This window comes from Triticum urartu, chromosome 3A (genome assembly GCF_056163025.1).
Source record: "Triticum urartu cultivar PI428250 chromosome 3A, HENAU_Tu73, whole genome shotgun sequence".
NCBI classification, from domain to species: Eukaryota; Viridiplantae; Streptophyta; class Magnoliopsida; order Poales; family Poaceae; genus Triticum; species Triticum urartu.
The window spans coordinates 451955952-452028040 of record NC_141875.1 but is presented as its reverse complement, the minus strand read 5'-3'; the positions used below and the strand labels follow the sequence as shown (position 1 = coordinate 452028040).

Below are 72089 nucleotides of genomic sequence, written 5' to 3'. Positions count from 1 at the left end.
CAATATGACAATGATGATGTGTGTCATAATAAATGGAACGGTGGAAAGTTGCATGGCAATATATCTCAGAATGGCTATGGGAATGCCATAATAGGTAGGTATGGTGGCTGTTTTGAGGAAGATATATGGATGCTTATGTGTGATAGAGCGTATCATATCACGGGGTTTGGATGCACCGGCGAAGTTTGCACCAACTCTCAAGGTGAGAAAGGGCAATGCACAGTACCGAAGAGGCTAGCAATGTTGGAAGGGTGAGAGTGCGTATAATCCATGGACTCAACATGTAACACCCACGATGCGGCTATATCTCCCACGTGTCAGAGCACGACTTAAGAGGCATAACCGCATAGTAGGCATGTCGCAAGAGGGGTAATCTTTACACATCCCATGTACTGAATGAGGAAGGGATAAAGAGTTGTGTCGGTGTCAAAACCAGCGGATCTCGGGTAGGGGGTCTCGAACTGTGCGTTTAGGCGGATGGTAACAGGAGGCAGGGGACACGATGTTTACCCAGGTTCGGGCCCTCTTGATGGAGGTAAAACCCTACGTCCTGCTTGATTGTTCTTGATGATATGAGTAGCACAAGAGTTGATATACTACGAGATCAGAGAGGCTAAACCCTAGAAGCTAGCCTATGGTATGATTGTATGTTGTCCTACAGACTAAAACCCTCCAGTTTATATAGACACGGAGGGGGCTAGGTTTACACAGAGTCAGTTACAAGGAAGGAAATCTACATACCCGTACTGCCAAACGTGCCTTCCACGCCAAGGAGAGTCCCATCCGAACACGGGACGAAGTCTTCAATCTTGTATCTTCATAGTCCAACAGTCCGGCCAAAGGATATAGTCCGGCTGTCCGGATACCCCCTAATCCAGGACTCCCTCAGTAGCCCCGGAACCAGGCTTCAATGACGATGAGACCGGCGTGCAGATTGTCTTCGGCATTGCAAGGCGGGTTCCTCCTCCGAATACTTCATAGAAGATTTTGAACACGAGGATCGTATCCGGCTCTGCAAAACAAGTTCCACATACCACCGTAGAGAGAATAATATTTCCACAAATCTAATCTGCTGACATACCCCATAACGTGACATCACACCACAGCTAGGTCTTTATTCGAATTGTTTTTCATAACCTATCTCAACGTGTTTCGCGAGACGGTTTCCTTGGCACGTCTTGTCGAAGCAGAGATCGTGTCCCCTTATTACGGGATTCCCATCAATACAGACATGGGTAACCCAATCGCGCCATCAATTACGGCGCTTGGGGGATAAGCGAGTTTTACCAGGCTAGTGGGGGCGCATAGTTTAGTCCACCCTTATAAAGGGATAAGAGTTCACCTTTTTCTACCCACGCCTTCTTCCTCTTTGCTCATCCATTCTCGCGCACTCGAGCTCCAGCGCCCAAGTCCACATCCTTCTCCTCAACTCTCTCCAAACATGTCTGGAGCGGGAGGCAAGTGGATGGTCTCCTCCGTCACGGAGGGACACATCAAAAAACTACATGGGGCCGGATACTTAGCCGCGGATATCGTGCACCGGCTGCCAGCCGCGGGGCAGATCGTCCCTACCCCGGAACCTTACGAAAGGGTGGTTTTCCTCCCCCACTTCGTCCGCGGACTGGGGTTTCCCCTCCATCCATTCGTCCGCGGCCTTATGTTCTATTATGGGCTGGACTTCCATGATCTGGACCCGAATTTCATCCTCAACATCTCGGCGTTCATCATCGTGTGCGAGGCTTTCCTCCGCATCCGGCCCCACTTCGGCCTGTGGCTGAAGACCTTCAATGTCAAGCCGAAGGTAGTAGGCGGCCAACAAGCGGAATGCGGCGGAGCCATGGTGGGCAAAATGCCCAACGTTACATGGCTCGAGGGCTCCTTCGTGGAGACAATAAAGGGGTGGCAATCGGGGTGGTTCTACATCACCGAGCCGCGCGACACCAACTGGGTGGCGGCCCCCGAGTTTCGATCCGGAATCCCCATTCGGCTTACTCCCTGGAAGGAGAAGGGCCTGTCCTGGGGCTCATCGGTGGAGCTGGACGGACTCCAGAAGTGTATCCGGAACATGATAAGCAAGAAACTCAAGCTTGTCAACATAGTCCAGGTCATGCTCTTCCGCCGGATCCTCCCATGTCAACAACGGTCTTTCAACTTATGGGAGTTCGACCCGGCCCAGTACCAGACTCTATGCGAGCTCTTCGACACGATGCATCAGGACGTCTGGAAGGTGCTGTTCAAGGGCGCTGAGGTCCCCCCACCCTAACCGAGGACCGTGGGCTAAGCGCGAAGTGCCCTGTGAATCCGGCAAGTTCTGTACATCTGGTAGGGTATTTATTTCCCATAGCTTAACAATGTGCGGGGTCTGAGCCCCCATGCCTTTGATAGGACTGGGTGGAGACATCGGAGCAGATTAACTATCCGGCCCCTCTGCCCGAAGACCCTGCAGACGCTCTCCTGGCGGAGATGCGGGCTCCGGCTCCTTATGGGGTGCCGGAGAAGACCAAGAAGAAGGCCACGGGAACCCGAAAGAGTTCCCGGCGCCAGGTGGTATCGGACACATCGTCTGATAACTCCGAGACGCACTCCTACCGTGAAAACGAGGAGGAGGAAGATGAAGATTCTCCCCCTCCAGCCGGGGGAGACAAGAAAAGGAAGGCCGCCCCAACCGGGGAGGCCGAAGGTCCAAGAAGGGAAGGACTCTCCTCCCGGACTGTTCCACCACCTCCGCCGACGGCGAAGACGAGTGGCTACTCAGGGCCAAGCCCCTGGCGAAGTCGTAAGTATTCGGATGCCAGAGTAACTCATAGCATACTTTTGTTGCACTTCTTCTCCTAACATCGAATATGATTATGCAGTCCGCCCCTAGCCCGTATCGACGTATCCTCGTCGGACGGTTCCTTGGACTCGTCGGATATGAATAGTGATACAATTCCAACAGCCTCCTCTCCTTGCCCTACGGACAATGTCGAGGTATTGTCTCAAGGGGCACCGAGCCGGGGGGGAGATAGTCCTAGAGGCGCCTCAAGGCGACCTTCCGGACTCCAGGAGCTAAGGGAGCAAGACTCCCAAGGGCTCCAAGTTCGGCCCTCAGCCGAACACCGCGCCAGAACCTCCAGTGGTTCCGGACTCCGGCAGGCGGCCCCCTTCCAAGAGGGGCAAGCCGCCCGTGCCGGTGACCTCTGTCCATTCAGAGGCACCGGACAACCTGCTGGGAGCGCTTCGCGGCGCTTCCATCGACGAAGAGCACCGCACTATTATGAGTGCGGTGATCAAGAAGGTTCAGTCCGCCAAGAGCGGACTGACTGAAGCCTGTGCCAGCCTTCTAACAGGCTTTGAGGTAAGTGTTTAAAATATAGGAAAATATTACCGCATAGACAGTAGCCCCAGATGCTCTGTTTAGTGTTCACAAAGAAAAGCCGAATAGAGGATCAAATAATATCTGCAGGAGTCTAATATAAGTATGTCTGTATGCGTATGCAGGCTTCGCTGTTGACCTCTGCCGCACTGACTGCGGAGGTCGTCGTACTGAAGAAGAACCTCAAGCGGTCCGAGAAAGAGCTCGGCCTTGCCAAGAGGCAGCTCGAGGAGAACAAAGGTAAGTAATACCTTGTCTATATATAAAAAAAGATGCGGTTGCAAAATGATAGGATCATCATGGATGTGCCAGGGGCCACGACCGAAGTGGCGAACCTGAAGCGAGCGCTGTCCGAGGCCAAAAACAAAGCGGCTGAGGAGAGCACCGAGCGGGAGAAACAAGAGGCACGGGTGGGCGAGGTGCAGTAAGAGCTCCAAGCTCTCGTGAAGAAGCACGAGACTTTGGAGCTTGACTCGAAGACGCGAGAGTCTGAGCTTGCCGCGACCCTCGAGAGCACAAAGCATGCCAAGGCTGAAGCCCAAAAGGCCCTCCAGGAAATTGAGGCGATGAGGAAGATAGCAGCGGGTAAGGCATTCAATATGCAAAGCAAGCATGTGAAAGTAAATTACTTGTTACTTACCCGAGTCCGGAGCTCTCCAGGAGCATTCGCAGATTTTCCCCGCAGCGTGTCGGATGTCACGAAGTATTACCAGGTGAGGAGGGAAGCTCGACGGAGAAGTTGTTCTAGTCTCAGTATACTGGGACTGAACACCCGATGCCTGTGAGCGACCAGCTGAACCAACTGGTCGAGCTGCACAAGGCGGCCGAACAGGCCATGAGGGGCCTTATAGTCCGGATGTGGCCTGGCGACTCCCTTCCCAATAGCTACTTCGTCCTGGTGAGGCGGCTTGTGGATGCCTGCCCATGGCTGGAAGTCATAAAGCGGTCCATCTGCATCGAAGGTGCACGCCGGGCTTTTGCTCGTGCGAAGGTGCACTGGGCCAAGATGGATGCCGAGAAGCTGGTGAAGGAGGGGCCGCCGCGGGGCAAGGAGCATCGCCACCCCGAAATGTATTATGAGGGTGTCCTGAAGGGTGCCCGTCTTGTGGCGGACGAGTGTGCGAAGGATGTAATTTTTGAATGAACTTTCTCGTGTGATCCTGTATTATGAAAACTTGTTCATATGCACTATGCAATGCTTGTTTGAATTTAAAATATTACCTTCTCTGCGGCTGTTTATTAAATCTGAGAGATGGCCAGTCGTCGGCTTCTGCCCCCATGCCACGAGTGCTGGGGTGTTTGGGACAAATCTGAGCACTCTTTTTCCCATTGTTGGGTCCGTCGAGGGAGGTGCTCAGCACAACGAACAAGGCAATCGGACTATAATGCTTTATCACTCTCACTTAGCCATAGAAGTCTACGATTTTAAATTTTGGCGAAGCCCCTAGTATTCGTAAGGCCGAATTCGGGGCGCTATACACGCCTTAAGCCGGAAAAAGCCGACTCCTTGCTCTAAGCGACATAAGTATTTAGGGACTCGAGACCTATCGAACAGCGACCAGCTCTCGCTTTATCATGACAGTCAGTTTTAGCTTTCTCTACTGAGGTGCTTGCCCAGATGAACCGGGGCACAATTGCAGTAGTTCTCCCAGTGCTACCTTAGCCGATATAGCGGAACGTAAGGTACCAAAACATGGGAGTCGGGCAAACCCAACTGTTGACACAAGACATGATTCGGAGCTGATGCATATAATGCTATAAGTTCAGGGTGCCGCACTATCGAAAGTGTTCGGACTTCTCATGCCGTATTATGGGGTACGCTTAAGCCCCTGGCGTATTGGCCGTACCAGAGTGTACGGGTGCTGAATGCCATGAATGAACATATATATAAAAAAGAATAGAGAATGCGGTAATAGTCTAGTGCTATGCATTGTTTATTCAAAAAGGTGCGTCGAAGCAGAATGATACAAGTAGTGCGATAAGCAAAAAGTAGGACTATTTGACATGTCCCCTCCAAGGGCAAGCTGAGGAATGGTATTTAAAGCAGGTATTTTACTCGTTATCAGAGACCACCTGGGAGTTCCATGGTGCGACGAGCTTTCTGCCTCCTTGGTTGTTGCATCATGTGTCCAGCAATCGTATTGCCGGACGGGGTTTCTAGAGAATAAAGTCCTGAAAGAGAGAAAAATAACAAAGCGGGAAGCCCCTAGTGCGGTTGAGCCGCGTCTTGGGGCGTGCCGTAGTCGTGCCCCCCTCCCCACCTATGCCCATGGTATTTTCAATGTGTAATTATGTACGCGTGGCACGGATTTCGCCGTTTGGCTGGGACTGGGGTGGGGCCGCATTGCTATGCGAGCTCAGAACATGCCAGGCGGTCTTGTTGCCGATTACTCCGGGCGCGCTTGAAGGTGTCTGGGTGTTTAATCGCCGAACTGGTGGATTGCCTTAAGAGGCTGCTTTGTGCTTCTGCTGCGAGGGCCGCAGTGTGCTCCTCCGTGCGGAGAGAGCGCTCTGTGTTTCCATTGACTGTGATGACCCCCCTAGGTCCTGGCATCTTGAGCTTGAGGTATGCATAATGCGGTACCGCATTGAATCTCGCAAATGCGGTTCGCCCGAGCAGTGCATGATAGCCACTGTGGAACGGGACTATATCAAAGATTAACTCCTCGCTTCGGAAGTTATCCGGGGATCCGAAGACCACTTCCACTGTGACTGAGCATGTGCAATGGGCCTCTACACCTGGCATGACGCCTTTGAAGGTCGTTTTGTGGGTTTGATCCTTGAGGGGTCTATACCCATTTTGCGCATTGTGTCCTGATAAAGCATGTTCAGGCTGCTGCCGCCGTCCATCAGGACTCGAGTGAGGTGAAATCCCTCGATGATTGGGTCTAGGACCAGTGCGGCGAATCTGCCATGAAGGATAGTAGTGGGGTGGTCCGTGCGATCGAAGGTGATCAGACAGGAGGACCATGGGTTGAACTTTGGGGCGACTGGCTCCAACGCATATACGTCCCTTAGCACACGCTTCTGCTCCCTCTTCGGGATGTGGGTTGCGTATATCATGTTCACCATCGCACTTGTGGGGGGGACCTCTTCTGTCCTCCGGTGTTCGGCGGCTGGGGCTCCTCCTCGTCATCGCTATGTAACCCCTTATCTTTGTTTTCAGCATTTAACTTGCCGGCCTGCTTGAACACCCAACATTCCCTGTTGGTGTGGTTGGCTGGCTTGTCGGGGGTGTCGTGTATTTGGCACGAGCGATCGAGTATACGGTCCAAACTGGACGGGCCCGGAGTGCTTATTTTGAATGGCTTTTTCTGCTGACCGAGTTTAGAGCCTCTGAATCCAGCATTGACTGTCGTATCCTCGGTATTGTCGTTGTTGATGCGGCGCTTGTGTTTGTTGCGACGTGACCTGCCATTGCTATCCTTGGTATCCGAAGTACCATGGTTCTTTGATATGTTATTGCTTCGAGCCAGCCAGCTGTCCTCTCCCGCGCAAAAGCGGGTCATGAGTGTCGTGAGGGCTGCCATAGATTTCGGCTTTTCCTGTCCAAGGTGCCAGGCGAGCCACTCGTCACGGATGTTGTGCTTAAAAGCTGCTAGGGCCTCTGCATCCGGACAGTCGACGATTTGATTTTTCTTTGTTAGGAACCGTGTCCAGAATTGCCTGGCTGATTCCTCTGGCTGCTGAATTATGTGGCTCAAGTCATCGGCATCTGGTGGTCGCACATAAGTGCCCTGAAAGTTGTCAAGGAATGCGGCTTCCGGATCTTCCCAACAGCCAATGGATTCTGCTGGCAGGCTGTTGAGCCAATGCCGAGTTGGTCCTTTGAGTTTGAGTGGGAGGTATTTGATGGCATGTAGATCGTCACCGCGGGCCATGTGGATGTGCACAAGGAAGTCCTCGGTCCATACCACGGGATCTGTTGTGCCGTCGTATGATTCGATATTTACGAGTTTGAAACCCTCTGGGATTTGGTGATCCATTACTTCGTCTGTGAAGCATAGGGGGTGTGTGTCGCCTCTGTACTGGGCTATATCATGACGCAGCTCAAATGAGTCTTGTCCGCTGTGTTCGGCCCGGCCGGATTTACTTTTACTGTATCCGGCGTGACGGTTATCGTCTCATGTAGTGGTGCGCCCTCGTGATCCGTAGATCGATCTTGCATGTTTTTCTTTGTCCTCCAATACGTCTCGCAGGTCTAGCGTGTTTCCCCATGCCTTGACATTTTTATTTGAGTGGCATCGGGGTGCGGGCTGAGCTTTTGGCTGGGATGCCTCTTTGTCGTGGCCACGACGTGGCCGATCGGCCGCATCATACGCTGGAGATGTAGGTTTTAATGCTTCCTCCTCCAGTCGGGGTAGCAACCTGCGCTTTGGGTAACTCCTGGAGGGGCGTTCGAGTTCATATTCCTCGGCCGCAAGGACTTCAGTCCATCTGTCAGCTAGCAAATCTTGATTAGCTTGAAGCTGTTGTTGCTTTTTCTTAAGGCTATTTGCCGTGGCTATAAGCCGGCACTTGAAGCGCTCTTGCTCGACGGGATCCTCAGGCACGACAAATTCGTCATCGTCGAGGCTTGTCTCGTCTTCGAAGGGAGGCATGCAATTATCATCCTCCGCCTCTCCATTTGCCGCTCTCTCGGGAGGGCTGGCTTCTCTGTCCTCCTGCTCTAAATCTTGCTGGAGGGGATTGTCGTTATCTTCGGCACTGTCCGGAGTGCTATTATCTCCTGTGCCGGTATCACCGCTTTTGCTTTGGCGAGACTTAGATTGGCGCCGCTGACGTCGGCGCTTGGGTTGCTTCTTGGAGGGGTCATCCTCCGCTGTCCTGTCGCCATTGCCTTCTTTGGGTGTGTCCACCATATATATATATCATATGATGAGGTGGCTCTCCAGTGCCCTGTGGGCAGTGGTTCTTGTTCGTCTCCTGCATCGTCGTCCATGACGTTGATGTCTTCGGGGTTGAAGTCGAGCATGTCAGTCAAATTGTCGACAGTGGCTACTAAGTGGGTGGTGGGTGGGCGGCGAATTTCTTCGTCATCCGCATCCCAATCCTGCCGGACATAGTTCGGCCAGGACTCTCCTGACAAGGAGAGAGACCTTAATGAGTTCAGTATGTCGCCAAAGGGAGAGTGCTGAAAGATATCCGCGGAGGTGAACTCCATGATCGCGCCCAGTCGGATTCGATAGGCACGGGCGTAGGCGGTTCGGAGTCCGTGGCCGGGGAAGAATCTGGCGGTTCGGCGTCACGGCTCCCATGAAGGGTAAGGTTGATACTCGGCTCGATCGCCGCTGAGGATGCGGCCTTTGTGGCGGGGTCTATCCACCCATCCATGGATGGCGCAATTGTCTCCGAATTGAGGGTCGGAGTGGGTGCCGGTGCGATCTCCTGAACACTGTCTGACGGTAGAGCTAAATCATGCTCATCGTGACCGTGTGGCGCACTCGGCAAGGGCTCGAATCCGTCGAAGATCAAGTCTCCGCGGACATCGGCCGTGTAGTTTAAGCTTCCAAACCTGACCTGGTGGCCAGGGGCGTAACTCTCGATCTGCTACAGATGGCCAAGCGAGTTGGCCCGCAGTGTGAAGCCGCTGAATACAAAGATCTGTCCAGGGAGAAAAGTCTCACTCTGGACTGCATCGCTATCGATGATTGAAGGAGCCATCAAGCCTAATGATGACGACACAGAGGAACTCTCAATGAAAGCACCAATGTCAGTGTCAAAACCGGCGGATCTCGGGTAGGGGGTCCCGAACTGTGCGTCTAGGCAGATGGTAACACGAGGTAGGGGACACGATGTTTACCCAGGTTCGGGCCCTCTCGATGGAGGTAAAACCCTATGTCCTGCTTGATTGTTCTCGATGATATGAGTAGTACAAGAGTTGATCTACCATGAGATCAGAGAGGCTAAACCCTAGAAGCTAGCCTATGGTATGATTGTATGTTGTCCTACGGACTAAAACCCTCCGGTTTATATAGACACCGGAGGGGGCTAGGGTTACACAGAGTCGGTTACAAGGAAGAAAATCTACATATTCGTACTGCCAAACGTGCCTTCCACGCCAAGGAGAGTCCCATCCAGACACGGGACGAAGTCTTCAATCTTGTATCTTCATAGTCCAACAGTCCGGCCAAAGGATATAGTCCGGCTGTCCAGATACCCCCTAATCCAGGACTCCCTCAAGTTGGCTTAGAATCGCCACTTCACACAATACAAGTTAAATATACATCATCCAGAATACAATCAAGGCCCGACTATGGAACCAAAATAAAAGAAGAAAACCCCAAATGCTAGATCCCCGATCGCCCCAACTGGGTTCCACTACTGATCAACAGGAAACAAAACAAAACAACAATCAAGATCTTCATCGAGCTCCCACTTGAGCTGGGTTGCGTCACCTGCATTGGTATCATCGGCACATGCAACTGTTTGGAAGTATCTGTGAGGCACGAGGACTCAGCAATCTCACACCCGCGAGATCATGACTATTTAAGCTTATGGGTAGGAAAAGGGAGTGAGGTGGAGCTGCAGCACTAAGCATATATGGTGGCTAACATACGCAAATAAGAGCGAGAAGAGAAGCAACACAACGGTCGTGAACTAGAAGTGATCAAGAAGTGATCCTGAGACTACTTACGTTCAACCATAACACAAGAACCGTGTTCACTTCCCGGACTCCGCCGGAAAGAGACCATCACGGCTACACACGCGGTTGATGTATTTTAATTAAGTTAAGTGTCAAGTTTTCTACAACCGGATATTAACAAATTTCCATCTGCCCATAACCGTGGGCACGGCTTTCGAAAGTTCAAAACCCTGCAGGGGTGTCCCAACTTAGCCCATCACAAGCTCTCACGGTCAATGAAGGATATTCCTTCTCCCAGGAAGACCCGATCAGACTCGGAATCTCGGTTACATGACAATTCGACAATGGTAAAACAAGACCAGCAAAGCCGCCCGAATGTGCCGACAAATCCCGATAGGAGCTGCACATATCTCATTCTCAGGGCACACCGGATTGTCCAAGATTCCGGTAGGCCAACCCAGAGTTGCCCCTGGTGGCCACCGGCTGCTGACAGGTTGGACCAACACTCAGAGGAGCATTAGCCCGGGGGTTTAAAATAAAGATGACCCTCGGGCTCCGGAAACCTGTGGGAAAAGGCTTAGGTGGCAAATGGTAAAACCAAGGTTGGGCCTTGCTGGAGGAGTTTTATTCAAAGCGAACTGTCAAGGGGGTCCCACTCCCCCAACCGCGTAAGGAACGCAAAATCAAGGAACATAACACTGGTATGACGGAAACTAGGGCGGCAAGAGTGGAACAAAACACCAGGCATAAGGTCGAGCCTTCCACCCTTTACCAAGTATATAGATACATTAATTAAATAAGAGCTATTGTGATATCCCAACATATCCATGTTCCAACATGGAACAAACTTCATCTTCACCTGCAACTAGCAACGCTATAAGAGGGGCTGAGCAAAAGCGGTAACATAGCCAAACAACGGTTTGCTAGGAAAGGTGGGTTGGAGGCTTGACATGGCAATATGGGAGGCATGATATAGCAAGTGGTAGGTAGTGCGACATAGCAATAGAGCGAACAACTAGCAAGCAAAGATAGAAGTGATTTTGAGGGTATGGTCATCTTGCCTGAGATCTCGCAAGGAAGAAGAACGAGTCCATGAAGAAGACAAACGGACATAGTTGAACGAATCCTCACAACTCCGAAACAACACCGAAGCTAACGAGAGAAGCAAGCAACATAGTAAACAACCATCACATAAACATAGCATGATGCATGTCCGGTTTAATGAGGTATGGCATGGCAAAGAGCACGAACAATACTACAAATTAAGTGGAGCTCAATATGCAACGAGTTGCATATTGATGAAACGCCACGTGACTTATTTAGTTCTCTCCCGTTTAAGTACTCAACAATATTAAATATTGGTTAGCATGGCAAGAGGTGAAGCATAATAAAATTATACTATCTAAGCAATTTAAATGAGGCCGGAACAAAAAAACAACAATTTCGATAAATCCCCATATGCATTTAGCAATTTAAAGCAACAACAATTTTAAAGATTTTAAATGTTATTATCATGATGCGAATGACATGTTCAAGTTTATGAAATTTTATGAAAATGTTGACATGAGCAGGTTAAGAGGCATTTGTCATCGTGGCAGAATCGAAAGGGGTGCCACGACAACAAATCCGAAAATGATGTCACGGCAACATATCGGTTCCGATAGCTCATGGAGATACCGGTGCAAAAGGAAAAATGACGGGAGCGTGTTGAGCAAGATGGTGGGGTGCTCCTGACTGCCGGGTGTCCCACATGACGGTGGCAAGGAAACGAGGAACATGCAAGGATCAAATCGGGCATGGTGCAAACACGGGGTTCATCTCATACATCACACAACATACGTTCACGGGCGTCGTCTCGGGTTATACTTTCAAAGCGTGCAAACGGGACAGTTCGAGTTCGTCGAGGGAAGTAGAGGAAGTAGTCATTCCGCGATGGTAGTAGAAGTAGTGGTACTATTGGTCCTCGCCGGTAGTGGTACACGTTCGTTTTAAAGAGGTGCTTGACGCATCTGAGGTTTTCGAATGCGACGGTAGTGGAACTTGCTGAATCCGAGTTCTTCGAAGGTCGTCATCGAACTTGGTCAAAAAAACACGGCATGGGTAGACGTTCACTCGACAGTCTTTGGCAACGGTCATCGTACACGGTTCGTAGACGTTCGGGTCTTCCGTAAAGGTACTCAACACACTCCGGATGTGTAGTCGTACACGTACGTAGATGAACTTGGCGGGTCCTCAACGTCCTGGTACTTGGCGTTCGGTGCGGTACTTGTCGAGCAAGAGGCAAAGTCATTGTACTTGGCACATCCAAAGGGTACTTGGTCTTCGGTCATAGGTACTTAAAGGTCATCAATATTGCATGTGTGTACATTGGAGCGGGGACTTGGTGAAAAACCCCGAAGGCGCTGCTGGAGATGGTGGCGGAGCGCCCTACTCGTCCTTCAGGTCACCGGTGGCGGGTCCTGCTTGCCGAGTCGTACACGTACGTACATGAACTTGGCGGGTCCTCAACGTCCTGGTACTTGGCGTTCGGTGCGGTACTTGTCGAGCAAGAGGCGAAGTCATTGTACTTGGCACATCCAAAGGGTACTTGGTCTTCGGTCATAGGTACTTAAAGGTCATCAATATTGCATGTGTGTACATTGGAGCGGGGACTTGGTGAAAAACCCCGAAGGCGCTGCTGGAGATGGTGGCGGAGCGCCCTACTCGTCCTTCAGGTCACCGGTGGCGGGTCCTGCTTGCCGAGGTCCGTCAACCGACGCGCGGGCGCATGGCGTGCTGCTGGTGATGCTTGTTGCACGCACACGCGAGGAGGAAGGAGAGGAGACCGGTTCAGTAGTGAGGAGGATGGAGGGGAGGCCCGGGCAGCGCATGGGGCTACTGTTGCTGCTCCGGCACGCAGGCAGCGGGTTGAGGCGCTCGGGATCCAGCGTCCAGATCGAGCGGGGCGAGGGAGCTGCGGCCGGGAGGCTCGGGCGATGGGCAGAGAGGCGTGACGAGGCGGAGCAAGGGCCGGCGACGAGGCAAGGCGACGAAGGGAGCCTGCGAGGGAGGAGAGGGAGACAAGCGCAGGGAGATGGGCGGCTCTGGCCGGTCGTCCGGGTCGCGGAGGACGGTGGGGAGGCATCGTAGGCGTGCTGGTCGGGAGCTCGAGGTGACCGGGTTGGAGAAGGAGGGCAAGGTAGGAAGGACGAGGGGGAGAGGGAAAGAGGTGGCGGTGCTATGGACCAGGGAGGACGACGGCTGCGGGCGCGGGGCCTCGCTTCTCCCCCAGGCGATGCAAGGAAGAAGGAGGGGATCGAGGGAGCTGCGAGCGAGAGAGGTGGGGATCGAGCGTGGTGGCGGCGCTGGGACTGGGAGAAAGAGGCTGCGAGGGAGAGATGAGTGATCGGGCTAGGGTTAAGGTTAGGTGGGCCTGGTGCGGGAGGTTGGGTGGCCCAGGTGCAGATGGCCTAGGGATTAGGCAGGGGCACAGCTGGGCCTAGGGATGGGCCTTAGAGGCCGGCCTGCTGGGCTCTCTCCTCTCTCTCTCATTTACTTACTAAGCAGAAAGGAATTAGAGAGAAGAAGAAAAAACAGAGGATTACTTAAAGAATTTGGACATGCGGGTAATTTTCCTGGACTCACAAAAATGAGCTTGATCCCGGAAAAATAGAAGTGGGCACACGTGAGAAGTTGAATTCACACTCATTTGAATTTAATTCAAATGGTTTGAACTAGGACAAGGTTTAAGAGTGGCCAAAATATTGAGATTTTTTATGGAGCTCCGAAAAGTGAAGAAAGAATTTATGGGCAAAGTTTGGAGACCAAGAATTGAGATAAGAAAGGCATGGGATATTTTGCAAGTGTGTTATGGTTAATTCCAAATAAATGGAATAATTTTATTATAGCTCCCTAATAGTATTGAGAGGCTTTAATATGTTATAAAGAGAAATCACAAGTGAATTCCCTTGATTTAAATGGACCAAAGATCCATGCAATTTATTTAGTTGAGTTTTAAAAAAATTAAACGACATGATGGCATGATGCAATGCAAAAAAATAGAGCAAGCAAAAAGAAACACACGGTGATCACAAAATATATGGAAGGCAATTGGAGCATCGGTCTTGGGGCGTTACAACTCTCCTCCACTACAAGAGGATCTCGTCCCGAGATCTATGATGGCACCGGAAAGAAACGAAAGAGGAAGATAAGAGGTACAACTAAGTTTCTTCTTTGACAAATGAGTGAAACCAAAGAACCTTGAGAGGTTGAACACATTGAAAGAAAGAAAAATGACGATGATGAACAAAGGTGAAAACACTCCGTTAGAAAATAGGAACAAGGAACATTACGGGGACCTTGTAGGTTGAAAGACATAAGAAAAGGGTTGCAATGGACAAGAAGTACACGCAAGCACTCCGGTAGAAACGAGATGTACAAGGAACGATATGGATCAATTACAACAACACTCCGGTTGGAAATGGAAGGAATTGAACATGAACTTGGGAAGATTGGATGGTACTTGATGAAATCAACAACACACTGCCTCCGGAACTATTGAAAGAATGGCACAATGGGTAAGAAAGATTTCAGACAGCACTCCGGTTGAGAAGGGAGGCAAAAACTTGACAGAATGGGAAGAACTTGAAAAGAGGGCACGACACTCCGATTGAATGGATAAGCAAAAGGAAAGAACATGATCTTGGCGAAATGAGATGATGGGACGAAAAGAGAAACGTCACCATGCCTCCGGAATGAATGAATGGAAAACTAGATGGTTGGAAAGAAAAAGAATGGAGAAGATGAATGACAACTCTCGCAAATAAAATTAAAAGAGCATGCTTACGAAGAAAAGGTTAAACAGAGTTGTTGGAAAACCAACAACGAAAAGAGTACGCTCGTTGTGGGCTTATGGAAAACATCTCAAAATCTTGAGGTGAAATTCTGCCACTGACGAAAACAATAGATTGGATTGATATGAACAAGAAGACAAGAAACTTAATTCACCGGGAGGATAAATGAAGAACTTGGGTCATTTATAAGCACCATAATTAGCAACAATCCTTGGGAAAGCTTTAGGTGAAATATAACCCAAGATAACTCCAAAGAAGAGATAGATGGGTTGCAAAGGATCTCATGAACGAAGAGAAGATGATGGGTTTAAAATATGTCATTCTTGACAACTTATGAATCATGAAACACGAAGGGAAATTAACAAGAATGACATAACACCATCTCAAGAGATATGGTAGGAAGAAATGCACTTCGGAATGCAAGATGAAGAATGTTTGAACTCCTCAAAACAAGACATGTGTTGAGCACCATGTTTAATTTTGAGTAAGCTTGGTGGAACTTAGCTTCGAGAGAAAATCTTGAGGACAATTGAAGAATGAAAGAAATCCTTGACGAACCATCATGTAGAGCCTCCATGAAGAACTCCGGTAATAAAAGGATGATAGAAAGAAAGAGAAGTTGAAAACACAAGGTGAAGCCTTGCAATGATTTAGATGGATCTTCGTGATGATGAAAGCTTGGAACTCTCGAAAAAGTATGAGGCACTTGAACCGAGAATTTACTCATCGTGAACAAACTCCGGAAGAATGAATCAATCACTTAGATGAAGCAAGAATAAAAATTATGTTATGCATATCCTTCACCAATTTAATTGATGACAAGCAACGGGTTTGGCATACTACTTATTCGCGTTGAAAGGATTAAGATAGATATAGCGTAAACTTGAGAAAGGTCCTCAACGAACCATCGGTAGGATTGGAAAGAACAAATGAATCTATATGATAACGAAGGAAGAGAAACTCTTGAACGAACCACCGTAAGAACTGAACAAGAAAGTAGCAAAAGCACAATTCACCGGGAAGAATTGGAAAATGAATGAAGATACTTGCTAGGATTTAGATACAAGTGAACGAAGAGATCATGAGCTGATTAGAGAATACTTGAGCGATGCACCGGTAAGATTGGAGAACGAGAGCTGAAAGCTGAGAATGAATAAACCCGAAATGATGGCCTTCGGAGAATCAAACTGAAAATACTTTTGAATTGCTCCGTATGGGTGAAAAGAATTCTCACAATCGAAAACAATTATGAGAGGATGGCATCAAGCTTGAACTACGCATCTCTGAGAGAACGGATAAAATTTGGAGGAAAACTCTTCTTCAGTCTTCAAAATCCAAGAATGATGACGAGAAACACCACCATAAATTGTTGAGACACTCTGGAATAATGAAGAATAGAAAGGTTGAACGAACGATGAAAAGAATTTGAAAGATCTTGGAGAAGGACATTTGACTGATGAAAATTCATTCTTACGTCAAACTTTAGAAGATTTGAGAATAGCTCCGAGAAAATAGAAGAGTCTGGTAAGATCTTGGGAAAAGACCTGTGGGTTAGGACCCACTCAAAAGAAAACACCATTGAATGATTACTTGGAAAGGAGATTGCACCGGTTGATTTAAATGGCTTGAATGAGATAACATCCTCAAAAGAACTTGAACGAATGCAGAGTGGAAACACGAATCTTTGAGGTATCTTCAGCACTCCAGAACAATTGAATAACGAGAGGTGGATTATTAAGAAGTGCACCGGCATGAGAAAACATTTCAAATAAGGAAAGAGATATGATCAACAAAGCTTGAATTGAATTCACCGGAGAAGAAAAGAATGACGAATGATGAACTTGAAGCTCTGTTAGAATCTTCATAGGAAACATCGGGTAAAACATTGAAAGAAAAGACTAAAGAGACTTCTCACAAATAAAAGGATACATGATTAAGAAATCTGAATCCTTGAAGAAACAAGGGTGGGAGGGTGGGAAAACAAAGACAACTTGGGATGGATGAAACGAACACCCTTGAGAAAACTGAGACTGGATCTTGCGGATGTTGAAGAATGATAGGACCCACTTGAAGAGAAAACACGCCGGTTGAAAAGGATTGACATGACAATCTCAATTATCATGAAGGATTAGTATTCACAAAGAAATATGAGAATACCGCTTAGGCAAGGTATGGAATCAACACTTGGCATTGAAGCAACTCGAATACCACAAACCAAAACAAAACAAAGGATTGGCTTCCAGAATAAGCCGGAACAAACATATGATAGATCCCATATCGTATCATGTGTCTGTTGGAAAGAATTCCTACGTGATACTTGAATTCCCACTTATAAACTCCCAAAACTTTCTGGTTATGCAATCAGGTGTTGGGGATACAGGGGAAGCATAATATCTCACCCAAAACTAACAAATCCTACATCCAGCTGTATCCATCCTTCAACACATAACCAAGAAACCTTAGGAAATCATTTACCTCAACCTTCGAAAAGCATCCGTTATACGAGTTATGGAAATACTCTCGAACTCCTGCCCCAGTACTGGGTGGCGTCGAGGTTATCTCACCCACAACTGCATAAAAGAGATTTTCGATGTCGGCGAACTCAGGTATTCCAGAACTGCAACGATAAAATTGTGACGGCAACACCTCGGAGCTCAACTCCCCGGGACACTGCCACAACCCCTAAATGTCAGGAGGCACCAAGAACAATGTTCTCGTCACAAAACCATCGGAACGATTCCAAGATACCCGCGTGATCCTAAAAAAATCCATGAAATTTGAGGAGAGAAAAGTCAAAACTTCTACGTCAGGAGGCCTCACCAGAGTGACGAAGGGACTGAGGAGTAAAAAGAATCCTACTCTCCGATATATATAATCCTAAGACTCAAAACATTTGTTCTAGACTCAACAACGTCAGCGATTCGATCAAGCAGGGGGCTCCTAAGTCAGGGAAGGCTCTGATTACCAACTTGTAACACCCACGATGCGGCTATATCTCCCACGTGTCGGAGCACGACTTAGAGGCATAACCGCATAGTAGGCATGTCGCAAGAGGGGTAATCTTTACACATCCCATGTACTGAATAAGGAAGGGATAAAGAGTTGGCTTACAATCGCCACTTCACACAATACAAGTTAAATATACATCATCCAGAATACAATCAAGGTCCGAAAACGGAACCAAAATAAAAGAAGAAAACCCCAAATGCTAGATCCCTGATCGCCCCAACTGGGCTCCACTACTGATCAACAGGAAACAAAACAAAACAACGATCAAGATCTTCATCGAGCTCCCACTTGAGCTGGGTTGCGTCACCTGCATTGGTATCATCGGCACATGCAACTGTTTGGAAGTATCTGTGAGGCACGAGGACTCAGCAATCTCACACCCGCGAGATCAAGACTATTTAAGCTTATGGGTAGGAAAAGGGAGTGAGGTGGAGCTGCAGCACTAAGCATATATGGTGGCTAACATACGCAAATAAGAGCGAGAAGAGAAGCAACACAACGGTCGTGAACTAGAAGTGATCAAGAAGTGATCCTGAGACTACTTACGTTCAACCATAACACAAGAACCGTGTTCACTTCCCGGACTCCGCCGGAAAGAGACCATCACGGCTACACACGCGGTTGATGTATTTTAATTAAGTTAAGTGTCAAGTTTTCTACAACCGGATATTAACAAATTTCCATCTGCCCATAACCGTGGGCACGGCTTTCGAAAGTTCAAAACCCTCCAGGGGTGTCCCAACTTAGCCCATCACAAGCTCTCACGGTCAATGAAGGATATTCCTTCTCCCAGGAAGACCCGATCAGACTCGGAATCTCGGTTACATGACAATTCGACAATGGTAAAACAAGACCAGCAAAGCCGCCCGAATGTGCCGACAAATCCCGATAGGAGCTGCACATATCTCGTTCTCAGGGCACACCGAATTGTCCAAGATTCCGGTAGGCCAACCCAGAGTTGCCCCTGGTGGCCACCGGCTGCTGACAGGTTGGACCAACCCTCAAAGGAGCACTGGCCCGAGGGTTTAAAATAAAGATGACCCTCGGGCTCCGGAAACCCGAGGGAAAAGGCTTATGTGGCAAATGGTAAAACCAAGGTTGGGCCTTACTGGAGGAGTTTTATTCAAAGAGAACTGTCAAGGGGGTCCCATTCCCCCAACCACGTAAGGAACGCAAAATCAAGGAACATAACACTGGTATGACGGAAACTAGGGCGGCAAGAGTGGAACAAAACACCAGGCATAAGGCCGAGCCTTCCACCCTTTACCAAGTATATAGATGCATTAATTAAATAAGAGATATTGTGATATCCCAACATATCCATGTTCCAGCATGTAACAAACTTCATCTTCACCTGCAACTAGCAATGCTATAAGAGGGGCTGAGCAAAAGTGGTAACATAGCCAAACAATGGTTTGCTAGGAAAGGTGGGTTGGAGGCTTGACATGGCAATATGGGAGGCATGATATAGCAAGTGGTAGGTAGCGCCACATAGCAATAGAGCAAACAACTAGCAAGCAAAGATAGAAGTGATTTCTAGGGTATGGTCATCTTGCCTGAGATCCTGCAAGGAAGAAGAATGAGTCCATGAAGAAGACAAACGGACGTAGTCGAACGAATCCTCACAACTCCGAAACGACACCGAAGCTAACGAGAGAAGCAAGCATCATAGTAAACAACCATCACATAAACATAGCATGATGCAAAACCAAGTATGATGCATGTCCGGTTTAATGAGGTATGGCATGGCAAAGAGCACGAACAATACTACAAATTAAGTGGAGCTCAATATGCAACAAGTTGCATATTGATGAAACGCCACGTGACTTATTTAGTTCTCTCCCGTTTAAGTACTCAACAATATTAAATGTTGGTTAGCATAGCAAGAGGTGAAGCATAATAAAACTATACTATCTAAGCAATTTAAATGAGGCCGGAACAACAAACAACAATTCCTGTAAATCCCCATATGCATTTAGCAATTTAAAGCAAAAACAATTTTAAACATTTTAAATGTTATTATCATGATGCGGATGACATGTTCAAGTTTATGAAATTTTATGAAAATGTTGACATGAGCAGGTTAAGAGGCATTTGTCATCATGGGGGAATCGAAAGGGGTGCCATGGCAATGAATCCGAAAATGATGTCACGGCAACATATCGGTTCCGATAGCTCATGGAGATACCGGTGCAAAAGGAAAAATGACGGGAGCGTGTTGAGCAAGATGGTGGGGTGCTCCCGACTACCGGGTGTCCCACATGATGGTGGCAAGGAAACAAGGAACATGCAAGGATCAAATCGGGCATGGTGCAAACACGAGGTTCATCTCATACATCACACAACATACGTTCACGGGCGTCGTCTCGGGTTATACCTTCAAAGCGTGCAAACGGGACGGTTCGAGTTCGTCGAGGGAAGTAGAGGAAGTAGTTGTTCCACGATGGTAGTAGAAGTAGTGGTACTATTGGTCCTCGCCGGTAGTGGTACACGTTCGTTTTAAAGAGGTGCTTGACGCATCCGAGGTTTCCGAAGGAGACGGTAGTGGAACTTGGTGAATCCGAGTTCTTCGAAGGTCGTCATCGAACTTGGTCAAAAAAAACACAGCGTGGGTAGACGTTCACTCAACGGTCTTTGGCAACGGTCATCCTACACGGTTCGTAGACGTTCGGGTCTTCCGTAGAGGTACTCAACGCACTCCGGATGTGTAGTCGTACACGTACGCAGATGAACTTGGCGGGTCCTCAACGTCCTGGTACTTGGCGTTCAGTGCGGTACTTGTCGAGCAAGAGGCAAAGTCATGGTACTTGGCATATCCAAAGGGTACTTGGTCTTCAGTCATAGGTACTTGAAGGTCGTCAATGTTGCATGTGTGTACATTGGAGCGTGGACTTGGCGAAAAACCCCGAAGGCGCTGCTGGAGATGGTGGCGGAGCGCCCTACTCGTCCTTCAGGTCACCGGTGGCGGGTCCTGCTTGCCGAGGTCCGACAACCGATGCGCGGGCGCATGGCGTGCTGCTGGTGATGCTTGTTGCACGCACGCGCGAGGAGGAAGGAGAGGAGACCGGTTCAGCGGTGAGGAGGATGGAGGGGAGGCTCGGGTAGCGCATGAGGCTGTTGTTGCTGCTCCGGCAAGCAGGCAGCGGGTCGAGGCGCTCGGGATCCAGCGTCCAGATCGAGTGGGGCAAGGGAGTTGCGGCCGGGAGGCTCGGGCGATGGGCAGAGAGGCCTGACGAGGCGAAGCAAGGGCCAGCGACGAGGCAAGGCGACGAAGGGAGCCTACGAGGGAGGAGAGGGAGACGAGCGCAGGGAGATGGGCGGCTCTGGCCGGTCGTCCGGGTCGCGGAGGACGGTGGGGAGGCGTCGCAGGCCTGCTGGTCGGGAGCTCGAGGTGACCGGGTTGGAGAAGGAGGGCAAGGTAGGGAGGACGAGGGGGATATGGAAAGAGGTGGCGGCGTTGTGGACTAGGGAGGACGACGGCTGCGGGCGCGGGGCCTCGCTCCTCCCCCTGGCAATGCAAGGAAGGAGGGGATCGAGGGAGCGCGAGCGAGAGAGGTGGGGATCGAGCGTGGTGGTGGCGCTGGGACTGGGAGAAAGAGGTTGCGAGGGAGAGATGAGTGATCGGGCTAGGGTTAAGGTTAGGTGGGCCTGGTGCGAGAGGTTGGGCAGCCCAGGTGCAGATGGCCTAGGGATTAGGCAGGGGCGCGGCTGGGCCTAGGGATGGGCCTTAGAGGCCATCCTGCTGGGGTCTCTCCTCTCTCTCTCTTATTTATTTATTAAGCAGAAAGGAATTAGAGAGAAGAAAAAAATAGAGGATTACTGAAAGAATTTGGACATGCGGGTAATTTTCCTGGACTCGCAAAAATGAGCTTGATCCCGGAAAAATAGAAGTGGGCACACGTGAGAAGTTGAATTCACACTCATTTGAATTTAGTTCAAATGGTTTGAACTAGGACAAGGTTTAAGAGTGGCCAAAATATTGAGATTTTTTATGGAGCTCCGGAAAGTGAAGAAAGAATTTATGGGCAAAGTTTGGAGACCAAGAATTGAGATAATAAAGGCATGGGATATTTTGCATGTGTGTTATGGTTAATTCCAAATAAATGGAATAATTTTATTATAGCTCCCTAATAGTATTGAGAGGCTTTAATATGTTATAAAGAGAAATCACAAGTGAATTCCCTCGATTTAAATGGACCAAAGATCCATGCAATTTATTTAGTTGAGTTTTAAAAAAATTAAATGACATGATGGCATGATGCAATGCAAAAAATATAGAGCAAGCAAAAAGAAACACACGGTGATCATGAAATATATGGAAGGCAACTGGAGCATCGGTCTTGGGGCGTTACACAACATTAGTCATAAAGAACTCACATACTTATTGCAAAAATCTACAAGTCATCAAAACCAAGCACTACACGCATGCTCCTAGGGAGATAGATTGGTAGGAAAAGACCATCGCTCGTACCCGACCGCCACTCATAAGGAAAGCAATCAAAGAACATCCCATGCTTCAAATTTGTCACATAACGTTTACCATACGTGCATGCTACGGGACTTGCCAACTTCAACACAAGTATTCAGCAATTTGACAATTACTCAACTAGCACACCTATAATATTACCACCCTTATATCTCAAAACCATCTATCAAGCATCCAACTTCTCTTAGCATTTAAAATTTATAACCAAACTGAATTACCATGTTGTTCTAAAGGACTTTCAAAATGATATAAGTGAAGCATGAGAGATCAATTATTTATATAAAATAGAACCACCGCCGTGCTCTAAAAGATATAAGCGAAGCACTAGAGCAAAAATTATCCAACTCAAAAGATATAAGTGAAGCACATAGAGTATTCTAATAAATTCTAATTCATGTGTGTCTCTCCCAAAAGGTGTGTACAGCAAGGATGATTGTGTTAAACTAAAAAGAAAAGACTCAAATCATACAAGACGCTCCAAGCAAAACACATATCATGTGGCGAATAGAAATATAGCTCCAAGTAAAGTTACCGATGGACGAAGACGAAAGAGGGGATGCCTTCCGGGGCATCCCCAAGATTAGGCTTTTGGTTGTCCTTGGATTTTACCTTGGGGTGCATTGGGCATCCCCAAGCTTAGGCTCTTGCCACTCCTTGTTCCATAATCCATCAAATCTTTACCCCAAACTTGAAAACTTCACAACACAGAACTTAAAAGGAAATCTTCGTGAGCTCCGTTAGTAAAAGAAAACATACCACCACTTCAAGGTACTGTAATGAACTCATTCTTTATTTATGTTGGTGTTAAACCTACTGTATTCCAACTTTTCTATGGTTCATAAACTCTATTACTAGGCATAGATTCATCAAAATAAGCAAACAACACACGAAAAACAGAATCTGTCAAAAGCAGAACAGTCTGTAGTAATCTGTAGGTTTAGAATACTTCTGGAACCCCAAAAATTCTAAAATAAATTTCTTGATGTGAGGAATTTATCTATTAATCATCTTCAAAAATAATTAACTAAATATCACTCTCCAATAACAAGTGGCAGCAATTCTCGTGAGCGCTAAAGTTTATGTTTTTTACAGCAAGATCAAAAAGACTTTCCCCAAGTCTTCCCACCGATTCTACTTGGCACAAACAGTAATTAAACACAAAAAACACGACCAAAACAGAGGCTAGATAAATTATTTATTACTAAACAGGAACAAAAAGCAAGGAATAAAAATAAAATTGGGTTGCCTCCCAACAAGCGCTATCGTTTAACGCCCTAGCTAGGCATAAAAGCGAGGATAGATCTAGGTATTATCATCTTTGGTAGGAAATTCTTAAATAAGACATCTATAACTCCTGGGAGTTTCTTTCTTTTTTATTAATTATCAAACTCCTAGGCACGAAATCGAGAAAATCATTCGTATCAAATGGTTCCTTAAGGATAGTGAGAAAGTTGGGGTGAACACATATGGATTTGAGGTCCGCATTTCCCTTACTAGAAGGTTCACCCTTATTTTTAGGAACATACATCAATTTGGAAATCTTAGCATTAGAAGGAGTATTTTTCACGGAAGAAAAGGCAGACCCTAGGTTGGTAATAATATCATCAATTTTATCAACTCTAGTGGAATCTTGATCTATCTTTTCATTAACCATAGGTTCTTTTTCTTTAAAAAATTTTAAGAGCAACTACTACCTTAGATCCGTATTGGGTAATTTGGTTATGGATCTTTCTATCCAAATTTTCAATCAACTCTACGGTGGCAACTTTATTTTCAATAATTTCAAGCCGTTGTATCACGTGTTCCAAAGTTAAAATAGTTCCATTAACCAAAAGAGGTGGTGGGCCAAACAAATCTATCATAGCATTATAAGAATCAAAAGTATGGCTACCCAACAAATTTCCTCCGGTAAGGGTATCAAGAATATCTATTCCAAGGAGTGATGCCTACATAAAAATTGCGAAGAAGAACGGAAGTAGATTGCTTCCTAGTAGATCTATTTTGCGCATTGCAAATTCTGTACTAAGCATCTTTTAGATTTTCTCACTCCCTTTGTTTAAAATTAAGAACTTCATTTTCGGGAAACAAAGGAGTAGATAAAGGACTAGCCATAACGATGAAGCAAGCGGAAAAGAGGCAAACAAAAAGAGAGGGCGAATAAAACGGCAAGGGTGAAGTGGGGGAGAGGAAAACGAGAGTCAAATGGCAAATAATGTAATGCAAAGGATAAGAGTTGTTATGGTTACCTGGTATGTCTTGACTTGGCGTAGATCTCCCCGGCAACGGCGCCGGAAATCCTTCTTGCTACCTCTTGAGCATGCGTTGGTTAACCTTGAAGAGGAAAGGATGATGCAGCAAAGCAGCGTAAGTATTTCCCTCGGTTTTTGAGAACCAAGGTATCAATCCAGTAGGAGATCACGCGAGTTACCTCGTACCCACACAAACAAATAAGAACCTCGCAACCAACGCGATAAAGGGGTTGGCAATCCTTTCGCAGCCACTTGCAAGAGTGAGATCTGATAGAGATAATAATAATAAGATAAATATTTTTGGTATTTTTATGATATAGATTGAAAGTAAAGATTACAAAATAAAATAGATTGGAAACTTGTATGATGGAAAATAGACCCGAGGGCCATAGGTTTCACTAGTGGCTTCTCTCAAGATAGCATAAGTATTACGGCGGGTGAACAAATTACTGCCAAGCAATTGATAGAATTGAGCATAGTTATGAGAATATCTAGGTATGATCATGTATATAGGCATCACATCCGTTGGAAGTAGACCGACTCCTGCCAGCATCTACTACTATTACTCCACACATCGACCACTATCCAGCATGCATCTAGAGTATTAAGTTCATAGGAACAGAGTAACTCTTTAAGCAAGATGACATGATGTAGAGGGATAAACTCGTGCAATATGATATAAACCCCATCTTTTTATCCTCGATGGCAACAATACAATATGTGTCGTTTCCCTTTCTGTCACTGGGATCGAGCACCGCAAGATTGAACCCAAAACTAAGCACTTCTCCCATTGCAAGAAAGATCAATCTAGTAGGCCAAACCAAACTGATAATTCGAAGAGACTTGCAAAGATAACCAATCATACATAAAAGAATTCAGAGAAGATTCAAATATTGTTCATAGATAAACTTGATCATAAACCCACAATTCATTGGATCTCGACAAACACACCGCCAAAGAAGTTACATCAAATAGATCTCCAAGAGAATCGAGGAGAACTTTGTATTGATATCCAAAGAGAGAGAAGAAGCCATCTAGCTAATAACTATGGACCTGAAGGTCTGAGGTAAACTACTCACACATCATCGGAAGGGCCATGGAGTTGATGTAGAGGCCCTCCATGATCAATTCCCCCTCCGGCGGAGCTCCAGAAAAGGCCCCAAGATGGGATCTCTTGGGTACAGAAGGTTGCGGCGGTGGAAATAGGGTTTTGTGGTGCTCCTGGATGTTTTCACGGTATGTGAATATATATAGGAGGAAGAAGTAGGTCAGTTGAACCACGAGGGGGGAGGGCGCGCCCCCCTGCCTCGTGGCCGCCTTGTTTGTTTCTTGACGTCCACTCCAAGTCCTCTGGATCATGTTTGTTCCAAAAATCACGCTCCCAAAGGTTTCATTCCGTTTGGACTCCATTTGATATCCCTTTTCTGCGAAACACTAAAATAGGCAAAAAATAACAATTTGGGCTGGGCCTCGGGTTTATAGGTTAGTCCCAAAAATAATATAGAAGTGTAAAATAAAGCCCATTAACATCCAAAACAGATAATATAATAGCATGGAACAATAAAAAATTATAGATACGTTGGAGAAATATCGTTAACCATCAACACTTGATGCTATTTCTTGATTTTTACCTTCACCGATTTCAGCATCGCGAAGAGCTTGGGAATTACTTTCGTCATCCCTTGCATATTATAGTTCATCACTAAGTTCTAGTAACTTGGTGGTAGCGACTAGAGAACTTTATCAATTACTATCTTATTTGGAAGATTAACTCCCACTTGATTCAAGCAATTGTAGTACCCAAACAATCTGAGAACATGCTCACTGGTTGAGCTATTCTCCTCCACCTTGTAGGCAAAGTACTGTCAGAGGTCTCATACCTCTCGACACGGGCATGAGTATGAAATACCAATTTCAACTCTTAGAACTTCTTATATGTTCTGTGGTGTTCAAAATGTTTTTGAAGTCCCGGTTCTAAGCCGTAAAGCATGGTGCACTAAATTATTAAGTAGTCATCATAGCGAGCTTTGTTAAATGTTCATAACATGTGCATCTGCTCCTGCAATAGGTCTGTCACCTAGCGATGCATCAAGGACATAATTCTTCTGTGCAGCAATGAGGATAATCCTCAAATCACGGACCCAGTCCGCATCATTGCTACTATCATCTTTCAACTTATTTTTCTCTAGGAACATATCAAAAAATAAACGGGGAGCTACATCACAAGCTATTCATATACAACATAGATATGCAAAAACTATCAAGACTAAGTTCATGACAAATTAAGTTCAATTAATCATATTACTTAAGAACTCCCACTTAGATATGTTGGGGAACGTTGCAGAAAACAAAAAATTTCCTACGTTTCACCAAGATCAATCTATAGAGTCAACTAGCAACGAGTGGAGAGTGCATCTACATACCCTTGTAGATCACGAGCGGAAGCATTCAAGAGAACGGGGATGATGGAGTCGTACTCGCCGTGATCCAAATCACCGATGACCAAGTGCCGAACGGACGGCACCTCCGCGTTCAACACACGTACGGAGTGGATGACGTCTCCTCCTTCTTGATCCAGCAAGGGGAAAGGAGAGGTTGATGAAGATCCAGCAGCACGACGGCGTTGGTGGATGCAGCAATGATCGCAGCAGGGCTTCGCCGAGCTTCTGCGAGAGGGAGAGATGTAGCAGGGGAGAGGGAGGCGCCAAGATTTGAGGTGCGGCTGCCGTCCCTCCCTCCCTTATATAGGCCCCCTGGGGGGGCGCCGGCCCTAGATATGGGATCTCCCAAGGGGGCGGCGGCCAAGGGGGGTGGAGTGCCCCCCAAGGCAAGTGGAGGCGCCCCCCACCCTAGGGTTTCCAACCCTAGGCGCAGGGGGCCCCAAGGGGGGCGCACCAGCCCACTATGGGCTGGTTCCCCTCCCCACTTCAGCCCATGGGGCCCTCCGGGATGGGTGGCCCCACCCGGTGGACCCCCGGGACCCATCCGGTGGTCCCGGTACAATACCGGTGACCCCGAATCTCTCCCGATGGCCGAAACTACACTCCTATATATAATTCTTCACCTCCGGACCATTCCGGAACTCCTCGTGACGTCCAGGATCTCATCCGGGACTCCGAACAACTTTCGGATTACTGCATACTCATATCTCTACAACCCTAGCATCACCGAACCTTAAGTGTGTAGACCCTACGGGTTCGGGAGACACGTAGACATGACCGAGACGGCTCTCCGGTCAATAACCAATAGCGGGATCTGGATGCCCATGTTGGCTCCCACATGATCCTCGATGATCTCATCGGATGAACCATGATGTCGAGGACTTAATCAATCCCGTATTCAATTCCCTTTGTCAATCAGTACGTTACTTGCCCGAGACTCGATCGTCGGTATCCCAATACCTTGTTCAGTCTCGTTACTGGCAAGTCACTTTACTCATACCGTAATGCATGATCCCGTGATCAACCACTTGATCACATTGAGCTCATTATGATGATGCATTACCGAGTGGGCCCAGAGATACCTCTCCGTCATACGGAGTGACAAATCCCAGTCTCGATTCGTGCCAACCCAACAGACACTTTCGGAGATACCTATAATGTACCTTTATAGTCACCCAGTTACGTTGTGATGTTTGGCACACCCAAGGCACTCCTATGGTATCCGGGAGTTGCACAATCTCATGGTCTAAGGAAATGATACTTGACATTCAGAAAAGCTACAGCAAACGAACTACACGATCTTTGTGCTATGCTTAGGTTTGGGTCTTGTCCATCACATCATTCTCCTAATGATGTGATCCCGTTATCAATGACATCCCCATGTCCATAGATAGGAAACCATGACTATCTGTTGATCAACGAGCTAGTCAACTAGAGGCTCACTAGGGACACATTGTGGTCTATGTATTCACACATGTATTACAATTTCCGGATAATACAATTATAGCATGAATAATAGTCAATATCATGAACAAGGAAATATAATAATCATTTTATTATTGCCTCTAGGGCATATTTCCAACAGTCTCCCACTTGCACTAGAGTCAATCATCTAGTTACATTGTGATGAATCGAACACCCATGGAATTCTGGTGTTCATCATGTTTTGCTCTAGGGAGAGGTTTAGTCAACGGATCTGCTACATTCAGGTCCGTATGTACTTTACAAATCTCTATGTCTCCATTTTGAACACTTTCACGAATGGAGTTGAAGCGACGCTTGATATGCCTGGTCTTCCTGTGAAACCTGGGCTCCTTGGCAAGGGCAATAGCTCCAGTGTTGTCACAGAAGAGAGTCATCGGGCCCGACACATTGGGTATGACTCCTAGGTCAGTAACGAACTCCTTCACCCAGACTGCTTCGTGTGCTTCCTCCGAGGCTGCCATGTACTCTGCTTCACATGTAGATCCCGCCACAACGCTTTGCTTGCAACTGCACCAGCTTACTGCCCCACCATTCAAAATATACACGTATCTAGTTTGTGACTTAGAGTCATCCAGATCTGTGTCGAAGCTAGCATCGATGTAACCCTTTACGACGAGCTCTTCGTCACCTCCATAAACGAGAAACATTTCCTTGGTCCTTTTCAGGTACTTCAGGATATTCTTGACCGCTGTCCAGTGTTCCATGTCGGGATTACTTTGGTACCTTCCTACCAAACTCACGGCAAGGTTTACATCAGGTCTGGTACACGGCATAGCATACATGATAGACCCTATGGCCGAGGCATAGGGGACGACACTCATCTTTTCTCTATCTTCTGCCGTGGTCGGGCATTGAGCCATGCTCAATCTTGTACCTTGCAATACAGGCAAGAACCCCTTCTTTGACTGATCCATTTTGAACTTATTCAATATCTTGTCAAGGTACGTACTCTGCGAAAGACCAATGAGGCGTCTCGATCTATCTCTATAGATCTTGATGCCTAATATATAAGCAGCTTCTCCAAGGTCCTTCATTGAAAAACACTTGTTCAAATAGGCCTTTATGCTTTCCAAGAATTCTATATCATTTCCCATCAACAGTATGTCATCCACATACAATATGAGAAATGCTACAGAGCTCCCACTCACTTTCTTGTAAATGCAGGCTTCTCCATAAGTCTGCATAAACCCAAACGCTTTGATCATCTCATCAAAGCGAATGTTCCAACTCCGAGATGCTTGCACCAGCCCATAAATCGAGCGTTGGAGCTTGCACACCTTGTCAGCATTCTTAGGATCGACAAAACCTTCCGGCTGCATCATATACAATTCTTCCTTAAGGAAACCATTAAGGAATGCCGTTTTGACGTCCATTTGCCATATCTCATAATCATATAATGCGGCAATTGCTAACATGATTCGGACGGACTTCAGCTTCGCTACGGGTGAGAAAGTCTCATCATAGTCAACCCCTTGAACTTGTCGATAACCCTTAGCGACAAGCTGAGCTTTATAGATGGTCACATTACCATCCGCGTCTGTCTTCTTCTTAAAGATCCATTTATTTTCTATGGCTCGCCGATCTTCGGGCAAGTCAGTCAAAGTCCATAATTTGTTTTCATACATGGATTCTATCTCGGATTTCATGGCTTCTAGCCATTTGTCGGAATCTGGGCCCGCCATCGCTTCTTCATAGTTCGAAGGTTCACCGTTGTCCAACAACATGATTTCCAAGACAGGGTTGCCGTACCACTCTGGTGCGGAACGTGTCCTTGTGGACCTACGAAGTTCAGTAGGAGCTTGATTCGAAGTATCTTGATCATCATCATTAACTTCCTCTCTAATCGGTGCAGGCACCACAGGAACATTTTCCTGAGCTGCGCCACTTACCGGTTCAAGAGGTAATACTTCATCAAGTTCTACCTTCCTCCCACTTATTTCTTTCGAGAGAAACTCTTTCTCTAGAAAGGACCCATTCTTGGCAACAAAGATCTTGCCTTCAGATCTGAGGTAGAAGGTATACCCAACAGTTTCTTTAGGGTATCCTATGAAGACGCATTTTTCCGACTTGGGTTCGAGCTTTTCAGGTTGAAGTTTCTTGACATAAGCATCGCATCCCCAAACTTTTAGAAACGGCAGCTTAGGTTTCTTCCCAAACCATAATTCATATGGTGTCGTCTCAATGGATTTCGACAGAGCCCTATTTAAAGTGAATGCGGCAGTATCTAAAGCATAGCCCCAAAATGATAGCGGTAAATCGGTAAGAGACATCATAGATCGCACCATATCTAATAGAGTGCGATTACGATGTTCGGACACACCATTACGCTGAGGTGTTCCAGGCGGTGTTAGTTGTGAAACTATTCCACATTTTCTTAAGTGTGTGCCAAATTCGTGACTCAAGTATTCTCCCCCACGATCTGATCGCAAGAACTTGATTTTCCCGTCACGTTGATTCTCAACCTCACTCTGAAATTCCTTGAACTTTTCAAAGGTCTCAGACTTGTGTTTCATTAAGTAGACATACCCATATCTACTCAAGTCATCAGTGAGGGTGAGAACATAACGATAGCCACCGCGAGCCTCAACACTCATTGGACCGCACACATCAGTATGTATGATTTCCAATAAGTTGGTTGCTCGCTCCATTGTTCCTGAGAACGGAGTCTTGGTCATTTTACCCATGAGGCATGGTTTGCACGTGTCAAATGATTCGTAATCAAGAGACTCTAAAAGTCCATATACATGGAGCTTCTTCATGTGTTTGACACCTATGTGACCAAGGCGGCAGTGCCACAAGTATGTGGGACTATCATTATCAACCTTACATCTTCTGGTATTCACACTATGAATATGTGTAGCATTACGCTCGAGATTCATTAAGAATAAACCATTCACCATTGGAGCATGACCATAAAACATATCTCTTATATAAATAGAATAACCATTATTCTCAGATTTAAATGAGTAGCCATCTCAAATTAAATGAGATCCTGATACAATGTTCATGCTCAAAGCTGGCACTAAATAGCAACTATTGAGGTTTAAAACTAACCCCGTAGGTAAATGTAGAGGTAGCGTGCCGACAGCGATCACATCGACCTTGGAACCATTCCCGACGCGCATCGTCACCTCGTCCTTCGCCAGTCTCCGCTTATTCCGCAGCTCCTGCTTTGAGTTACAAATGTGAGCAACCGCACCGGTATCAAATACCCAGGAGCTACTACGAGTACTGGTAAGGTACACATCAATTACATGTATATCACATATACCTTTGGTGTTGCCGGCCTTCTTGTCCGCTAAGTATTTGGGGCAGTTCCGCTTCCAGTGACCACTTCCCTTGCAATAAAAACACTCAGTCTCGGGCTTGGGTCCATTCTTTGGCTTCTTCCCGGCAGCTTGCTTACCGGGCGCGGCAACTGCCTTGCCGTCCTTCTTGAAGTTCTTTTTACCCTTGCCTTTCTTGAACTTAGTAGTTTTATTCACCATCAACACTTGATGTTCCTTTTTGATTTCTACCTCCGCTGATTTCAGCATTGAATATACCTCAGGAATGGTCTTTTCCATCCCCTGCATATTGAAGTTCATCACAAAGCTCTTGTAGCTCGGTGGAAGCGACTGAAGGATTCTGTCAATGACCGCGTCGTCCGGGAGATTAACTCCCAGCTGAGTCAAGCGGTTATGTAACCCAGACATTGTGAGTATGTGCTCACTGACAGAACTATTTTCCTCCATTTTACAGCTGAAGAACTTGTCGGAGACTTCATATCTCTCGACCCGGGCATGAGCTTGAAAAACCATTTTCAGCTCTTCGAACATCTCATATGCTCCGTGTTTCTCAAAACGCTTTTGGAGCCCCGGTTCCAAGCTGTAAAGCATGCCGCACTGAACGAGGGAGTAATCATCAGCATGCTGCTGCCAAGCGTTCATAACGTCTTGGTTCTCTGGGATGGGTGCGTCACCTAGCGATGCTTCTAGGACATAATCTTTCTTGGCAGCTATGAGGATGATCCTCAGGTTCCGGACCCAGTCCATATAGTTGCTGCCATCATCTTTCAGCTTGGTTTTCTCTAGGAACGCGTTGAAGTTGAGGACAACATGGGCCATTTGATCTACAAGACATATTGTAAAGATTTTAGACTAAGTTCATGATAATTGAGTTCATCTAATCAAATTATTCAATGAACTCCCACTCAGATAGACATCCCTCCAATCATCTAAGTATAACATGATCCGAGTTAACTAGGCCGTGTCCGATCATCACGTGAGACGGACTAGTCAACATCGGTGAACATCTTCATGTTGATCATATCTTCTATACGACTCATGCTCGACCTTTCGGTCTTCTGTGTTCCGAGGCCATGTCTGTACATGTTAGGCTCGTCAAGTCAACCTAAGTGTATCGCGTGTGTAAATCTGGCTTACACCCGTTGTATTCGAATGTTAGAATCTATCACACCCGATCATCACGCGGTGCTTCGAAACAACGAACCTTCACAACGGTGCACAGTTAGGGGGAACACCTTCTTGAAATTATTTCGAGGGATCATCTTATTTAAGCTACCATCGTTCTAAGCAAATAAGATCTAAAACATGATAAACATCACATGCAATCAAATAGTGACATGATATGGCCAATATCATTTGCTCCTTTGATCTCCATCTTCGGGGCTCCATGATCATCGTTGTCACCGGCATGACACCATGATCTCCATCATCATGATCTCCATCATCATGTCTTCTTGAAGTTGTCTCGTCATCTATTACTTCTACTACTATGGCTAACGCTTTAGCAATAAAGTAAAGTAATTACATGATGTTTATGTTGACACGCAGGTCATAAATAAATAAAGACAACTCCTATGGCTCCTGCCGGTTGTCATACTCATCGACATGCAAGTCGTGATTCCTATTACAAGAACATGATCAATCTCATACATCACATATATCATTCATCATTCATCACAACCTTTGGCCATATCACATCACAAAACACTTGCTGCAAAAACAAGTTAGACGTCCTCTAATTGTTGTTGCAAGTTTTTACGTGGCTGCTATAGGTTTCTAGCAAGAACGTTTCTTACCTACGCCAAAACCACAACGTGAATTGCCAATTTCTATTTACCCTTCATAAGGACCCTGTTCATCGAATCCGATCCGACTAAAGTGGGAGAGACAGACACCCGCCAGCCACCTTATGCAACTAGTGCATGTCAGTCGGTGGAACCGGTCTCACATAAGCGTACGTGTAAGGTTGGTCCGGGCCGCTTCATCCCACGATGCCGCCGAATCAAGATAATACTAGTAACGGCAAGAAAATTGACAATATCGACGCCCACAACTACTTTGTGTTCTACTCGTGCATAGTAACTACGCATAGACCTAGCTCATGATGCCACTGTTGGGGAACGTTGCAGAAAACAAAAAATTTCCTACGTTTCACCAAGATCAATCTATGGAGTCAACTAGCAACGAGTGGAGAGTGCATCTACATACCCTTGTAGATCGCGAGCGGAAGCGTTCAAGAGAACGGGGATGATGGAGTCGTACTCGCCGTGATCCAAATCACCGATGACCAAGTGCCGAACGGACGGCACCTCCGCATTCAACACACGTACGGAGCGGATGACGTCTCCTCCTTCTTGATCCAACAAGGGGAAAGGAGAGGTTGATGAAGATCCAGCAGCACGACGGCGTTGGTGGATGCAGCAATGATCGCAGCAGGGCTTCGCCGAGCTTCTGTGAGAGGGAGAGGTGTAGCAGGGGAGAGGGAGGCGCCAAGACTTGAGGTGCGGCTGCCCTCCCTCTCCCCTTTATATAGGCCTCCTGGGGGGGCGCTGGCCCTGGAGATGGGATCTCCCAAGGGGGCGGCGGCCAAGGGGGGTGGAGTGCCCCCCAAGGCAAGTGGAGGCGCCCCCCACCCTAGGGTTTCCAACCCTAGGCGCAGGGGGGCCCAAGGGGGGCACACCAGCCCACTATGGGCTGGTTCCCCTCCCCACTTCAGCCCATGGGGCCCTCCGGGATGGGTGGCCCCACCCGGTGGACCCCCGGGACCCATCCGGTGGTCCCGGTACAATACCGGTGACCCTGAATCTTTCCCGATGGCCGAAACTACACTTCCTATATATAATTCTTCACCTCCGGACCATTCCGGAACTCCTCGTGACGTCCAGGATCTCACCGGGACTCCGAACAACTTTCGGATTACTGCATACTCATATCTCTACAACCCTAGCGTCACCGAACCTTAAGTGTGTAGATCCTACGGGTTCGGGAGACACGTAGACATGACCGAGACGGCTCTCCGGTCAATAACCAACAGCGGGATCTGGATACCCATGTTGGCTCCCACATGCTCCTCGATGATCTCATCGGATGAACCACGATGTCGAGGACTTAATCAATCCCGTATTCAATTCCCTTTGTCAATCGGTACGTTACTTGCCCGAGACTCGATCGTCGGTATCCCAATACCTTGTTCAGTCTCGTTACTGGCAAGTCACTTTACTCGTACCATAATGCATGATCCCGTGATCAACCACTTGATTACATTGAGCTCATTATGATGATGCATTACCGAGTGGGCCCAGAGATACCTCTCCGTCATACGGAGTGACAAATCCCAGTCTCGATTCGTGCCAACCCAACAAACACTTTCGGAGATACCTGTAATGTACCTTTATAGTCACCCAGTTACGTTGTGACGTTTGGCACACCCAAGGCACTCCTACGGTATCCGGGAGTTGCACAATCTCATGGTCTAAGGAAATGATACTTGACATTTAGAAAAGCTACAACAAACGAACTACACGATCTTTGTGCTATGCTTAGGTTTGGGTCTTGTCCATCACATCATTCTCCTAATGATGTGATCCCGTTATCAATGACATCCCCATGTCCATAGCCAGGAAACCATGACTATCTGTTGATCAACGAGCTAGTCAACTAGAGGCTCACTAGGGACACATTGTGGTCTATGTATTCACACATGTATTACGATTTCCGGATAATACAATTATAGCATGAATAATAGACAATTATCATGAACAAGGAAATATAATAATCATTTTATTATTGCCTCTAGGGCATATTTCCAACAAGATAGACATCCCTCTAATCATCTAAGTGATCACGTGATTCATATCAACTAAACCATGTCTGATCATCATGTGAGATGGAGTAGTTTTCAATGGTGAACATCTCTATGTTGATCATATCTACTATATGATTCACGTTCGACCTTTCGGTCTCAGTGTTCCGAGGCCATATCTGCATATGCTAGGCTCGTCAAGTTTAACCCGAGTATTCTGCATGTGCAAAACTGGCTTGCACCCGTTGTATGTGAACATAGAGCTTATCACACCCGATCATCACGTGGTGTCTCAGCACGAAGAACTGTCGCAATGGTGCATACTTAGGGAGAATACTTATACCTTAAAATTTTAGTAAGGGATCATCTTGTAAAGCTACTGTCGTACTGAGCAAAATAAGATGCATAAAAGATAAACATCACATGCAATCAAAATATGTGACATGATATGGCCATCATCATCTCGTGCCTTTGATCTCCATCTCCAAAGTACCGTCATGATCTCCATCGTTACCGGCATGACACCATGATCTCCATCATCTTGATCTTTATCAACGTGTCGTCACATGGTCATCTCGCCAACTATTGCTTTTGCAACTATTGCTATCGCATAGCGATAAAGTAAAGCAATTATATGGCGCTTGTATCTTATGCAATAAAGAGACAACCATAAGGCTCCTGCCAGTTGCCGATAACTTTAACAAAACATGATCATCTCATACAACAATTTATATCTCATCATGTCTGGACCATATCACATCACAACATGCCCTACAAAAATAAGTTATACGTCCTCTGCTTTGTTGTTGCAAGTTTTACGTGGCTGCTATGGGCTAAGCAAAAACCATTCTTACCTACGCATCAAAAACCACAACATAGTATAGTGATTGCTTTTTGATCTTCTGAAAGAACCCTGTTCATTGAAACCGATTCAACTAAAGTTGGGGAAACAGACACCCACTAGCCACCTGTGTGCGAAGCACGGCGGTAGAACCAGTCTCGCGTAAGCGTATGCGTAATGTCGGTCTGGGCCGCTTCATCCAACAATACCGCCGAATCAAGAATCAACTAGTAACGGCAAGCAATATGTATATACTCACACCCACAACTCCTTTGTGTTCTACCCATGCATATAATATCTACGCATAGACCTGGCTCGGATGCCACTGTTGGGGAACACAGTAATTTCAAAAAATAAATCCTACGCACACGCAAGATCATGGTGATGCATAGCAACAAGAGGGGAGAGTGTTTTCTACGTACCCTCGTAGACCGTAAGCGGAAGCGTTATGACAACGCGGTTGATGTAGTCGTACGTCTTCACGACCGACCGATCCTAGTACCGAAAGTACGGCACCTCCACGATCTGCACACGTTCGGCTCGGTGACGTCCCACGAACTCATGATCCAGCAGAGTTTCGAGGGAGAGCTTCGTCAACATGACGGCATGATGACAGTGATGATGATGCTACCGGAAGGGCTTCGCCCAAGCACCGCTACAATATGACCAATGTGGATTATGGTGGACGGGGGCACCACACACGGCTGAAAACAATCAACTTGTGTGTCTATGGGGTGCCCCCTGGACATGTATATAAAGGATGGAGGGAGGAGGAGGCTGGCCCTCATAAGGCGCGCCCAAAGTGTGGAGTCTTACTAGGACTCCCTAGTCCTAGTGGGATTCCACCTCCCACATGGAATAGGAAAAAGGGAAGGGAGAAGGAGAAGGAAGGAAGGGGGCGCCCCCTTTCCCTAGTACAATTCGGACCAGTCCATGGGGAAGGGGCGCGGCCACCCTTGAGGCCTTTCTCTCCTTTCCCTTATGGCCCATTAAGGCCCAATACGAATTCCCGTAACTCTCCGGTACTCCGAAAAATACCTGAATCACTCGGAAACTTCCCGATTTCCGAATATAGCCTTCCAATATATCGATCTTTACGTCTCAACCATTTTGAGACTCCTTGTCATGTCCCCGATCTCATCCGGGACTCCGAACAAACTTCGGTACATCAAAACACATAAACTCATAATACCGGTCGTCACCGAATGTTAAGCATGCGGACCCTACGGGTCCGAGAACTATGTAGACATGACCGAGACACGTCTCCGATCAATAACCAATTGCGGAACCTGGATGTTCATATTGGCTCCCACATATTCTATGAAGATCTTTATCGGTCAAACCGCATAACGATATACGTTGTTCCCTTTGTCATCGGTATGTTACTTGCCCAAGATTCGATCGTCGGTATCCTCATACCTAGTTCAATCTCATTACCGGCAAGTCTCTTTACTCATTCCATAATGCATCATCTTGCAACTAACTCATTAGTCACAATGCTTGCAAGGCTTAGAGTGATGTGCATTACCGAGAGGGCCCAGATACCTCTCCGATACAGGGAGTGACAAATCCTAATCTCGATCTATGCCAACTCAACAAACACCGTCGGAGACACCTGTAGAGCATCTTTATAATCACCCAGTTACGTTGTGACGTTTGATAGCACACAAGGTGTTCCTCCGGTATTCGGGGGTTGCATAATCTCATAGTCAAAGGAACATGTATAGGTTATGAAGAAAGCAGTAGCAATAAAACTGAACGATCATTATGCTAAGCTAACGGATGGGTATTGTCCGTCACATCATTCTCTAATGATGTCCGTCACATCATTCTCTAATGATGTGATACCGTTCATCCAATGACAACACATGTCCATGGCTAGGAAACTTAATCATCTTTGATTAACGAGCTAGTCAAGTAGAGGCATACTAGGGACACTCTATTTGTCTATGTATTCACACATGTACTAAGTTTCCGGTTAATACAATTCTAGCATGAATAATATACATTTATCATGATATAAGGAAATATAAATAACAACTTTATTATTGCCTCTAGGGCATATTTCCTTCAAAATGCAAGCAAGGGAGCATGGGGCGAGCTTGTGAGGGGTGGTGGAGGCGATACTGGGGTAACAAAGGCACCCAAAAACACGAAGCTCATCATACGAGGGTAAAGTGCCGAAAAGAAGCTGGTGGGGTGCATAGTTCTAGCGAACACGACATGGACGTATGTTAAGTAGAAGATGCGGTGGCAAGTGCGTCGGGGCAAAACCGAGGAGGCATGTTAGCATGAAAGAGAAGGGTACGGACGCAATCATTGAGAGTGCATAGCACACATTCAGCGCAGCCGCTCTGCTGAGAGGTATAAGGACATGTGAGGCGAAAGATGGTGCCATGTGATGCGAGAAGTGTGCGAACGGCAAGATTGACAAATTCTTTCCCTTATCGGTTTGGAGTGCATGTATGGAATGACCAAAGTGTGTGGAGACGTAGGCATAGAAAGCCGTAAGAGTCGTGAGTGCATCAGACTTGCGACGTAAGGGAAACGTCCACACATAGTGTGAAAAATCATCTAAAATCACGAGGTAGTAAAGATAGCTAGTGTTGCTCGCACCAGAGATGTCCATATATCACTATGGAGTAATTGAAACGAAAAGGAAGAGATGTTGGTGGATGCACTAAACGGAAGACGAACATGTTTCCCGACACGGCAAGCATGACAAGTATGATCGTCGATCTTATTACATGTGAATGTGAAACTCTGAAGAATATGACAAAGTGCGGCTGAATTGGGATGACCTAAACAAGCACGCCAGAGGTCGACACCGGCGGAGAGGGCGACAGCGGAGGTGGAGGATGAGTGTGCAGGGTAGAGCTCGTCTGGACTGTCACACCGGTGGAGAACCATCCGGGTACGGGCGTCCTTAACAGAAAAACCAATTTCATCAAATTCAACAGTGGCAGGATTTTCACGAGTAAAAGAACGAGCATAAACAAGATTCTTGATTAGTGAAGGTGAGACAGGAATGTTAGACATAGATAATGGCATGGATGTTGAAGAAAAAGAACTATGACCGATATGTGTGATAGGTAAAAAAGTGATGTCGCCGACGATGATGCGAGTGGATGTGTTAACCAGATAGGAAGAGATGATGTTACCGGGATGTGATGACATGTGGACGGTAGCGCCCTTGTCCATGTGCCGATCACTACCTTCGCCGGAGTTACTCGGTGAAGGAGCCGACTGTAGCGCCGCAAGAGGAGCGGGATCCCAGGGCATGGGGGTCGGCGGCTTTGGTGGGGGCGGCAGTGGGTAGCCACCCATCATGGGCTGTGCGGGCAGCGATGGGTAGCCGCAGCCGGGCGACTGTTCCGGTGCCGAAGAGGGCGCCTGATGGCCGGTCAGGCGCGGACCGAGGAGGCTCGGTGCGGGGCCGCAAGGAACCGACGTGTGTTGGGCATGGACCACACCGGTCCACGGGTTGGGGCTGGCTAAAGGATTGGAGGCACCCGAGAAGGAGGAGTCCATGGCGACATCAGCAAATGGAGATGAGAAAAAAATGTGGTGGCTAAGAGCAACTCCAACGGGCCGACCCAAACGGACGACGATTCCGTCCGCTTTTTGTACGTTTGAGTCGGCCAGACGAACACGGATGCCCGCTTCGGCATTTGGGTCGGCGCCTGCGCCCAACGCTGGCCGATACCCATTTTGACGAAGCCAAAAAAAATGAACGCATGCATATTAAAAAAAGAGAAACATCATTAATTAAACATTAAAGCCGGCCACGAAGGCCGGCGAGAGTCCACGTGTCCACACATTTGCATTTAAAAAAACAGCCTAAACTACGAGGCGGCGCACTGCCCTAGGCGTCGTCGTCCTCCTCCTCGGGGTCCGTAAGGTCGATGAGCGTCGGCGCCGGCCCGGCCCAAGCGAACGCCGTGTTCCAGAGCGCCGCCATGTCGGGCTGTGCCGGCGCAGGCAATGCCGGGGTGGGGGGGTGTGCGGCCGCCTGTGCAGCTGCGGCCTGGCGCGCCTCCTCCTCGGCCTCGCGCTGCTCCTCCTCGAGGTCGCGCTCGAGCATCTCCTCGTACTCACCGCGACGGCGCTCCTCTTCCAGCCAGCGCTGACGCCACATCTTGAGGTACGCCTGCTCCTGCGCCGGCGTCGCCCCCAGCCAAACCGGTGGCGCGGACACCCACTCGCGCAACACTCCATTTCAGGAGAAGCGCGCGATGGGCTCGGGCTACGGCTGCGGATCCGGCTTGACGGGGGACGGCGGGGCCACCGGCGGCACCATGATGTCGCCCGCCTCGGAGAGGGCAAGGGCCTGCGTCATTGCCGCCTCGTAGCGGGCCTCCTCTTTCGCCTCTGCCGCCTCCGCTCTGCGCCGCTCATCCTCCTCGCTCTCCCGGTAGACGACCGCAAGGGCCGCCTGGTCCTCCGCGCGGACGACGAGAGGCGTTGGCCTCCGGTCGACCTCGCGCACGCCCCGTCGCCTCGCCTCCTCGTGCTCGAAGGCGAACCACCTCGCCCAGTTGAGCGAGTCGGTTGCGTAGGCCTTGTCGAGGCGCTGCTCCGGCGTCAGCAGCGCCCGCCGGCGCCGCACCTCCTCCGCATGAGCATGAGCCGTCCGCGGCGCCGCCGGCACTGGGATCCTATCTGGATCCAGATGTCAGTCGTGCGGCAGCGTCACGTCCGGATACGGCAGAGGCTGGCGGTTCTGCCAGTGCCACTCCGCCTGGTGCACTGGCACGTTGACGCGCTGCCTCTGCCGGCGAGGCGCCGGTGAAGGTGGGAGGAACTCGAAGGGGAAAGGGGTGGCGGGGGACTTGCCCTTGGCCTTGCTGCCGCTGGCGCCGGAGAAGAGGCCCATCTCGCTGTGGTTGTGGTGGCTAGGGTTTGCCGGCGACGAGGGAGCAAAGGTGGGCAGATGTGGACGGCGAGTATGGATGAGGACGGCCCTGCCGCACGGTCGGCTTAAAAAGGGACGAGCGCCGTCGCTGATGTGTGGGCCCGTCGTCATAAATTAAGCTGACCGCGTGAGCAGCGGGTAGTTGGACGGCTGCCATGTGAGGACACGGCGGATAGCGAGAAGACGCCGAAGCGTCCGTTCGGCGTCCGCGCCGACGCATTTGGGGCGTAAATTTGGGCCGCAAATGCGTTGGCACGGACGTGACGCGGACATGATTTGGGTTTGGGTCGACGCGCTGGGCCGCCACTTTTGTCTGTGCCGACCAAACAGACGCAGGCGGACGAAATGGATCGGCCCTTTGGAGTTGCTCTAAGGTTGATGAGGGTTAGGTTTTTTTGTGGCAGATGAGAAGGGAGGGAGGGAGGCAGCGGCGGCGGCTGCGATGGGGAGAGGAAAGGGCTGCGGCGGCAGGTTGCGACGGCGGCGGCAGCGGCAAGGTGCGGCGGCGGCGTGGGGAGGGAGAGAGGCAGCGGCGGCAAGGTGCGGCGGCGGCGTGGGGAGGGAGAGAGGCAGCGGCTGCAATGTGCGGCGGCGGCGTGGGGAGGGAGAAAGGCAGCGGCTGCGGTGTGAGGAAGAGGGGCCGGCGGCGGCGGCTGGAGGCAGCAGTGATGGCGGCAAGATGGGGCGGCGGTGTTGGGAGGGAGAGATGCAGCGGCAGCAGAAGGGCAGCGGCTGCGGTGAGAAGAAGAGGGGCCGACGGCGGATTACTCAAAAAGTCAAAATTGATGTTTTTGCAAACTATTAGCAAAACAGTAGTCTTTGTATGCATTCTCAAAGTATGCATGCAGCAACACGAAATTGGTGAGCTCACACGGTTCCCCAACTCAGATCGACGTGTAGAAGGGTGATCACAAGCAGAAGGCATGATCAAGTGAAGTACACACTTGTCTGATCTCCAAAAAAAAACAATTGAATCATTTCTCCTATGTCCATCTGGACGTGGTGTGGCGGGCGAATCCGCAAGAATCCAATGAATGTCATCAAGAGGGAGATTTTTGTTCTTGGAACTTTCCCCTTTTGCAAACATGACAAGAGAGTTTCTGCTCGTGCTTTGTGAGATTTGTGAACCGTGCGGTAGACACTAGTACACTGCACGCACAAGCAAAATTCTGTCTTTTTTGTGGGAATGGTACAAGCTGCAAAACCTTTTTGTTGCGTGAACACAACCGTGGTCCAGTATCTTCCTGGATCAACTTTTTCAATCGATCACGCAGAATTTGCGACATATTGGGTGATCATATAGCCACACCAATCAAGTTCATAAATTGACACCCCCCGCCCCAGAGTGGTCTGCTCCTTTTCCGGTCTCACTTCATCGGTATTCTCTCTCTCTCTGTAATTTGCAGCTCGCGGCGCAACCATGGGAACTGGCCGCCTCGTGTTCCACCTCCTCCTCCTCTCCAACGTGCTCCTCCATGCCCTCCTCGCCACGCCCGCGGAGGGCCTTGTCCGCATCGCGCTGAAGAAGCGACCAGTCGACGAGAACGGCGTCGTCCTCGTCGCTGGCCGCCTCACCGGAGATGACGCCGAGGCAAAGGGCCACGTCGTGGCACTGAAGAACTACCACAACGCTCAGTACCACGGCGAGATCGGCATCGGAACGCCGCCGCAGAACTTCACCGTCATCTTCGACACAGGCAGCTCCAACCTCTGGGTGCCCTCCTCCAAGTGCTTCCTCTCGGTGCGCCCCGCCCGTGTTGGCTGCCGTGATTCAGGGTTCTACACAGTTTGGTTTATCATACTAACTAATCTGGAGTGCGCGTTTTGTGATTTATGCTGCAGATTGCATGCTACTTCCATGCGAGCTACAAGGCCAAGCGGTCCAGCACGTACAAGAAGAATGGTTTGTGCCTTGGCCCTTCCTATCGTAATCTCTTCTCAAGCTCCACAGTATTTTGTTTTTGTTGATTTTTCGATAAAGAGCATTTTTGTTAACACAAAATATAGTATCAAGCGGATATAAAGCATGATGAACAACACTCCATCTCTGCATAAATAAGATGCAAACACTAACAAACTGACAGAAGAAGATAAAAAATGTGATATATCAACAGCACTCGCAGAGGTTAGGCAAGGCCAAATGGGTCATGGCTCACCCAGCTCTGGAGATCCTCTTATTATAGCCAGCCCATGGGTCACAAATACCAGCTAGTAGCAATCTTAACAGCCTGGCCCGCCCAACCATTTTGTGCAAGCTCCTACACTGATCAGCAGTATAGTCATATACAACGGATACTATGCCTATGTTGAAGGAGGTGGTGGACCAATCTGAAGATTATACTACCACCCATGTTGGGTAAAGACCTCCTTGGCCACCCGTTCCAACCGCATACACCATCTTGAACAACGGTTGGTGCTCCGTCCAGTGTAGCATAGACCACGCATGAAGCGAGTGTGTAAAACAGAAAATAAACCGCAAAGGACATGTGTTGTTGCCTCCGAAAATCAAATCATTTCTGTATAGCCAAAGTGCCCATAATAAGGCATATTCTCCCACCCTTATTATGGTTCTGAACCTATCTAAAATTTCGTCCAACCAATGATCAAAATATTGGCAACACTTGTGGACGGATCCAAATTGGATGCTATTTGGATGACTGGTCACGTGGAACGGACAAACTTGCATTGGAAAAAGTGATGTTTGATTGTCTTGGTGTGAGTGCAAAAGTTACATTTCTTGCTTCCTTGCCAGTTGCGTCGAGCGAGATTGTCTTTAGTTAGCACAACTCCACTCCAAAGATACCACATAAAGATTTAACTTTTAATAAAATCTTTGATATCCAAATTTTCTTGTTATTATCCACTGGGACCACTGAATGCGTGAACACGTAGTGCATAGAGTTGACTATGAAGAGCACATATGTAGTGAGGTTTCAGTGAAAAACGGCACATCCTTGTGTTAGGTTAATCAATTCCTAACATATTTTGCTATGACATAAGACGGGGGGCTAATCAAATCCTGCCTGAAAGAAATATTCAGCGGAAATGAATTGAGCACATGCGCAAGAGTATCATTCTTATCACGCACAATGTGGTACAAAGATGGATATTTTTCTCGAAGGCTGGCATTTTTTGACCAGTTGTCCTCGCAGAAACGAATCTCTGGCTCGGCTTTTATTACGAAGAATCCAAAGAAAAAAAGATGTTTCTTCGTCATCATTAAACCAACCCAAAAAGTGTGAGTCACCAGGTTTTCAATAGGCCCGGAACACGTCATTTTTCCCTACATACTTACTGCGTAGCAGGGTTTGCCAAACTTCATCCTCAATAAGTAGTTTGAACAACCATTTACTTAGTAAGTCGTCATTCTTGACCCGTAGGGGATGAATGTCAAGCCCACCTTGGTCTTTCGGTCTACAAACCACACTTTTATTTGGCCTGTTTGGACCTTTTATTTTCACTGTCCCTTGCCAAAAGAATCTGGATTCGAAATAATCAGCAAGTTCATTTTGGGAGTTGGACAAAAAGCATATAGAGAACCATATTTATGATGACAGAGTTGATCAAGACCAGTCGTCCTTCAACAGAGAGCAACTTGTCTTTCTAACTGCTCAACCGTTTCTCTAAGTGCTTCTCTACATGTTTCCACTCCGCATTAGTGAGACGTCGATAATGAATCAGTATTCCTAAATATTTAATCAGAAATTGGCCTTGCGCACAACCAAACATGTCATCATACTCAGCCGCCACCTCACCAGCTAAAAGCAATATTTTTAGATTTCGAGCCTTATCCAGGTCATGTACCATAAAAGGAATTGTATCATCGACATATTATAAAATAGAGAGGCCACCATCCACAAGGTGTGGTACTACTCCTGCAGTTTGACCATCCTGCTTGACACAATCAATTAGAATAGCCAACATATCATCAACGATGTTAAATAAAATTGGAGACATGGAATCACCTTGTTGTAGTCTTTTCGTCTGAAAGTAATGGCCTACGTCATTATTGACTTTGACAGCCACACTGCCTCCAGTAACAAAATTTTGGATCCACTATCGCCAATTATTGAAGAATCCTTTCATTATTAGGGCATGTTGAAGGAATGATTATTTGACCTAGTCATAGGCCCTTCTGAAGTCAATCTTGAAAACTACTCAACTAATGTTTTTTCGGTGCATCTCGTGAATGGTCTCATGTAGGATTACAATTCCATCGAGTACATTTCTACCTTGCATGAAAGTCGTTTGAGATGGCCGGACGGCATGGTTAGCAACCGTGGTGAGCCCATTAGTAGCCACTTTGTTGAATTTTTTGAAGCTGGCTTTAAAGGGAATATGGGATGTACACCAGGAAGAAGAGCCTCGGAGTGAATATAGTCTTACTTTTTGAAATAAAATAAAACTTTATCTAATATCTGAATTTTTTATTCTAAGTTATTCAGATTTTAGCTACACATCAGAGAGACCAAATTTTCTTTTTTTTAAACATGAGACCAAATTTACTTTCAACTTCTTATCAATCTTTATGTTTTTAAAGGCCACCAGCGTTTTTGCACAAGCTAGTCAAAAATACAAATTATGTGTTCAAGTATTGATAGGGTGTTAAGCCAAAATAATTATCACTGGTACATATTTCTTGTTTGGCTGGATTATTTCATTGCTAGGGTGATATTGAGACTGCTTTATATTGTACTCTTTCAACGTTTAGCCAGCTTAGTCAATACATTATTCATTATTCACACCTGTGATAGAATGGAGAAATTATAAACTAATAACATGAAAGAGTTTAGTAGTAGCCATTGATTTAGCTACTGTTTGCATCAAAAGTTATAGCTTTCCTCTTTTGTACAGTCTGCTAATAGAGAAATAAATAAGTACTACCAACTACCATCATAGCAGCAGCAACAACAATATTAATAATAAGATAATAATACCCCCTCCATTTCTATATACAAGGCCACTTTCATGTCAAACTTTGATTTATAATTTTGGTCAGCAAAATATAGATTATATGTTATCAAAAGTATATCATCGGAAAGTTCTTTCAAATGTGCATCCAATGACATAATTTTTGTGGCATATAACTCACTTTTTATTGATAAAATTAATGGTCAAATTTAGGCATATAGAATTAATGGTCACAGTTAGGCATAAAACTTTTATTGGGGCTCTGAAAAAATACTCCACCTGGAAACCCTCCGGAAATTTATTGGGAGAGCCCCAATAGCCATTTATTGGGAGAGTTTTTTTTTTGTAATCCTTTGGAGATGCTCTAACACACTTTCCGTGCATGTTTCTTATATTAGGATCTTTTTAGCCAATTGGGCATTAGGCTTTTTTTTACATTAACTTGTAGCAAGCAGGCAAATTATGTTTAATTTGAGAATGTAATTTCTATTCCCCCTCTTGGCAGGAAAAATAGTTGCAATTCAGTATGGAACTGGTGCAATTTCTGGCTATGTTAGCCAGGACAATGTGCAAGTTGGTGATGTAGTTGTGAAAAATCAGGTTTATGCCTGCATCTGAATTGCACACTTATTTTATGCTATCTGATCCTGTGCATCCCATTTTAGAGTATACTAATTTCATTATGTTACCATGTTAGGATTTTATTGAAGCTACCAGGGAACCAAGTATTACTTTTATGGTTGCAAAATTTGATGGCATTTTTGGTCTTGGGTTTAAAGAAATCTCGAAAGGTGATGTTGTACCTGTCTGGTGAGCAAGTCTCTCCATCTAAATATCTTGTACATATTTGGTGGTGATGTCACCAGTAGATGTGAGTATTTTACTTTATGCAAAATTTATGGTGTATTATTAAGATGCACGTACCGCACTCAGGGTTATTCTGATTTATTGGCATATCTTACTTAAAATGTAGACCATATTCGTTATCCCTAACATCACAACAAAACCTGTAGGTATAACATGGTTAGCCAAGGCCTAGTTAGTAGCCCTATTTTCTCATTGTGGTTGAACAGACATGCCGGTGAAGGGCAAGGGGGAGAAATTGTGTTTGGAGGAATTGATCCTAATCATCATAACGGAGATCATACATATGTCCCTGTTACTAGGAAGGGATACTGGCAGGTGGATCTCTTTCACTTAGTTGAGTAATTTTAAAATTCAAAAGGTGGTAACTGATTTGTGCTGATAAATTTTGACTTGCTTTTTGCAGTTTGATATGGGTGATGTCTTGATTGGAGGAAATTCCACAGGTAGTAACCTCTGACCTATAAAAAAATTACGCATGCCCAATGTACATGTATATAACAAAGTGTTTATAATATTTTTCTTATACTCTCTATGTACTAGGATTATGTGCGTCTCGCTGTGCAGCTATAGCAGATTCTGGAACTTCATTGCTTTCTGGCCCCACGGTATGGCTGTGACCTCTGTTTATCTTAATCTCCATAAACAAGGAAAATGGCTTCACAATATCAAGTCAGCACAATAAACATTTGTAGCAACCTAAAGGAGTTATTCCTTAACATAAGCTTTCGGTTCGAGTTTTACCTTTTAGCAGAGGAAATATGCATTGTAACAAGGTGTATGCTTTGATAAATTATATTTATAGACTCTATTTTGATTAAATTATGGTAATTACACCTGAAGGGCAAGCACTACGACATAAAAAAAATTGCATGATGCTCTTGAACTATTACAAATAAATTTAGTAACTAAAAACTTCTAAAAGCATGTGTGGATCAATGGGTACATTACAGAATGTGAAGATCAGTGAAATAGAACCTGGTAGACCATTTAAAGCATGATATGTGCATATCCTTATCTATGCTTTATAGTTTCTACTCTGGTGGGTGCATATTCCATTTTTAGATTAATCATTATGTGTATTAAACCTAGTGATTCAACATTGAAATATGCAGGCGATAATTACTCAAATAAATGAAAAGATCGGTGCACCTGGGGTAGTCAGCCAAGAGTGCAAGGCCGTTGTTTCTCAGTATGGGCAACGGATCCTAGATCTGCTGTTAAAGGAGGTTCGAACATTTTCAGAGGAACCTTTTTTGTTTGATTAGTCCTATGTTAGGATTATAAATATATTGTTTTCGGGTCTATGATGCAGATGGATCCATCAAAAATATGCTCTTTAGTCGGTCTATGTACTCCAGATGGAACACAAGGTGTAAGGTAAGAGTTGGGAACTCTTGTACTTTTCACACTCATGCACATCTTACACAAATATATATGCAGCTAAATATATACTGACATATGTAACTGAGAGGAGGTGTGTCTATCACATGAATTATATATATTGTCATACATAGCCGAGAGAAGGGATCTAGAGAGCACCGTGCACAATAACACAAGTTGTAAACTGAACCAGAAAAAGATGGGACTGAAACATCGAGTAGTAAAGGAAAATTATTTGATAAAATTAAAAGAATACTTGTGCAAATAAGAGAGTAATTAGTGTGTGAGTAATTACAAAGTACAAGGTCCCCACTTATTTTCTCATCCATTTGATCAATCTTCTAGATGGTTTGGACTGATTAGATCAAAAAATGTTGCACCTTTCATGTCGATGTATAGACTTAGCATTTACACTTGCAATTAGCTGCAAATTAGTGGTCACTTGATTATGGATGATGCCAATGCAAGTACCAGAGTATTAAATTTATGGATTTTTTTTTGGCCAAATTCAAAATCTGGCACTTCAAAAAAAAGTCATTCTCAAAAAAAAAAGCCTCCATTGGGGATATGAGATTCGGCGTCAGGATTAGAACCAACAATGCAGAGCCGAGTTTATGTCTGCATGGCACTTTTGTGTTAGAAAATTATTTTTACCGTGGGTTCTCAAATTGGACCCAATTCTTTTGCTACAGTTTTGATTACCAAAACTTCACCAATTTTTTCCCTAACCGGCACTTAAGAAACATAGCTTAAGTGCATGAAGTCGGTTTCACGTCCTTTTTACTTTTCACATTGTTTTATTGATGTACCTTTCATATTATATACATTGTCTCCGCATGTAATGTGATGGCAGGGCTGGTATTCGAAGTGTGCTAGATCATGAAGGTGGGAGATCAAATGATGTCATGTGCCATGCTTGTGAGATGGCTGTTGTATGGATGACGAACCAACTTGCAAAGAATCAAACTCAGGATCTTATTTTTAAGTACATTAATCAGGCATGTTTCCTAGTATATCTTGTAACACCAGTGAGAGAATCACATCGTAACACAGTTTTACAAACTTTGGCAAACTGATTCAACTTTGCAGCTATGTGACCGTATTCCTAGCCCTATGGGAGAATCATCTGTGGACTGCGGCAGACTTGCATCCATGCCTGACATCGCTTTCTCCATCGGGGGCAAACAGTTTGTGCTGACACCAGAGCAAGTACTGCTTTTCTATGGTTATTACATTGCGCATTTTCTGTGTGGAACTACATCCACATTAGCTATCATGTTTAGAATTTTAGCAAATACTGTCATTTTTTTAAAACATTCGAGATGAAGATTATTCAGTCCTTTCATCCATGTTGTAGACTTGGTCCTATACTTTTCGAAATTAATACTCTTGGAAAGAACATATTAGACACAGAGGCATGTAAGTTTCAGTAGATCAGTTCTCTTGCTAGGGTCTTTTTCATTTTCAAAAAATAAATGTAGACGAGTTCTCTTAGGGTTTCACACAGGCGTACTGACACTGATGTATGAAGCTAAGCATGATTTTGATTAAATTTTTTTTGCTTGTACATGAAAGTTTAAGAGACACACAAGGCTTATTACTCCACTCATAGAGTCATAGTTAAGACTGGTCATTCAGTTTTATGTTTGGTAACTGCAACTAAATTAGTACGACCGGAAAGGAAACAACAACCTGTGGAGACCATAGTGCACAAACTGGTGGCGAAGGTTACATATAGGGGACTGCTACAGCTATTACGTACTACTTACTTTCTTAGTCAAAATTCTGAGTGCTCTATGCAAGTGGTTGTCATACGTTCAGATTTGTATATTCTGTTTTTATTTGCAGTAAACTGAATTTGTTTCACTTTTGATTTCCGTTGTTAGTATATCCTGAAGATCGGTGAGGGGGATGCTACCCAGTGCATCAGCGGATTCACGGCCATGGACATTCCTCGTCCCCGTGGCCCTCTCTGGTAAAATTATGCACCCCTTATATTCTCAGAGCCTCTTGCTTTTATCCACGTTGACCCCATCTTAGTGTAGTACTCCCTACGTAAACTAATATAAGAGCGTTTAGATTACTAAAATAGTGATCTAAACACTTTTATATTAGTTTATGAAGGGAGTACTATTGAACTCTCATAACACAAACGGGTTATTAGTAATTAAGGTTTCTTCATCTGTGAGATTTATCTGCAGCCGTTGGAGTGCTAAACACCCTTGAAATACTGAAAGTAAATGCTCCACGAAACTGCTGTCCACGACTCTGACAGTGAGAACTTGCTGTCCTAGGATCCTGGGCGATATATTCATGGGAGCCTACCATACCGTCTACGACTATGGCAACATGAAGATTGGGTTCGCGAAGGCGGCATAGGGTTCCCCCGTGGTGGGCGGATGAGCCGCAGAGCTGTCTAATCTTCAGGTCGGTTTGGTCTTGGGCATGCAAAGCATGTGTGTGCATATGTTACATGCTTAATAATGCTCGTATGATCCGAGATAATAATAAACCTGTCTGTTATGATTTGTCCAATATAATGAGGCAGGCTTTCATACTCATTAGTCACCGGCTTCCAGTATTTCGCAAGTGATTTTCACTAAGATCAAGATGGATAAAAACTAAAAGCCAGTATGATCAAGGTTCTAATCACCGGCTGCTTCTTCCGAAGCCATGATGATCAGTCCACATTTGGCTATCTCGTGATCCACAAAAACACTGAAGAAAACATGTCCTCTTCCCAAGGAAGGTAGCAAGAAGGATGACAAATATTACTCCTTCTCTCCCGGATGAATAATCTTGAATCATCTCGAGGAGAACTTGACTCACTCACACACGAAAGAAAGCACGCATTCTTATCCTTTGTTGTAGTCGTGGTCGGTGGTCTTCTCTAATTGCCACCGGTGACCTTCCCGCCCGCGTCCCGCTTGGCGCGCTCGGCCCGCGCGAACGCCTTGCCGAGCATCTTGAGCTTGCGGCTCTCCGCCGTGATGACGCCGGTGGTGGACGCCGGCGCCTCCGCGAAGATGACCTGGTAGCCGTCCCCGTAGGAGTCCATGCCGTCGGCCATGAGCTGCCAGAAGAGCCCGCCCACCGTGGGGCCGCCCCTCCGCGCTGACTCGTAGATCTTGGCGTAGACCATGCCGAACTGCGCGTCCCGCTGGGCGCTGCTGAACCCGGGGTCCCTCTGCGACTTGCCGAACTCGGCGATCAGCAGCGGCTTGCGCAGCGTCCCCTGCGCGTCCGCGATGTGCGCGTCCAGCCACCTGCCCAGGAAGCTCCGCTGCGCCTGGTCGTCGGAGCTCGACAGCCACTGGTCCGGGTACGAGTGCACGGTGGCGAAGTCGATGCCGGGGACCTGGTTGTTGGCGATGAAATCGGTGCCCACCTGGCGCCCGGCCGGGTTCACGGAGGCGGCCCGGGACGAGGACGCGCCGTAGAAGCCCTCCAGGCCGGCCTCCAGCATGTGGTTGCCGTCGATGGACTTGACGTGCGCCGCCATCTCCCTGATCCACGACTGGATGGTCCGCCCGGAGAGGTCGGACTGGCACCGGGGCTCGTTCATCAGCTCCCACGCCAGGATCGTCGGGTCGTTCTTGTACGCCACCCCGGTCACCGTGTTCACCCTCGTCAGCACCGTCTTCCATGATGCAAAAGTAAAGTTGTCACGAGCGTGCCGGGAGTGCCAATAAAGAGATTCAGAGAGGTATCATCATGTCGCAGTGAGAGACAGTAGGAGCACGGCCCAGCCGAGTGGTGTTTGACTAGTCGTCTGGTGTCCAGAAGCATCCATCTAACAGTATTCCCACGAATTAAAATTAAAAAAAATCGTCGGAATACTGACACTCTCGGTGCCCCGGTGTAGACATACTACGTACTGAGCAGAGCAAAACAGTTAAGTAGTTACTCTACGTTATTTTGACCTTGGTGGTACTTGTCAATGGTGAATATTTATCCCCTGGAAGGGTTTCACGGTTATGTTTTCTGAAAAGTAATACTCCTACACCACAAAGCAAAAGCAAAAGCAAAAGCAAGAACAAGGATTGCCAACTATACTCCACAAAATCTTGTAATTTCTCCCACGTAATAATAAGAAGAAAACCAAGCATCTTTACTTCATCGAGAAAGGACCAAATAATGGTTAAATAAAGATGGTAAAATCTTGCAAGAAAACGTTGCAAATTACTCAAGATTTGTTCTTGTTTATAGTACCTTGACATGGTTCTTGTAGAAGCCCTTGACAAGAGAGTTGGTGAAGAAGTCATCTTCAGATCCGACGGCCTGCCCCCGCCCTCTTGCCCACTCTACATACTGCTTCTTCCCTCCAAAAGTGTCGTAGTTGTTCACAAGGCTCAGTATCACCTTAATCCCATTCTTCCTAGCCTCAGACAGCACAAAATCCAACCCCTGCACGCACAAACAACAACAGCAACAACAAACAAAAATCCTCTCAGGGAAACAGAATCATAGGCGAATTATATAGCAGCTGAAGGAAAGGAACCAAATGATCCAATAAACCGAATGTTTCAGAAAGTACAAGTTACGAAGAGAAAAGTTTAGCAAAATGCCGGCAAGGACCTTGAAGGTGTTCTCGTTGTAGCTGCCGGGGGCGTACTGCAGCGCATTGCTGCCGCCGTCGCTGAAGGCCCAGGTTCTGGCGACGGAGAGGCCGCGGGCCGCGGCCTGGCTGAGCGCGGAGGTGACCTTGCCCCTCTGCGCGGGGTCGGCGGCCATGGTCATGAGCCAGTAGGCGTTGAAGCCGTTGGCGTAGTAGGGGCTGCCGTTGATGACGAAGCGGGTGCCCTGCGCCCTCACGAACCCGCCTCCCGCAGCCTCCGCTTCTTGTCCTCCATGGACGCACAGCAGCACGAGCACGGACAGAGCAACTGGTGCTCCATGACGAAGCCTCATTTCTTCTGGGAGGTTTCGTGCTAGGTTGCGCACTCTGAAACTGGATGGCAGTGGCGGTGAGCTGAAGCTCAGTGGGTGCTTAAATAGACCAGAGCTTACAAGGCTTCGTTTCACAGTCGCGCCATTGAGTAAATCTCAGACTGTAGACGACGGAGACCCACTTGTCAGGGGGTCTTTGGTGTTCCATTTTGTGCACAGAGCTGTTTTTTGAGCTACAGTTTGGGTTCGTTACGCGGGTGGGGATGGAGAGGGGGACATTAACTTCGTCGGTACCGGCGCATGGAAGCAATTTATTGGCACCTCACATGGGGTAGTGAAAAGGACACGATGGTAGAACAGTACGGTTTTGCGGTCCTCGGTAGGGTTTACCAAATCCATCTCGAGTCGAGAAGTGCATGGATGAATCCGGGTATATATAAACTTATTTTAAAAAACACATTTTGCAATGTTAAAATTAAAAAAAAAATGTGCGCGGACATCTCCATATTCTATGTGTGTGCAGAAAGTTTCACAGAAAAACAACTTTTTTTTGTAGCATGTGCAAAAAAGACAAAATTTTATGCCGTGAAACGCTATTTAGAAGCAGTAAAATCTATCTTTTTTACTGAGACAAAACAAAAATATTTTTTTACACAAAACTTTGTGCCGTGGACATACCTTTGTCGGTATGCATTTTTTTTAGAATTTTCGAACATTATGTCATCACGGTGCTGGCAGGGCGCGATGGCTTCAGTCCGCGGTGGGAAGTCTTGGATATGGCCAGTCGTGGTTTGCCGGCTGGATTTGATGGCTGGACGCTTGCGGCCTCCGCACAGTGCGGCTGACTAGGCGGCTCCTTGTTGTTCTCCGTCGACAGATGGTGATGCATTGCTGGAGGTTCAGTTGGTTAGGTATGGGTGTGGTGCGACGACATGGGGCGGAAGCTTGACTCCGGTTATGGCCGAAGCTGCGACGGTGGCGTTTGTGGGCGTCGCAATCTTCTTGAAGGTGTTGCCGTGGTGAAGCGCTCATCTCTATACCGACCCTTTCTTCAAAGGAAACCTCGGATCTGTGCATTCATGGATCGGATGATGACGGCATACTGCGTCATGCCGTTCTTGAGGGCTTCGTCTTTGAAAGGAGAGGGTGGAGTCAGTTGGAGGGGCCCCCGCCATAAAGACCACCGAATAGACCACCTGCTGCTCGTCATCATTACCACAGGGGCCCGCCGCCGCAGCTCCGATTTCACAGCAACAAACAAACCAAGGCAATCCAACAAACACAAAAAAAGAGCCGACTAATACAACCATTGTCGTGTTTCCGGCCTCGCTCACCACCGCCATCGTTGCCATAGAAGCCTTGTCGCCAACTCACCCTACTGGCACACCAGCCACTACATAGTTCTTCGTAGCTCTCCATCGGAGCCGGTGTTGCGTCGTCCTGGACGCGAGTGGCTGAGTAATGGTGCAAATCTTCATTTGTCTTCACATGACCCTTATGGAATGGGTTGGGTTGATACTTGTTTATGATCAAGTTAGAGTCGCTTGCTCGGGATTAATGACGCATGTGTGCTAGTTCGATGAAGCCCTCTTCAGAAAGGAGTGTGTGGGGTATACTATGTGTACCGCTCAACGGATTGTGACGGTTTTTGGCTGGTTTTCCGTTAACCAAATCTTTTTACCTTCGTTTCGAAAAAAAAGTCCACCGGTAAACTAATCCCACGTGCTTCACTCTTGTCCTTGAGCTAGTAATGTACGGTTGGTCTCGATGAAGATGAACTGCCCCGCCACGCTCGCGTCGCTCACTGCGTGAAGGTAGAAAAAGAAAAGAATAGCTGCAATTGGTCTGTAGCGACTCGCGTGTGATCTCTTCTAGTAATAGTATGTGGCCCTGATCGACTCCTGCTACCCTGTATGTGCATAACTGCATATCGCTCCATTTCAGTGTTTGAAGGTGCGATTCTGATAAAGACAGGCACCCTATCTGCAACGCCATTTGAGGAGCAATCATGAGTGCCTTCCTGAAACTTAGTTTGTTCCTCGGCTCTCAAGGAAGGAAGAGGTATTTTCGAGAAAAAAAAAGGAAGGAAGAGGTGACGATGGCTTTGGATGTTCGTGCAGTAAGTGACGATGCTTAACTGCGGTGTGGCATACCTCTCTTTATTTGTCCCGTCTCTGCAAACGCTGAATCCGGCGTACTGTACGTACTAGCTGCGGTAAATATCGACACTGTGGTAGAGCACAGACGTCCTATTCTGAATTCCGTGTACATACATTTCCGCGCATGTGGAGGCACATGGACATGGGAGGTGGGAGGAAAGAGATGCCGGTGGAACGACGTGCCGACCTCGTAGTACTAGCCCGTGACGATCAATGCAACCGACATGCCGCTCTTGGTTGCGCACCGGGTGCCCTAGTCCAAACTCCAAAGTGATAAAACACAGGCACCCCACTCTGTACGTAGCCGCGAGCAAATCCATGGCCTTCGCTTCTGCTTCGGCGCGTAAAAAAACTTGAACATCTGATGGGAGGACACGAGAGATTTTGGTACGTTGCGTTGCGTGGGTTGGAATCAAGAAGGTGGTGGTTACGCCGGAGCGGAGGGACCGCGCCGCATCTGGCCGCACAGCACATCAATGGCCCCGCCCCTTCCTCTTCTAGACCTCTACTGTACGCCCCCATGTGGAGAAGAGGAGTCCCGTGTCCTCCGTTCGCGGTGCCTCCTCCCTCCCACATATCTCTGCACCGCCCCGTCCGTCCGTCCGCCGCGCCGATAATAAGTGGGGGCCCTGCCGCATTGCATGCCCCTCCACCGACGCCTTCTTTTTTCCTTCGCCCATTTCCCACACTGCACACCTCGAGCTCTTTTCTTTCAGTCCCATCTTGTCGCGTGTGGCAATGCCCTTTTGAACCTTTTTATTCCAATCTTCCTGCGAGGCAGTAAGCGGCTGCTCGAACGTCGGCACCGGCAAATGGGCGATGATCAGCAGATCAGAGGAGCCGTGGGCTTCCGGGTCTAGCAGCACATTCAAGTTTGTATGAACTTAATTATTATGGCCTGCTGGCAGATCTGGATGCAAAGGAATGACAAATTTTTTTGACAGATCAATCCAAGTCTCTCCTCCTGGAGGGTGCTACTTAAAACAGACCTTGTCCCCCTACAGCACAAAGTAGCCCACTTACACACATCTTAATTCCATGAGGTTCCCTAAGAGAGGAATTGGTTTTTTTCGATAAAGGACATTTTATTGAATAAATATATCGAGATGATACAATCGCATCGAAAGAAAGCCCGGCCTCTGCATAGCTATATGCACACAGCCAAAAAGTCGAGAGTGCCCTAAGAGTAAAAATAATTCGGTACAAAGCAAAGCAAATAAATCATGTCGAGGCTAAGATGCGGCAGATCCTATCCGTAGATCACACCGCCATCCATGGGGGTAGAAAACCTCCCTGGCCGAACGCTCTAGCCGTGTAGACGCCATTATAAAAAGGTCCTTGTCCTCCGGCCTCTGCAGGATAGACCAAGTACGGAGCCATCATGTACAAACATGAATAACCTGCATAGAGGATGAGACAGATTTGTTATTAAAGATCACATCATTCCTGGTAAGCCACAGTGCCCAGCATAAGGCAGCCGCTCCTACAAGAATATGTGCAGAAAATTGTTTATCAATACCCCACAACCAGTTGCCGAACATATTACGTGCACTACGTGGTGGGTATAAATTAAAAACTACTTGAACTATGGCCCAAACTACCCGAGTGAATTTGCACTCAAAGAATAAGTGTCTAATAGTCTCGTCATGTTGGCAAAAGACACATCTCTTAAACCATGTCAGTTTTGTCGTGCCAGATTATCTCTAGTTAGGATGACTCCTCTATATAGAAACCAGAGGAAAATCTTCACTCTTAGAGGAATTTTGAGGAATTTTGAGCTTCCACAATTTCCTGTTATCAACTGGAACGTCATAATGAACCATTGCATCATACATGGATTTGACAGAAAATTTTCCATTCTGATGCAAGTTCCATCAAAAAACGTCCGGCTCACCTGACAGTTGAATGTCCTCCAGACGAGTGAGTAATTCATTCCGTGTTGCCAGACAAGGGCCAAGAAGGTCCCTATGGAAAGAAATATCAGGGTTTTGTTGTCCTAAAACTTGTTTGATCGTGACAAATTTATGTCTGACAATCCTGTACAAGCTCAGATATTGCACCATTAGTGGGTTGCTCCCTAGCCAGGTGTCTTCGCAGAATCGAACCTGAGAACCATCCCTAACCGAGAAGGTCCCAAATTGGAAAAAGAATTCCTTGGCCTTCATCACGCCACTCCAAAAATGCGAATCCCTGGGTTTCCAATGAACTTGAGAAATGGCACTGGATCTCACATACTTGTTGCGAATGATTTCCTGCCATACCCCATTCTCAGAGAGTAGTTTGTAAACCCACTTGCTGAGAAGAGCAATATTTTTTATCTCAAGGTCTTGAATTCCCAGCCCCCTTGACTTTTAGGTCTGCATAATACGCTCCACCTAGCCAGTCGATATTTCTTGGATTCATTATCGCACTGCCAAAAAAATCTGGATCTAAAGTAGTCTAGTCGCTGGAGAACCCCTTTCGGTAGGTGGAAGAATGACAACATATATAGAACCATGTTGCTTAGGACAGAATTGATCAAGATCAAACGTCCCCCGTAATACAAGAGTTTGGCCTTCCAACTGGCTAGACGTTTCTCAAGTCTCTCTTCCACATGTTTCCACTCAGTGATAGTTAAACACCGATAGTGTATGGGAATACCCAGATATCGAATCAGAAACTGCCCGAGCTGACATCCAAAAATCTTAGCATACTCAGGTGCTGATTCTACAGCATCGCCAAAGCAAAAGAGTTCGCTCTTATGAAAATTGATTTTGAGACCAGAAAGTTCCTCAAAAGCACATAGGAGCAACTTGAGATTTCTTGCATTGTCTAGATCGTGATCCAAGAAAAGGATAGTGGCATCCGCATATTGTAGAATAGATAGACCATCTTCTACCAAGTGTGGAATGACATCACTGATTTGACCGTCCAGCTTAGCCCGCTCAACGAGGGTAGCTAGCATGTCGGCCACAATGTTAAACAAAATAGAAGAGGCGGGGTCCCCTTGGCGGCCCCTTCCTTGTCTGAAAATAGTTGCCAACGTTATCATTAACTTTTATGGCCGCACTGCCTCCAGAAACAAAGCTCTCTACCCAGCGACACCATTTTGGTGAAAACCCCTTCATGCGCAAAGTTTGCATCAAAAAGGGCCACTTAACTTTATCGTAGGCTTTTTCAAAATCTATTTTAAGAATGACTGTGACGCCCGGATAATTAGGCTACAGTAATCCCACGTTACCGATGCCACGTCACTTTGATTACTGTTAGTAATCTCGCGTTAGTTCGAAACCGATTCAAATTCAAAATCAAAATCAAGCAAACAATAAAAGTTTTTTCAAATATTAAAACTAAAATGTTCAATAAATAGTAGATAAATCAGAGGCTATGATAAAATTGTAAACAACATTATTGAAATTTGATAAGTGACTTAAACAACCTCAAACAGTGGCTGAAAACAATATTTACTAACCTTTTTATTAATAAAAAAATAAATATGAAATGATAATTACCCCAAACTAGTTTTTGGTGGTAGGATATATTGTGTTGTGAATTTTGGGCCAACTCTCATATTTTACAAAACTCATTTGGTGCCCAAACAATTAGCCAAAACAGAAAAGGAAAATATGAAAAGGTAAAACAAAATAAAACAAAAGAGAGAACCCCCTCCCCCCACCGGGCCATGGCCCAGCTGGGCCTCGAGCCAGCGCGTCGGCCCACCCCGCGCCCCTGGCCTATATGGCCCTACTCCCCCCACCCATCGAGGGAAACCCTACCCACCCCCACTACCCACTCCCCCACTCGCGCCCCACTCCCTCTCCCCCCGATCCAATCGGGATCGGGCCCGACGCCGGCGCCGCCCCTCCCGCACTCCTCCGCGCCCCTTTCGCCAACTGTCGTCGCCCGGAGTGCCCTCCCTCACCGGTGCCCGCATCGCCGACACGCCGAACCGCCGCCTCGACCTCCCCCATCCTCGAGCTCCTCCTCGACCCGATGCCGTCGCCCGTCGTCGCCACTACCACGTCGCTGGCCTGCCTCCTTCTCCTCCTCCCCGGCGGCTGCGTCGCGCCGCCTTCGTCCTCGTCATCGATCATCGCGACCCCGAGCTCCGGCGCCTCCCCGAGCTCATTTTTAGCACAACTACAGGGCCCCGTGAGCACGTTTTCCCCATTCCCCCTCTGTTCCGTCGCCGTTTCGCCGTGGCTGCGCGCTCGCCGTGTCCGCGCGCGCCCCTGCTAGCCGGCCCTGATCGCGTCCACCCCTCCCGGCTGCTTGCCGCCTTGGGACTCCGTCCCTCGCTCGGTCCGACGCCCCGCCTCGCCCAGCCTACCTCACCTCGCTGTGCCTGTGGCCGGCGGCTTCCCCTTCGATCTGGGCGTACGCCCGCTCGGGCTGGGCGCCAACGCCCGTGCGCTCTGCCCGCATCCCGCTCCGGCCATGGACACACCGTGGCCACCGGCCTCTTCTTCCTTCGCCTGGCGCCGTCCACCGCTGGCCGCGCCCTACCTCGCCCTCCCACGCGCGCCATGGAATGCCCCTGTCGCTGGAGCCGCAGCCTCCATCGACTGCCGCCACCACTCTCCGATGGCGCCGCCCTTCGCCGGCGCCGTTCGCTGCCGGCTCCCCCTCGCTCCACCTACCGCGGCCGACGCCACGATGGCCGCGCCCGCTGGAGCCCCGTTCCAGCCTCGCCCGCGCCCGTTAAGCCCCCAGGGGCCTATGACAAGGGGGCCCCATCCCCAGAACTTTATTAAAAAAAGAATTAAAAATAAATAAATAAATAAATAATAATTACATTAATTAATTAATCAATAAGTGAATTAATTAAGTTAATTAATCATGTTTAATTAATCTAATTAACTAGTTAGTTTAATTAAATAGTACTTAGTTTAACTAAGACCTAATTAACCTAAGCAGAGTATGACAGGTGGGTCCCACTGGACCCACATGTCAGTTTGACCCAGTCAACTCTGTTGACTGCTGACGTCAGCATGACATCATGCTGATGTCATTAATTCATTTTCGAATTAATTTAAATAATTAATTAAATACCAGAAATTAATAAAATCTTTAGAAAATCATATCTTTTAATCCGTAATTCGGATGAAAATACTTTGTACATGAAAGTTGCTCAGAACGACGAGACAAATTCGGATACGCAGCCCGTTCGTCCGCCACGCGTCCCTAGCATAGTGAACCTGCAACATTTCACCTCCGGTTCATCTGTCCGAAAACGCGGAACCCCGGGGATACTTTCCCGGATGTTTCCCCCCTTCGCCGATATCACCTATCCCTGCGTTAGGTCACCCCTAGCAACGTATTGCCGCGTCTTGCTTTGTGTTACATTTGATTGCTCTGTTATTTATTTTGTTCCCCCTCCGTTACTTCTTTCCGGTAGACTACGAGTCTGACGCTGCTGCTGGTACCCCGATCGACTACGGTGTTGACGACCCCTCCTTGTCTGAGCAACCAGGCAAGCCCCCCCTTTGATCACCAGATATCGCCTATTCTTATCTCTACTGCTTGCATTAGAGTAGTGTAGCATGTTACTGCTTTCCGTTAATCCTATTCTGATGCATAGCCTGTCCTTGCTACTACTGTTGTTACCCTTACATGCTATCCTACTGCTTAGTATAGGATGCTAGTGTTCCATCAGTGGCCCTACACTCTTGTCCGTCTGCCATGCTATACTACTGGGCCGTGATCACTTTGGGAGGTGATCACGGGCATATACTATATACTTTACACAGTTACATTACTTATGATACTGTTCGGAGATGGGGGCTGAAGGGGCAGGTGGCTCCATCCCGGTAGAGGTGGGCTTGGGTTCCCGACAACCCCCGACTGTTACTTTGAGGCGGAGCGACAGGGCAGGTTGAGACCACCTAGGAGAGAGGTGGGCCTGGCCCTGGTCGGCGTTCGCGGATACTTAACACGCTTAACGAGATCTGGGTATTTGATCTGAGTTTGGCCATTTGGTCTATACGCACTAACCATCTACGCGGGAGTAGTTATGGGTATCCCGGCGTCGTGGTATCAGCCGAAGCCTTCGTGACGTCAGCGACTGAGTGGCGCGCGCCGGATTGGAACGTAAGCCTGCTCTTGTATTAAGGGGGCTAGTTCTGCTTCCGGCCGCGTTCGCAACGTGAAGGTGTGCTAAGGGCGATGTGCCCAGACCCCTGTGCGCTTAGGTTTAGACCGGCGTGCTGACCCCTCTGTTGTGCCTAGGTGGGGCTGCGACGTGTTGATCTTCCGAGGCCGGGCATGACCCAGGAAAGTGTGTCCGGCCAAATGGGATCGAGCGTGTTGGGGAATGTGGTGCACCCCTACAGGGAAGTTAATCTATTCGAATAGCCGTGATCTTCGGTAACAGGACGACTTGGAGTTGTACCTTGACCTTATGACAACTAGAACCGGATACTTAATAAAACACACCCTTCCAAGTGCCAGATACAACCGGTGATCGCTCTCTCACAGGGCGACGAGGGGAGGATCATCGGTTAGGATTATGCTATGCGATGCTACTTGGAGGACTTCAGTCTACTCTCTTCTACATGCTGCAAGACGGAGGCTGCCAGAAGCGTAGTCTTCGAAAGGACTAGCTATCCCCCCCTTATTCCGGCTTTCTGCAGTTCAGTCCACATATAATATCCTTATTCCAGTTGATACCAATGCATACATATGTAGTGTAGCTCCTTGCTTGCGAGTACTTTGGATGAGCACTCACGGTTGCTTTCTCCCTCTTTCCCCCCTATCCCTTCTACCTGGTTGTCGCAACCAGATGTTGGAGCTCAGGAGCCAGACGCCACCTTCGACGACGACTCCTACTACACCGGAGGTGCCTACTACTACGTGATGCCCGCTGGCGACGACCAGGAGTAGTTTAGGAGGATCCCAGGCAGGAGGCCTGCGCCTCTTTCGATCTGTGTCCCAGTTTGTGCTAGCCTTCTTAAGGCAAACTTGTTTAACTTATGTCTGTACTCAGATATTGTTGCTTCCGCTGACTCGTCTATGATCGAGCTGTTGCATTCGAGCCCTCGAGGCCCCTGGCTTGTAATATGATGCTTGTATGACTTATTTTATTTGTAGAGTTGTGTTGTGATATCTTCCCGTGAGTCCCTGATCTTGATCGTACACGTTTGCGTGTATGATTAGTGTACGATTAAATCGGGGGCGTCACAATGACACCATTCAACCTTTTCCGGTGAAGCTCATGTATAGTTTCGTGCAGGACGACCACTCCATCTAATATGTTGTGGCCTTGCATAAATGCTGTTTGAGTGGGCTTTACGACATGGTCAGCCACCCCGTTCAACCGATTAGTTGCGACCTTCGTAAAGATTTTAAAACCTACATTCAGAAGGCAAATCGGTCGATATTGTTGAATACGATTAGCCTCCTTAATCTTGGGCAATACGATCTTCTTCTTCATCGCCACAGCAGTCTACTCCGCCTCTCGGGGTCGCCGGGATGTCTTCTTCATCACCGCAGCAGACTACTCCGCCTCTCGGGGGCGCCGGATGGGCTTGGCGGCCGATGTTTCTCCTTCGCCGCTGAGGCACAGCGGGCGTCATTACGTCGGGACTGACGGTTCAGCAGCCACCGATGAGGACTCTATGGTGAAGGCCATGCGTAGGACAACTGTGCGCAACCTCGACTTCGAAGGTACCCCTTGCAAATCTTTTATGTCTTTTGATAAATCCAAAGTTTCTTCAAATATCACTAGACTTGGAGTGTCACTAGGACGTAATGAGAAAGAGGTAGATTTTTCGGTTAAGGCTCTTAAACAAGTGGAGTTCGACCGGCTTACGGTTTCTCCTAAATTGTCGAGTTTTGTTGACCCTCTCGTGTCAGATGAGGAGGATGAGGATGCTGATGCCAATCACAAAGGCAAGCTTCTCTCTCATTTGGTTAAAGACACGACTGAAGTAGACCTTGACGATACTGTACGCGACACTACGCTTTGTGAGCTTGTCGCGTTGGTGCGTAAGAACAAGTCTAACTCAACAAAGAAAAGAGGGCGCTCTTCTAAGAAGGCGAAGGTCTCTAAACAAAACATTGGTTCAGCATGAGAGGCATGTTTTGGAATAGCAGAGGTCTTGGTGACTTGGCTAAACACAAACACATTGCCGATTGTATAAAGGATCATGCGTTGGACTCTGTAGCTATCACTGAGTCGGGAAAATGTGATTTTCCAACACGTACTCTCAACCACTTTTCAAGTGGTTTGGATTATGAATGGCACGTATTGCTGCCGACCGGGAGGTCCCGTGGAATATTGCTAGGTATTAACTCTACTTACTTGCAACTATTGTCCACGTCAAAGGGGGATTATCATATCAAATTCCACCTTCGAACCAAGTCCAACAACTTCCTTTGGAGTCTGGTGGTTGTATATGGCGTTGCTCAAGAGGAGTTTAAGTCTGCATTTCTAAAAGAACTTGTTAACACCTGTCGAGACAATCCCCAGCCCATGTTAATTGGGGGGATTTTAATATCCTTCGATATCAGTAGGAAAAAAACAATGACCGGTTTGATACTAGGTGGCCTTTCCTCTTTAATGCTGTTATTGACAACCTGGATCTGAAGGAGATCACGATGTATGGTCGTCAGTATACCTGGGCCAATAACCGATCAGTGCCAACATTTGAAAAACTTGACCGAGTGCTAGTTACCACCAACTGGGAATATAAATATCCCCTAGCATCGGTTTGAGCTCTAGAACATATTGAGGCCTTATCAGATCACGCTCCTTTGCTAACCGATTTTGGACAACCAATCCCAAGTTCTACCCGTCACCAGTTTAAATTTGAACTGGATGGCTCACTAGAGAGGGATTTCATGACCTTGTTAAGAAAGTGTAGGTGTGTCAACCTCGTGGTAACACACCCATTCAACGATGGAACGATCGAATTCGCGCCTTGCGCCGATTCCTCCATGGATGGGCCAAGCATACTGCTGGCATTTACAAAAAAAGAAAAACTGCGACTATCTATCTTAATCGATTCCCTTGATAAAATAGCGGAGGTCAGGCCTCTGTCTGCTGTTGAGATTGAGCAAAAAAGCAATCTAAATGAGAAGATTGCCCGCCTATTACGCGAGGAAGAGATTAAATGGTACCAATGTTGCAAGGCGGATTCGCTTATGCAAGGTGATGATAATACGAAATACTTTCAAATGCTTGCCAATGGAAGACATAGAAAGAAACACATATTCGCGCTTGACCAGGAGGAAGGCCGAATTGAGGGGGACGCACCACTTAGAACTTTCATTACTAAGTATTACAAGGAGCTTTTTGGACCTTCAGTTGAAACAAATTTTTAGTTGGATGAATCTGTTACTCATGACATCCCTCAAGTTACGGAAGAGGAAAATGAATTCCCAACCTCCCCGTTTTCGGAGGAGGAAATTCAAACTGTGGTGTTTCAAATGGAAAACAACACAGCTCCGGGTCCGGATGGCTTTCCCTCAGAGTTCTATCAATGCTTTTGGGACGTGATTAAGGCAGACTTGGTTCCATTGTTTAACCAACTGCATACAGAAGACCTTGATATTTCTCGTTTAAACTTTAAGAGAGGAATTGGTTAGTGGTAGATTTTTTTGGTTTTGGCACATGCCCTGTATTTTTCTATACATATGCTCTTTGATTAATGAAAACTATACCGTAGAACAATTGTTCTACGGTTTTCGCCTAAAAAAATGTATGCGGGGTGAACTCCATGAGAGACGACACACACTAATTGAGTCAATCATGACGCAGGAAACATTTGCCTAGTACTACATTCGCCCCGAATTACTTTTATCTTAGAAGATTACGAGGATAAAACGGTTATCAAGTTGGGTTGTTCTCAATCATCTCTGAGAGATGTCCAGTTTACCTCATTGATTTCTTTGGATGGATCTCTAGAGACGATGCATGTAAGGGCACCTCCAACACCATTCATCAAAACGGATGAGTAAAGGGCGTGTTTGGTTGCCCGTATTAGGCCCAACCAAGCCCGTGCGGGAGGAAAATGGCATGTTTGGTTACATGTGTTCACTGTTTGGCCTGCATCGCACGATGTTCAAAGCACCTCCCAGCCAGACCCGCTAGGAACCCCAGAGTCGCCAGTTTTTCCACAGCCAGGATTGCGGGATGTACGTGGGTGGCGGCGGCTACACGCGAGGAGCCACGCCCGAGAAGTCGTGTTATTTCCCGAAGCACCGACAATAATTCTCACCTTCCCTCACCGCTCTCTCCCCTCTCTCCATTCTCCCACTCTCACACTGGCGGCGGCGATCAGCGAATGATGTTGCCGAAGTGCTGCGGGTGATCTTGCTGATGTTGATGATCGGAGGACAACACACTTCCATGGTGTTCTCGAATTTGGTGCGAGCACCCGAGGAAGAATGCCCTCCATCCTATGCCCCCGGGGAAGGGGTTGGGCTTGGAGTTCAGGGCAATGGAGAGGTAGAATACGAATGAGAGTCAGAGAGGGTTAATTGAGTGTGGTGTTGGGTAAGTCATGAGCGTTTGGGTGGGTAAATATAGGGTGTTGGACGATAGGATTTAATGCCAATCAACCTTTGAACTTTGTGCTCTTCATAATGTAGATCAAGACGGAGAACAAGGGAAAGGGGGTGGTGCCAGCAATGGAGAAGGGCAAGGAGGTGGTGCCGCCCATGGATGATGACGTGGTGTTGGAGGAGCCCCGCAGTGGCAAGTGCTGGAACTACGGGCACTGCCATGAGGAGGGTGGGCCAACTCACTTCTGCAAGGCCATCCTTGCCCCAAAGTTGGAGTGTCTACCAATGCCCCTAGAGTTCACAAAACATTTCCCGGTCGTGCCGACGGAGTTCAAGCTAAAGATCCACCAGTTGCGCATGGAGGATCACTATTCGGGCGATGAACGACAGGGTCACCCTCGATTAGGGTTGGGTACCCTTCGCCACCGTCCACCAGATGAACATCGGGTACATGATGACCTTCAAGTTGCTGACTCCCGACACACTCAAGGTGATCGTCTACAACAATGATGACATTGAAGTGGTGACCAAGTGCAGGAGGCACGACAACGCCTTCAGCGTGAACGTCTAGGACAACTCTCTGTTGCGCTTGCTAGTTTGGCATCGACTATGTCGTACTGCTTTGCTTGAAAACTGCTTGGTTTAAGTGCAGTACTATGTTTAAAACTACTTGCTTTTGTTTAGAACTATGTTTATATGCTATCTATGTGTGTGTCTTCGGTTTGTTCTACACGCTCTTTCTGTGCTGATAACCTCACCACCTCGACAAAGAGGTTACCAGACAACATGCGTTGCATGTAACCAAACACCATGGCTTGTGTTTTCACCTAAACAAGCAGGCAACCAAACAACCCACCTTTCGTTTCGCCCCACGCAGGCTATGTAGGCTACCGAACAACATGCAGATGTTGTTTTTTTGCCTCTTTACCCTTAGCCAGTGTAACACCCAATATGCGAGTTGCGGCTACAAAATAGTGGCGGGCGTGCGGGAACTGGTGAGGGTTCTTGTGGCGAAGTGCGCGAACATGCGGGGTTCAAGGGTGTGCACGGGGCAGGAGCTGATGGAGCCTTGCGGACATGTTAGTGGAGCACAGTGAGGCAGGCGGTTGGAGCTGGGCGAGGCCCTGTGCATGCGCGCGAGTTGCGGGAGGTGCACTGCATGCGTGCATTGTGGTGTGAGCGAGTATGGGTGTGCAACGAGTGCAACAGTAACCGGGCAGTGAAGCAAGGCATGAGCTTAAGCTTGTGGCCATGGGAAAACGAGGCCTCGGACATGATGGATATGATGTATACAAGTGGTGATTCAACGTGGGAGAAGGCTGCGAGGAGCAGGAGCTCACCACGATCCTGTAGGACACAAAACGAAGGCCCGGGAGGCGACGTAGAGGCACGGCGGAGGCGCTGATCATGGCGGCGTTCGGCTCCATGAAGAAGAGGAAGCAGGGGAAGACGATGGCGTGGAGGCGATCCAGGCTCGAGATGATGTGTACGTAGACGAGGAAGAAGGCGGGGAAGCGAGCGTTCGTTCCCACGGAAGAAGACAACCGAGGCGAGCTGTTCACGCCGGCGAGGAGCTCGGCCTTGATACGTCTCCGTCATATCTATAATTTTTTATTGTTCCATGCCAGTATTCTACAACTTTTACATACTTTTGGCAACAATTTATATGATTTTCTTGGACAAAAATATTGATCAAGTGCCCAGTGCCAGTTCCTGTTTGTTTCATGTTTTTTGTTTCGTAGAAAATCCATATCACACGGAGTCCAAACACGATAAAAACTTACAGAGATTTTTTTTTGGAATATATGTGATTTTTGGAAGAAAAAAAAGAATCAACGTGAGATGATGCCCGAGGCGGCGACAAGGCAGGGGGGGGCGCCCTGGGCCCTTGTGGCCACCCCGTAAGGCGGTTGGTGCCCTTCGTCTAGCGCAAGAAATCTAATATCCGAATAAAAATCGTGTTAAAATCTCAGCCCAATCGGAGTTACGGATCTCCGGGAATTTAAGAAACAGTGAAAGGCCAGAATCTGGGAGCGCAGAAACAGAAGGAAACACACACACACACACACACACACACAGAGAGAGAGAGAGATCCAATCTCGGAGGGGCTCCCTCCCCTCCGCCGCCATGGAGGCCATGGACCAGAGGGGAAACCCTGCTCCCATCTAGGGGGAAGGTCAAGGAAGAAGAAGGAGGGGGGCTCTCTCCCCCTCTCTGCCGGTGGCGTCGGAACGCCGCCGGGGCCATCATCGTGACGACCAACAACTTTGCCGCCGTCATCACCAACTCTCTCCCTCTCTCTCTCCATGCAGCAGTGTAACACCTCTTCTCCCCACTGTAATCTCTACTTAAACATGGTGCTCAACGCTATATATTATTTCCCAATGATGTATGGCTATCCTATGATGTTTGAGTAGATCCGTTTTGTCATATGGGTTAATTGATGATCGTGATTGGTTTGAATTGTATGTTTTATTATTGGTGTTGTCCTATGGTGCTCTCTGTGTCGCGCAAGCGTGAGGGATCCCTGCTGTAGGATTTGCAATATGTTCATGATTTGCTTATGGTGGGTTGCTAGAGTGAGAGAAGCTTAAACACGAGTAAGTAGGTTGTTTTCATATGAGAGTAAAGAGGACTTGATACTTTAATGCTATGGTTGGGTTTTACCTTAATGATCTTTAGTAGTTACGTATGTTTGCTAGAGTTCCAATCATAAGTGCATATGATCCAAGAAGAGAAAGTATGCTAGCTTATGCCTCCCCCTCATATAAAATTGCAATAATGATTACTGGTGTAGTTATCGATTGCCTAGGAACAAATAACTTTCTTGTGACAAAAAGCTCTCTACTAAAACTAACTTAGTTGCTTCTTTATCTAAACAACCCCTAGTTTTTATTTACGTGCTCTTTATTATCTTCCAAACCTATCCTATCACACCTACAAAGTACTTCTAATTTCATACTTGTTCTAGGTAATGCAAACGTAAAGCATGCGTATAGTTGTATCGGTGGTCGATAGAACTTGAGGGAATGTTTGTTCTACCTTTAGCTCCTCATTGGGTTCGACACTCTTACTTATCAAAATAGGTTACAACTGATCCCCTATACTTGTGGATTATCAAGACCTTTTTCTAGCGCTGTTGCCGGGGAGCAATAGCGTGGGGTGAATATTCTCGTGTGTGCTTGTTTTCTTTATCACTAAGCAGATTTTATTTGCTATTCTAAGTTGTTCTCTATCTTTAGTTATGGATATGGAACACGAAATACCAAAAAATTAGGTGTACTTGTTACTCATGGAGATGGGGAACCTTCTAAAACCCTCGATGCTCATTATGTGAAAGATATCATGCACTACTTTAATAATACCAAGGAAACCCCATTCAATTATATAATGGGAGACACGTTGGATTAATGTGAATACTTTAGGGATTATCGCTTGACTCAAAAATGGAAACTGTTATGGGATCAAATTCATATGTTGCATTGGTATGCTCTGGTACTATGCTTGAGATATGATTATACTTGTTGCTCTAGGATGAAGGCTCCACACCTTCCCTTTTCATGTAAATTTAATGATAATAAAACTTTGGCTTCTTATGCTAATGGTATATATGATAACTATGATGTGGAACGAATAGAAGAATTCGTTGCTTTCAAGGGTGCTTATGAAATTGAATCTTTGTTTGAAAAGTGTGAAAATATTGATGATGCTATTTACAGACCTGAAAATTTTGCTATATTGAAATATTGCTATGAGAATTATGAATATAATGCCGATATTGATGCGTTTATTGAGAAAGTCTCCGCTTTCCAAGAAGAGACTAATATTTTACAGGAATCTATGGAAGAAGAAACTGATGACACTGTGAGCTCATTAGATGAAAAAGATGACGAGGAGAGCAAAGAACAAAAGGAGGAAGAGTGGATTAGCTACCCGTGCCCACCTTCTAATGAGAGTACCTCTTCAACTCATGCATTGTTTAATTTCCCTTCGTGCTTACCGAAGGATGATTGCTATGATCCCTTTGATTCGTTTGAAATATCCCTTTTTGATGAAATTGATGCTTGCTATGCTTGTGGCCATGATGCCAATATGAATTATGCTTATGGAGATGAACTTGCTATAGTACCTTATGTTATGAAAGAAATTGTTGCTATTGCACCCACGCATGATAGTCCTATTATCTTTTTGAATTCGCCCTACTACACTATGTCGGAGAAGTTTGCGGTTATTAAGGATTATATTGATGGGCCGCGTTTTACTTCTACACCTGATGATTTTAATAGATATAATATGCATGTGCTTTCTGCTCCTACTTGCAATTATTATGAGAGAGGAACTACATCTCCGCCTCTCTATGTTTCCAACACGATAAAATTGCAAGAAACTGCTTATACTATGTATTGGCCTTTACTTGATGTGCATGCATTGTTCTTTTATGACATGCTGATGCATAGGAAGAGAGTTAGACTTAGATGTTGCATGATATATGTTACTTTGTGATCACTACAAAATCACAAATCATTGTTAATTAAAATTGGCTTTGATATACCTTGGGATCCAGGTGGATCCATTACTTGAGCACTATATGCCTAGCTTAATGACTTCAAAGAAAGCGCTGCCTGGGAGACAACCCGGAAGTTTTAGAGAGTAATTTTATTCTGTTATGTGCTTTTATAAAGTTTTAAAACAAAGAAATATAGAGGGAAACCTAAACCTTTTCAAAAGAAAAAGTGAAAGTGAGAAAGACGAACATCATTGAAGTGGGGACGTCCTTGAACTTTGTTCATGCCCATGGAAACTTAGTGAATCTCGATTACAGAAACTTTTCAACAAAAATAAGTAGCCCCTTGTACAAATCCATTATATTATAAAAATAATGTGCCAATATTTTCCTTTAGGATGATTAGATTGATTGTTTGGTGTATGCAGTGCAAAAACAAAAACTTTTGCTGTAGCGTGTGAATGTACATTTTTTACTGGAAGGTGATAAAATTCTGAAACTTTTTGCACAGTACATCTATACAATTTTTTTATTTTGTAATATTTTTTCAGAATTTTTGGAGTTATAGAAGCATGGCAGATGTTCAGATTGCTACAGACTGTCCTGTTTAAGACAGATTCTGTTTTTGATGCATTGTTTTGCTAGTTTTGATGAAAGTATCGATTTTATCGGTGATATAAGACATGAAGAAGCTGTAATACAGTAGGTACAATGCAAAAATAAAATATAAATGGGTTTACAACAGTACTTAAAGTGGTGATTTGCTTTATTATACTGGCGGATCTCATGAGGGTTTTGTTAAGTTTTGTGTGATTGAAGTTTTCAAGTTTTGGGTGAGATTGCGATGGATGAAGGAATAAGGAGTGGAAAGATTCTAAGCTTGGGGATGCCCGTGGAACCCCAAGGTAATATTCAAGGACTCCCAAGCAACTAAGCTTGGTGATGCCCCGGAAGGCATCACCTCTTTCTTCTAATGACTATCGGTAATTTTACTTGGAGCTATATTTTTAATCGTCACATGATATGCGTAAATCTTGGAGCGTCGTGTGTTTTTTATTTTTCTTTTAATAATGCACCATGCTGGTATGAGATAGTCCTTGGTTGATTTATAGAATGCTTCATGCACTTCACTTATATCTTTTGAGTATGGCTTTATAGAATGCTTCATGTGCTTCGCTTATATCAGTTGAAGTTTGGATTGCCTGTTTCTCTATGAATAGAAAACCGCCATTTTTAGAATGCTCCTTTGCTTCACTTATATTTGTTAGAGCGTGGGCATATCCTTTGTAGAAAGAATTAAACTCTCTTGCTTCACTTATATATATCTATTTACAGAGTCAACAGGAATTGGTCATTCACATGGTTAGTCATAAAATCCTACATAACTTGTAGATCACTAAATATGATATGTTTGATTCCTTGCAATAGTTTTGCGATATAAAGATGGTGATATTTGAGTCATGCTAGTGAGTAATTGTGGATTGGTAGAAATACCCGTGTTATGGTTTGTGATTCCCGAAGCATGCACGTATGGTGAACCGTTATGTGATGAAGTCGGAGCATGATTTATTTTTAATTGTCTTCCTTATGAGTGGCGGTTGGGGC

General features: G+C 46.8%; 2 protein-coding genes and 1 pseudogene across 3 annotated transcripts; 2 read left to right on the top strand and 1 right to left on the bottom strand.

Annotated features, from left to right (window-relative positions):
• The first annotated feature begins 42583 nt into the window (after positions 1–42583).
• LOC125544298 (aspartic proteinase oryzasin-1-like) lies at positions 42584–51007 on the top strand. 2 transcript variants are annotated; one of them, XM_087547328.1, is made up of 13 exons: positions 42584–43029; positions 43131–43191; positions 46705–46799; positions 46897–47009; positions 47213–47381; positions 47470–47509; positions 47607–47671; positions 48179–48292; positions 48379–48443; positions 49300–49444; positions 49536–49655; positions 50333–50418; positions 50745–51007. In XM_087547328.1, the coding sequence occupies exons 1-13, from the start codon at positions 42709–42711 to the stop codon at positions 50797–50799; spliced, it is 1449 nt and encodes a 482-aa protein (XP_087403454.1). In that variant the 5' UTR covers positions 42584–42708; the 3' UTR covers positions 50800–51007. The 2 variants fall into 2 exon arrangements, with proteins under 2 accessions (XP_087403454.1, XP_048563882.1); XM_048707925.2 differs by having other exon boundaries at positions 42586–43029; positions 50333–50421; positions 50741–51007.
• A 158-nt stretch (positions 51008–51165) lies between these two features.
• MAN7 (Glycosyl hydrolase superfamily protein) lies at positions 51166–53432 on the bottom strand. Its single transcript, XM_048707926.2, has 3 exons — positions 53025–53432; positions 52659–52853; positions 51166–52086 (listed from the first exon to the last, which is right to left on the bottom strand). The coding sequence occupies exons 1-3, from the start codon at positions 53355–53357 to the stop codon at positions 51337–51339; spliced, it is 1278 nt and encodes a 425-aa protein (XP_048563883.1). The 5' UTR covers positions 53358–53432; the 3' UTR covers positions 51166–51336.
• Positions 53433–62994: 9562 nt separating this feature from the next.
• Positions 62995–66551, top strand: LOC147980036 (uncharacterized; annotated as a pseudogene).
• The last annotated feature ends 5538 nt before the right edge of the window (positions 66552–72089 follow it).

Excerpts from the sequence above, each read along its gene's own strand:
- MAN7 (XM_048707926.2), bottom strand. The coding sequence starts at position 53,357 with ATGAGGCTTCGTCATGGAGCACCAGTTGCTCTGTCCGTGCTCGTGCTG. Across the intron at positions 52,854-53,024 it reads ACAACGAGAACACCTTCAAG|GGGTTGGATTTTGTGCTGTC; the intron begins GTCCTTGCCGGC and ends TTGTGCGTGCAG. Across the intron at positions 52,087-52,658 it reads TCTACAAGAACCATGTCAAG|ACGGTGCTGACGAGGGTGAA; the intron begins GTACTATAAACA and ends GCATCATGGAAG.
- LOC125544298 (XM_048707925.2), top strand. The coding sequence starts at position 42,709 with ATGGGAACTGGCCGCCTCGTGTTCCACCTCCTCCTCCTCTCCAACGTG. Across the intron at positions 47,672-48,178 it reads CATTGCTTTCTGGCCCCACG|GCGATAATTACTCAAATAAA; the intron begins GTATGGCTGTGA and ends TGAAATATGCAG. Across the intron at positions 48,444-49,299 it reads GATGGAACACAAGGTGTAAG|GGCTGGTATTCGAAGTGTGC; the intron begins GTAAGAGTTGGG and ends ATGTGATGGCAG.